A 72,089-nucleotide genomic window follows, 5' to 3' on the forward strand; every position below is an offset into this window, starting at 1 on the left:
GTTGGTCCAGATGTAATGGACAGTAAAATGAGTCCACGGTGACGCCTGTGTTCATACTGTGCGACCTTGGCTCCTGCTGCTGTTTTTCATGTTCTTGTCCAAACACGTATCTGCTCACTCTCAACATTTTCTTTGATTAAAATCTGCAGATCGTCTTAATCACAACCGTGCCTGTGATCGTTGTCTTTGATTTGAGTAACCCTGATTAAAGTGCTGTTGAAGTGAAGCTCGCCATGGCTCTGTTAGTGTTGGACGAGAGGACAGATGGTGATTGTGTGTGTTGTTTCAGTTTGAGTGTAGTATTCCAAACTAAGCAGCACACACTCTTTGTTTAATTCCTGTGTGTGGGTATCAGGGATGGAGTGTGTGCATGTGGGCTTATGATGTGTACTGTTTTCATCTTTAGTCTCTGCTATAACCACGGTGGAAACAGTGCAGGCCTGGTCCTCAGTTACACGGCAATATAAGCAGATTTTATTGTGATTTGATTGTTTTCCACACAAGTAGAGCTGCAATGGTTTGACATTTTCACTGTATGATCATCATCATCAGAACATTTCATGGTTTAACCATATTATTATTATTATTATTATTATTATTGTTATTGTTGAAACCTACACACAGAAGTGAAAAAACAAGTAAAGAAGAGGAGACTCTTCATTTCACTCTTCGTTTCATCATTAAAAAAACTAATTCAAATTAATTGTAAGAAAAAAAATAAAAGGTTGCTATAACCTCCCATTAATGAGAGTTGTGACATAACTTGAATGAAAATTTGTTTTTTAAAACCATATAATTTCTTGTATATAAAAATGCAGGTAGGGATGTTACTGAATAGATTTAATGTAACCTAAATAAAACTTGAACTTGTCTGTGAGCATTTGTGCCTGGGTCATGTGCTCTCCTCTCGTTCATAAACTGCTCCAGATAAGAGCAGTGTAGTGGCCATTGTCGGATAATTTAAATCAAACTTCAAAATGAATCCAATGAGCCACTGCTGCACCATGGGCTTGTAATGTACGCAGGCAAAAGAAATTCAATGTCCATTCAACGTTCCTTTGGTTTTTGTGATTTATTTTCCAAAAACAAGCAAGCAAACAAAGAACAAAGGAAATCTGCATGCCTCTCTTGCTCTGGTAAAAAAACATAGGCTCACCCAGGTGCATCATGGTCCTACACCTAGCCTATATAACCTCGGGTGCCCACAGTGTTACCCAAATCCCTAAATAAAACAAAAAACAAAACAAAATACTGACTAGACAAAACTAAACATGCTAAAGAAGGAAATAAATAGACTAAACAAATAACTAGCAAAGGAAAATGCTATCAAACTCTAATGTAAATAAAGCAAACATCTAGTTGATAATAATAATTATAATAAAATAAATAAAACAACTTTTTATTAGCAAAAATAACAACCAAAACTAACAACAAACAGATAGCTCCAGCAAGCAGAATCCAAGAGACACATTTCGTTATGGTGGGTATTACTCGTCTACTGCAGTCTACCACTGTGTCTTTTAATACTTAAACAGAGACACTTCAAAGTCTGACATTTTCAAGTCTTCCTCATACGAGCTTTAATTACCTAAATCCAAGGATTCTCAACTGCTAATGAGCCCAGCCTTTAGTTGACTGTCGCCTCACTTTGGTGACCAGGCATCTCTATCAGGAGTGAAAATGATTTAATGATACCATTGGTGATACATATTTCCTAGAGAAGATGGAGAGGAGAATGGCAGAATGGGAAAGACAGAGATTGTGCAAACCAGAGGGAAATAAATAGATTGTGTAAGTGTGTGAGAACAGAGGGACAGAGTCAAAGTTCATTCATCCCGTCTCTGCTTGCTCTATGAGATGTACAGACCCACATACACATCCTCATTCTATCATTTTAAGTGACTTGTGCTCCAGCTAGCTGGGAGATGTAGTCCCATCAGTGCTGCTGAGGCTCTCCTGAGGCCTCCTTCCTCTAAAAGTAGATGACCAGCAGTCACTGTTACTGGGTGCCTGGATTTTTTTTTTATAAATGCAAACGTGTAGTGACTCACTCCTGAGGCCATACCAAGGACTTTTATAGAATCAGATTTTTGTGAGGTTGATTTTGTGACTAAAATCTCAGTCAGTCTCCGCTGGCTGTCTAGCCATCATTGATAAAACAAGTCAAACAAGTCAATGTTGGGTTTTAGGTCGCTCTAAAACAGGAGCCACCAAGGTGAGCAGCACCCTGAGGACTGGCTCTGGAAGATCCCCAGTGTCCCCACCCTGTGAGGTTTCCTCTCCTGTTTGATTTGTTCATGTCAGTGATCAGTCTGAACTGAAAGACAGTATTTAAAAATTAAATTAGACATCAAAAAGACTTTTCTTCCGCTTGATTAAACTGAACTAATTTAATAAAATTTGGTGACACCCTGAAGGTTTCCCAGCTCTGTGAGACTCCTCTGAGTATCAGCTAATTGTAATCTTTGAACATGATCTCTCTGGCTGTCTCGGTCTCATCAGCACTGACTGTGCTGCTTCTTCTTTTTCTTCTATATTGAAACATTTGAATGTGCTTCTTTCTGCCAACAAGCTCCTTCAGCTGTGATGAATGTTGAGATGCACAGAGGAGTGGGAGGATAGGGAGCAGTGTAGGAAGAGCGAGACGATATGTACTACAATCTGCTCGTTCAGTGTGGAGATGTAAAGTACAGCAGCTCCACCTACAGGCCGCTCTCTGTCATCTCAGCTTGTACGTCAAAACTTGAGCACTGATGCACATTCCGATCTTATTCTCTTGTATAATCCTTTATCGTTAATACTGAGTATGTGAACTGCCATGTAATCCTAAAGTAACATGACTGTTTCCTTTATTTCAGAGCACAGCAGTAGTGAAGTCCTTCCAGCCTCTGAAGAAGACATAAACCAGGTCAGTTGGCTCTGCGCGTCTGTTTTACTGTCAGTCTGTGTTTACATGGAATGTTGAAGAGGCACTAAAGCAAATTAGAAGTAGTCACATTCACATAGAGCAGATAAACAGTAAAGGTCAAAAGAGGTTGAGATGTCCTGGCTTTAAGTCCAGATTCAAACAAAAACACTGGATCATACATTTCTGATAATTGCCCGTGTGTTTCAAACAGTGTTGTAAAAAGTACCCAAAAGGCATACTTAAAAAGTAAAAGTAAAGACATCATGTTGTTATATTACATTGGTAAAAGTGGAAGTCAAAGCAATCAAATAATACTTGTGTTAAACTCTTCAAGTATCTGATATTAAATGTACATACGTATCAAAAGTACAACTAAAAGTAAATTATAGATATATTTACAGATATGAATATACTGTTTACTGTGGGTCGACTGATTATCGGCTCTGATATTCAGCTTTTTTCTGATTATTGGAATGTTTTTTAATCTGATTGCAGTTGAAATAAATGAATTTAATAAAGAACTACCTTGGCTCCGATGTAGCATGCATTCTGCAAAGTACCTAGTAAAAATAAAGTTATCAAATAAATGTAGTAAAATTAGTAAAAAGCACAATATTTACCTCCATAATGTAGTGGAGTGGAAGTATAAAGTATCAGAAAATAGCAATAATCAAGTACAAATACCTCAAAAGTGTACTTGAATACAATACTTGAGTATATGTACTTTGCAGGGTTTCGGAGTAGTGGAATACATACTTATACATACTACATTACTAACAGATACACTATCAAGATTAAAGTCATCTTAGTGATATTTATTTTCTCCTTACTTTATTTGTTTGGTATTGAGGTAATCTAAAAGTAACTGAAAGTAATCAAGTTACATTACTTCAATATTGTGATACTTGAATTATGTTATAGATTACTTCTTTTTTTTAAACACTGTATTTGTAATTTTCCAATCATTATATAGGACAATCATATTCTCTGTTTTACAAATAACCATTGAAAAACAATCCCAGTAAAAAGCAAAGACAAACCAAACCCAAAATCAACCTGACAAACTTGTGACAGACACAGACAGACTAAAAAAAAAAAGAAAAAAGACGAGACAAAAAACAAGTGCACCTAACATTCCTTATCACAGGACTGTCCAAGGGCAGGTGTAAACGCTCAGAGGGTTAGGGTTAGGTAAATTGTTCACATAAGTTATTAGAGGGTCCCAGGTTTTGTAGAATCTGTTGATGGAACCGTTGAGGGTACATCTGATCTTTTCCAGCTTAATGTTCTGCATAACGTCCCTAATCCAGTGGTGGTGTGATGGAGGAGTAACAGCCTTCCATTTAAATAAAATCAAACGTCTAGCTAATAAGGAGGAAAAGGCAATGACCCTTTGCAAATGAACAGGGGGAACAGATCCCGTTGGATCAGAAAACCAACCAAAAACAGCAACCAAGGGAGAAGGTGAGATGTTATAAGCATAGGCATTAGAGACGACTTCAAAAACAGATTACATTTTTAAAGAAATAATTAGTAACTGTACATATGCATTTTTAAAGTAACCCTCCCAACCCTGCAGGGTTTCCTCCAGGATTTTTGTAAACCGTGGGGGAGTTCTGCCCAGGTGGAAGAGGGAGGGTGACGACGATGATGACAACATGAATTTTGAAATGTGAAATTATGACTATTTCAAACTGAATGTTTTTCTAAATACATTATTTACTATAGGGTTTCCGGTACATGAATTGAAAATAATAATTGAAAATAGGATCTTGCAGTATCACTAGGCCAAAACAACAAACACAACAACAACAAATTAAAGATATATTTCAAAGTTAAATAACTAAACTAGTCTATACTGAAATGTTAGGAATATTTAAATATTACACTTATCACGGTACACATCATTATCATTTCTATTGACTTGAGGGAATAACATCACGATAATAAATCAAGAACATTGAGCCTCTCCTTTATGTAACGTTACCTGACTCTCTTCCTCTGGAACCTTTCTCTTCTTTTGAAAATAGTTTAATATACTCATCTGAAAATGTAACCAGAAAAGAGTCATGGCAGAAAATGACCTGGGCATTACCTAAGCTAACGTTATGTCGTGCTGTTCAAAACGTGTATCTGAAACGTAACGGGTTTCCTCTATCAATAGAAAATTACGTTTTACAGTTAAAAATTAATCTACAACAAAATAATATCTCTCTCTACTGTATAACCAAAGACTCGACATGCTTTATTAGGCCTAAAGTAATCTCTCTTTAACAAGTGTCAATGGTACAAAAATAAAATAAAAATAAAAATCTCTCTGAAATAATGATATAAATAATGCGTATCCTGTATTAACCAATCAATAACACATTTATCCCGACCAGTGATGCTAATCTGACCACTTTTTTCAGTAACGAGTAATCTAACGCGTTAATATTTCCAAAAACAGTAATCAGATTAAAGTTACTTATTCAAGTCACCGTGCGTTACTATTATTTGTGTCATTTTCCTTAGTAAAAATATATATTTTTGCTTTCTTCTTGCGTCTCGGGGAGTGATGTCACGTATGCGACAAGTCACGTTTTCAGCATGAGGACAACTCACGCGTAACACCACCATGTAGGGAGGTGAGAGATGCGCGTTATCGAGCTGGAAATACAGTCACTATTTTGAGTTCGTGTCAGCTAAAGATGAGAATATTAAGGTTCGTTGGACACTCTGTGCTGGCGACAAAGTACTATCAAGCTTCAAAAACACGACGTCAAATTTGAAGAAACATTTGGAGTCGCAGCACAGTTAAGTTTACAGAGCAAGCCCCACCAGGTGGTGTTAAGCAGAGAGCTGTGAGCAAAGCCACGGCCTCGACTTCTGCAGGAGGTCCCCCACCTCCCAAACAACAAAAGCTGGACTTCTGCAGGAGGTCCCCCACCTCCCAAACAACAAAAGCTGGACTTCGGTGCTAAACAAGTAAGTGGGGCAGAGTTGAAGAAGTTAGTCGGACGGTATGTTATAGAGGAAATGCTGCCCTTAAACGCGGTTGACTCGAAAGTAACTTTTAAACTTTGAAAAACAAGTAATCAGTAAAGTAACTAAGTTACTTTTAAAGGAGTAATCAGTAGTCAGATTACTTTTTCAAGGTAACTGTGGCAACACTGATCCTGACTCAGGATTTTTTCTGTAGCCTTATCCATCTATAACAGGGTCGTTTTCACGGGTTTGAACAAACCTGTATCAAATATAACCTAGCTTAGGTAGGCTACCTTTCCTTCACCCTTTTCTCTCCCTCCACGTCGGACTGTCGTCTCTACTCTCTTCGTCTTTCGCGCGCCGCAGCCAGACAGGCAGGTGGTGTCCGGTGTTGGTTTTTCAAAATAAGGGTATTTGCAGCGTAGCGTCACATTTCATGAAAAACACCATGTTTTGTGCCAAAATTCACATTTCATACAATAATTTACATTAACAAAAACATAAAACAACATAAAAACAAGGTAAAAAAAAACCCAAAACATTATTCTGAAGGTGTGGCGGCTTTTATTTTGCCGTGGTGGTGCGCCACAATCAATTACATGTAGAGGAAACCCTGCCCTGGTACCTGGTTACATTCCATCAGTGATTTCAAACATATTTGGACCTCAGGCTTTCTCTCCTCTTACTTGAAAACACTCCTCTAGAGACACAGAAGACTTCATACAACTGCTTCTGCAGGCCAAATGTACTCCTCATGACTACTAAGGGACCTTTGCATGTAAAATTGATAAAATACCCCTTTAAAGATATAATATCTCACATTTCTGCATCAAAATATCTCATGTTGTGTACTTACAATATCCCAGATGTTTCCAAGAATGTTGGAACAGGAGAAATCCAGAAGTTTCCTCAAGGTCACGGTTTGTTTCATCTGGTCGCCTGTCACCATAACTTCCAGGAGAGAGTCAGAGAGTGAGGGAGACGAAACATGACATGAAGAAAACTTTAAAACATTACCTTGTCTGTGAACTTTTTTTTTTTCATTATGGTTGTTTAACAATAAGGACAACAACTCCCATGATCCCACACACTTTGAGTCTTTTGTTTTGTTTTGACGGAGAGACCCTGAGTGGTAGAAATTATATACTGTGTGTTTAAATAACTGTCTGACTCCAAGTCTGGCCCCCTAAACAACTTTAATATTCTGAAATACAGTAGAAACAGGCCTCAGTAGCGCCACACTGTGGCCTGTAATCAGCCACTTCAGCACTTTAAAGCATCTACAATTCCAGTTTTATTGTTGATGGTTTGTACTGATGTTGTTGGTCTCACATCATATCTGTCATAATGATACTGGTTCAATTTTGAATGTCTGTCATGATTAGATATAACAGCAACAAACATGGATTTATTTGCTGGATATGGATATGAATGTTGCTGCTGGTTCGGATGTTATTTACAAAAAAAGAATGACTTTGGTCGTCTGATATGACGATATTAACCGCTGTGGTGTGCCAGTGTGCTGTAGTATGGAAATTAGACTGTGCAGGTCCAACTGAGGAGATGTATGTATCTTGCAGGGTCTTGTATGATAGGGCTGTTTGTCGATGTCTCTCAGTGCAGATCTTGTGTCCTATCATGGAGGGAAAAGCACAGGTGTGACTAATAACATAAATGATGTCTCTGTTCAGCACGATACCAGGAGTCCTGAACTGGAACACCTCAAGAGAACACAGCCGTTATTAATAGCATTAGTTCCACCTGTGCCTCTGTCTGTCTCCTCAAGGGGATCATTAAAGTTTAATCTTAATTTCTCCACTAATAATCATCATCATCATAATACTTGGCTAATGAAGGGAAGGTGCTGCAAGTGTCTGCTCATCTATGATGTTAGTGTCACTGTACAAGGGGGCTCACAAGGGGGCAGTGTTGACTTTCAGACTGTTGCAGCATCACTTCACACTTTACTTTAAACAGGTCTACCACAACTGATTACATATGAATGACATCATAATTTTACAGCTCATCTCTATTTAATAAATTGTCTTTCTACATTATGAACTGAAACATAACCTAAATAAAATCTAACAACTAACATTCATAATTAACAGTTGAAATAACATCAGGTGTAAATTGAGATTGAGTATAGCAATTCAATAAAGGTGGAGTAGCAATTTAACAATTTAAAAAGTAAATGTGAAATCGAAGCAGTAGAAGCGAAGATATTCTGACTTTGACCCCATTGTATGGATAAAGCTCCAAAAAGGCTGCACTGTACATTTCCCATAATGCCACTCAGTGGCATCTTTTGTAAGACCTGTTTGTAACACATTTACAGTGTTACAGTTGAAATTTCTATTCTCAAAGCTCAAGCTGAAATTATACTCTAAGTTGATGATAAGATTCTTAATAGAGTAGTGCTCCTCATGACTGTCCTTTTTAAGATGTTAGTCTACTAATAACAACAAACATGAGGCATGCTCAATGTTTTCCTTCACTGGAGACAAGGACCAGGAACACATGCTCGATTCTGCTGTAGGCAGAATAATAAATATCAATCAATCAATCAATCAATCAATCAATCAATCAATCAAATATCAATGTTAAACTGTCTGATGTGCCATGTTGTTACCTGATGATCATTAAAGTTTAATCTTAATTTCTCAACTAATAATTATCATCATCATATAACCTGGATAATGAAGGGAAAGTTCTGACAACCACCTACTTCCAGTACAGTGAAGGTTTCTACAGACAGAAGCACGGCTGAGCCATGGGCTCACCGGTGTCCCCAATAATGGCCAACCTCTACATGGAAGAAGTGGAGAGCAGAACCTTGATTACCTTCACAGGAACTGCTCCTAGCCACTGGTTCAGGTATGTGGACAACACCTGGGTCAAAATCAGAGCAAGTGAAGTGGAAGCCTTCACAGAACATATAAATGCTGTGGACAAGAACATCAAGTTCACACGGGAAGATGTCAGAGGAGACAGTCTGCCCTTCTTGGACTGTGCAGTACACATTGAAGAAGACAGAAGCTTCAGCATTGAGGTGTACAGAAAACCTACACACAGATCAATACTTGCTGTTTGACTCTCATCACCCACTGGAGCACAAGCTGGGGGTCATCAGAGCCTCAAACCATCAGGCTGAGACCATGCCCACTAAGTCAGAGGGGAAGGAGAAGGAACAGAAGCACATCAGGGGAGCACTTAAAACCTGTGGTTACCCAAACTGGACCTTTGTCAAAACCAAAAGATCTAGAGCAGACAGAGGGGAGGAGATGAGAAAACGTAACAACGTGGTCATTCCTTATGTCGCAGGAACATCTGAGAAACTCGGAGGATCTTCAATAAACATCATATCCCAGTTCACTTTAAACCTACCAACACACTGAGGCAGAAACTTGTCCATCCTAAGGACAAAACACCCAGGCATAAACAGAGTAATGTAGTTTATGCTGTTCAATGCAGTCAGGACTGCACAGATTTGTACATTGGGGAGACAAAACAACCTCTCCATAAACGAATGGCACAACACAGGAGGACCAACTCCTCAGGTCAAGACTCTGCTGTCCACTTACATCTGAAGGAGGAAAATCATTCCTTTGAGGACAACAATATAAACATCTTGTCTAGAGAAGACAGATGGTTTGAAAGAGGAGTAAAAGAATCTGTCAATGTCAAACTGGAACGACCGTCTTTGAACGGAGGAGGTGGCCTAAGACATTACTTATCACCCACCTACAGTGCAGTACTGAGTTCCCTCCCCAGACAGCCTAACAACCATTCACACCTGGGCTCACCTAGCCCTAGCAACCCACATGAAGGCCGGTTAAGTCAACAACCCACAAGTGGCCCTGATGACTCTGAAACTCAGAGCTCATGTGTCCTTAACGACTCTGTAAGGAAACTCCCACACAGAGTTTAAAAGCCTGCAACTCCCCTCCAGTTAGTTAGAACTGAAGAAGCCTCTTGGATGAGAAGTGAAACGTCTTCAAGAAACTGAAACACGTCCAGTTGCCTACGATACAGCACTTATAATTGTTAGGTAACATGTTGTTACCTAGTCCAGTTGTTAAAATTGCCTCAAATCTGCTGACGTTGAACACCAGTACATAGAGTAAAATTGTCCTCCTTTGGAGATGTTGTGTCATCAGTTCATATTCTACGCTTTTTAAAGTCCTTCGAACTTTACTGTTGAAGTAAGCGATGTAGTAGCAGGCATTTAAATGAAAATGGCAGTTTTAAAGCCGCATCAATTAATTTTGTCCACTTGGGGGCAGCAAAACAACCTACAAAGGTAACAGACTTATTGTCACTTTAAGTTGTTATGGCAATGTGTCAAACTGCTGTGAGAAATGTTAACAGTCTACCACTAAAGTGCCGTGTGATACTCAGAAACACAACACATCCTCATGCCTACAGTAAACAACTGGATAGGTTGATTGCCTCAGACTCCCAAATAGACACATATCCCCTTTACTAAAACAACATGACCGACCAGCAGCAGGCGGACCTGACCTCCTTTATACGTTCGCAGTTTGTTTAGATTTAGGAATAGATCATGGTTCGGGCTATAAGTGCTTTACTTATGTTCCGTTTTCGTACATATTTAAAGTTACATTATGTACCTGATGTACACTAACTGCATCACATCAGTTAAAAGAACTCCCTGTTGGCTTCTGTTTTCATACGGGACATGAACATTTCTGTGAAAGTCCTGTGTCTGACCCATCTGTCCACCCCATCCTCCTCCCTATCGAGACCTTTTCACTCCTTGTACTATGTCAGCTGACTTCTTCCTTTGCTGCTATAATAATTACTACAACCACTAGAGGTCGCAACTTAACAAGAAACTTAAAGATGGGTCATAATAAGCTGCTCATGCTGTTGACCTATATGGTCAAGATGGGATTTTAAAACTCTGGAAACTTCTCCAGTCATTTTATCCTTCATCTGGACAATCTCTGTATACACAGTAGCATTACACCTTTCATGTTACCAAGTCATTACCAGCAGTATCCCATTGTCTGTATTTGATTGGCCAACACAAGCTAAGCTAGGTTCATTACCTAGTTATGTTACCACCTGTGTCTGGATGGTTGATTTGTTTTGTGGAATGGATGGCTGGTTGGCTGGTTGGTTGGTTGGTTGATATGTTAGTTAGTTGGTTGGTTGGTTGGTTGGTTGGTTGATTGATTTGTGGGTTGGTTGGTTGGTTGGTCTGTTGATATGTTGGTTGGTTGGTTGGTTGGTTGGTTGGTCTGTTGATATGTTGGTTGGTTGGTTGATTTATTTGTTGGTTGGTTGATTGATTTGTTGGTTGGTTGGTCTGTTGATATGTTGGTTGGTTGGTTGATTGATTTGTTGGTTAGTTGATTGATTTGTTGGTTGGTTGCTTGGTCTGTTGATATGTTGGTTGGTTGGTTGGTTGGTTGATATGTTAGTTAGTTGGTTGGTTGATTAACTTGGATGGAGGATGGGTCTCGGTCCAGAATAGACCTCATTAACTTTTGGGGCAGATTCTGATGAAGGGAAGGATCCAATCATTTTTCTCACTTTCTTTAGCATTGTGAGATAGGGCATATTTCCAAATTTTTGTGGTGAGGGTGGGGTATTGATGAAAAATTAGGTTTTAGTATTTAGTTGCATCCTTATGAAAAATCTGAATCCAGTGGATATAGACATTCTATATACTCTCTTATTTTCTTTTTTTTCAGCCAATCTAATGTCTTTTGCATTCCTTTTTTTTGCTAGAGACTTTTGTGTTTGCACACTGTGCCAACTCATCGGGCTCATTGAAAATGAATTAGTTCTCTTACCCACTGCCCATGTCGGTCTGAACGAAGCCTTATACTTTACTTTAGGAGAGGGACAAGGGACACTTTGAATGCATTTTTGAACTAAAGCAACACTATGTAACTTTTAAATTGATTCTGGAGATAGATAGTTGATTGTTGAGTCGTATCACCAAGTCGTGAAATACTGATGCTTTTGGGTCGGCTTTGGACCCGAACCACCAACTCGTATTTGACATCGGGGATGAAACTCAACAGTCAGCTATCTTTCTCTAAAAAGTTACATACTGTTGCTTTAAATGAGTCTCTATGATCATGAAGCAATCACACGTTTGATTTTCGAGGAACACTTTGACATCTTTTGGTTAACTGAAAGTATTATGTCAAAACATATCTGACTGTATTGAAGTGGTGTCCTAGCTTCTATTGCTAAACAGTGTTTCCTTCAGTGTTCATGTTGTCCCTTCAAGTGTTTAGCACTTTGACAGCCACTCTAAACACTAGTCTCATGCAGTGTCAGATGCATATTCAAAAGGAACGTATCTTTTCAAGAGTGCTTGCCAAGTTCATCATAGCCCAGAGTGTGGATTCGAGAATGGGTGGAGAGAGAGGAGAGAGAAGCCAGAGAGAGACAGAGGAGGGAGGAGCAGGAGACCAGGAGACATCCCAGCCCATTTATCTGACAGCCATTTACCACAGCGAGTCAATGTGCCAACAGCTCTGTGCCTGCTTCATGGTAGACTGGCTGCCCCCCCCCCCCCCTCTGTCCAAAGTTGTATAGGCGCACTCTGTGTCTGTACTGAGCATTAGGAACACATCAGAGCCCGCAGGGCAGCTGAAGGGACAGATCAGCGAGCGTCTGTGAGGCCGAGCCATGGCTCTACTGGTGGACAGTTCTCACACCACGGCAGCCTACTACTGCCTGATCCGCCGCAGGTTCAAGAGGAGGAGGAAGAAACGCTGCGAGCGCAAAGGTATTCCTCCGCACTGTACCTGCTGCTCTGCTCTGCTCTGCTGTCTGTCTGTCTGTCTGTCTGTCTGTCAGGCTGTCTGTCAGGCTGTTTGAGTGTCAGGAGACGAGAGTGACTTCAGAGCTGTGCTGCTGTTGGGACGATTGTGTTAGTTCTGTTTGATTGTCATCATGGAAGGTCAGATGAATCCCTGAGGGCTCCTCTTTGAAACTGATTGGTCTGTTTCAGAGCTGCTTGTGTTGTTCATGTTGTGATGACTCTGCTCTACATAAATGTGCTGGAGAGAAAACTGAAGTAGTTCTGAAGTATCTGACATTTCACTTTTAATTGATCTAATATCTCATCCCACTGAATACTGTGTGTTTCCATGCTTTTTCTGTGGTTTTGTTCTTTTCGGTAACACTTTATAATAATCATCATTAATACATGTTTAATGTATAGTTAAGTGAACTTAAATTAATAGTTTTATAAACTATTTATTAAGCAATTTTTTATTCTGAAGTTGCAATTTATTTTTTTAAACCTTCACAGTAGCTTAATAAATGGTTTATAACAATGAAATAGCTACTAAATAAATTTAATTAATTATTAATTTACCATTTATTAATGATGGTTATTATAAAGTGTTATCTTTCTACATCATAACTCAGTCGACTGGACTTTAAATGTTTTTCACGCTGTTTGAACTATATGACATACAAATTATACAATGTTAATATATAATCAATTATTTCTTCATACCATAACATGTCTGATTATTTAAAGAATAACATCTGACACTGAAACAAAAAAAGGAGTGATTTAAGTGTATTGTGTCGGTAAAGCTGAAAATATGATCAAATATTATAACAGCGGTCCATAAAACATGGGCCGCTGTTATAATATTTCATATAAAAAACATTGAATTTTTTTGTTATTAGTTTCTTTGAGCTAAGATGTTCTTTCACACTAAAGGTCGACTGCATACACTCTTCTTCATTTAAATGGAATAAAAAAACCACGGTTATACATCTCCTTTAATGGACAAGAGCAACACAGGACACAGACTATCTCATTTACATTTAACACAAACATAAATGCCCCACTGGTTTTTCACATTTTTCACAAGTTGAAGTAAAAGATTCAAGACTGTTTTTATGCATGCAAAATAATTATTTTTGTCAGATTTCAAGAACAAATATGTTAAAACCCATGTTAGTGAGCACCTCTCCAGGTGTGAACAGCATGGTTAGTGCACAAGTGTGTTCTGGACAGGCCACAATAAGAGGACACTCTAAAATGTGCAGTTTTATCTCGAAAAGGATGTTTTATTAGACGCTGAACTATGATCCTCACATGGCAGGGTTACAGATGCACTGAAGATGGTGTAACTACATTTGCGACACATGTCCTGCACATTGACTTGATCAGGTTGTTGACTGTGGCCTGTTGAATGTTGGTCCACTCCTCTTCAGTGGCTGTGTGAAGTTTCTGGATAATGGCAGGAAGCAGAACAAACTGCTGTACACGTCAATCCAGAGCATCCCAAACATGCTCAGCAGCATGTTATAGCATTTGATTATAGAACTATAAATATGTACATCACTTAAGTGTTGTAGCTTGTAAAGAGGTGCTAACTTTCATTTATTTCTACATATTTTATATGTATTTCTTTATTATACTGGTGGGTAGCTGTGAGTTTTCCCCCCTTGGGTGTCAGTAAAGTCTTATTGATGTAACAATATCATATTTGTTGATTATATTTTGTATCAATCTGAATCTGTAAAGTAAGAAAAGTGGTAACTAAAGTACTCAAATAATGTAGTGCAGTAAAAGTGCAATGTTTCATGTCTCAGTGTGAGCAGATTATATCCACCTGTTGTTCAGGGTTCAGAAGGCTCCACTACTGGCTGTCAGCTCAATGTGGATCTTTGTCACCTGTAGTTTTACCTGTAGTGTCTCTGCACTGGTCAGTGTAATGAAGTGTAACTAGTTACATTTATTCACGTACTGTACTTAATTTTGAGGTACTTTCACTCCACTTCAGTTTGGAGGTAAATATTATACTTTTTACTCCACTACATTTATTTGATAACTTTACTAGTTACTAATTACTTTGTAGATTACATGCTGCATCAGATTCAAAATAGAACACATTATAGGTGTACTTGTAGTTTTATAAAATAAATTCAAACTGAGAAAGATAATATTAATAAATGAACAAGACAAAGTCAGAATTATGAACTTATTATATATATATATATTTCCATAACTAAATAAAAATGCTTTGAGGGGGGAAAGTGGTAATTAGAGCAGTGTTTGAAGGTAGAAGGGTGGCTACTCAGAAGGGTCGTGCAAATACAAACAAACGGTATAAAATAGTGTTTTCCTTTAAAGACGGTCGGAAAATGTATCAAAGAATATTTTTCTCTTTTAATTCAAATTTCTCTCAAAGCTACAGAATGCACCTTTAATTAAATAATTTCATGGGCAAAACAAAACATCTGAATATCGGATCTGATAATCGGTTGACCCATAGTATACAGCATACATACATGTGATGTAACATATACTGTATGTGTAATTTACTTTTACCTGTACTTTTGATACTACAGTCCATATCAGATACTATAAGACAGGGTTGTCAAACATATGGCCCGTGGGCCAGAACCGGCCCGCTGGAGGGTCCAATCTGGCCTGCGGGATGACTTTGCAAAGTGTAAAAATTACAGAGTAGACATTAACTGCAGTTTTTCAATAAAAGTAACTTCTATTTCAAATTCTTCCACTGGGGGTCACACACAACACTGCCAAGCAAGCAAACTGTTCATTCTGGAGCTGTCTGTAAAACATGTCTGGAGCTGGGGGTTGCCTAAAGTACGCAGCCCTGGAGGGGACATGGATGTGTTTTTTTTTAAAACGCACCCAATGCACTCGGGCTCTGGCTTGAAGGATTGAACGAAGTGAGCGTGTTTAGTGCCACTGTGAAAGCGAAGTGAAATAGGATGTGGTCTGTGTGAGAATCTCACATCCTCTTTTTGTACATTAAAACTATAGTTGGTAATATTGGGGAGCTAGCAAGATTTGAAAGTGGCACCTCCTCTAAGCTCCACCCCCTCCTCCCCCTCCCGTCAGTGCTCCGTCCAAAGCCACGCCCCCACAAACTTGAACGCGCATCTGACAGTAGGAGTCAGCAGGGCAGAGGAGAGCGAGTATTAGCAAAAACAAATAATTACCTGTCCAACAGAAAGACAGCAACCTCTGCATCACTTCTTAGGCCCTTCAGCTCCCTCAGTTGTCTCCACCATTCAAAAGCTGACCCGATGTTGACCCTGCTTTTCCCTCTGGCTTTATCCAAAGCCTTCTTCGTTGCAGCCTTTTCTGCCTCCGGCTTTCTTTTCTTACTCCGAGATTCCACTGGATACATGTCCGCTGCGTTACGGCTCCGGTACGATTTTGCTCCGTCGTCCTCGTCCGGCAACCCCCACCAGCTGCGTTTGAGTCTGTCACGGCGCAGCTCCGCCTAACAGCTGTAGTTACGAAACCAAGAAATTCCCGCGATTACATAATCACACCCGAACGCAGTTATACGTATGTGTTATAAACACAACAACACGAAGTGTTCCCGACCGAAGGATTAGAAGAAGAGCTCGTATTCGTCTCTTTTTTAGGTTTTTGTGCTTATATCAACACGGAGTGTTTTATTTAGAAAATTAACCGGATGTCTTGTTGTTGTTTCGTGTCTGACTTCCTGTCTGCTCTGTGCTAAATTCGGCTGAATTGCTGCGTTGTGCTGCAGCGTCCGCCAGAATAGAAGTCCTGCGTATCTGCTCCGCAGGGCTGCGGACTGCTGGAGCTGGGACGCAGCAGACATGCAGCGCAGCGGACCTGGTGGAAGTTAACACATAGACTAGAGTGCAACCGTAACGCAGCCGTAACGTATCCGGTGGAATCTGCGGGTTAGCGGGGCGAGCCGCTACAAGTAACGCTGGAAGTGCCACTTTTGGCTGCATTGTTCTCTCCTGCTAACTCGGTATGGAGTGTGCTGAATATTTCCGGCAACAGTGACACGTGATGAGTGCACGCAGGGAGGAGGGAGGGACAGAGGGGGGCATGGGCAGGACGAGACATGAAGGCATTTGATTGGTTCTTTCCACTCGGACCGAGAGGCAGGGATTGGTCAGAGTTTTTACAGGCCTGCAGTTGCCACAGAGGTCTGATTTTTTTCGTTCCTTTTTCTGAGCACATTATGTATTGACCACTCTCAGGATGGAAGGACCATTTCACCCAGTATAACAAAAAGTGTTTCTGAACAGGATTACCAACTATTGCTTTAAGTCCATGTCCCAGAAACTTTCCATAAATCCACCTGTAACCATGATGTCTCCCAGGCCTCTCAATTTGCCCTTTAGCATGGAGCCCGGCAGTTCACATGTTTTTTTTACTAAAACACACGGACGAATAAATATCTTGGGTGCGCAAATTAGCCCAGAGTTAACAGCAACGATTTCAGATCTCTGGTGAACTTGAGACAGATTACACAGTTTTTCGCTTGCCATTCACAGTCAAGGCTTCTGATCTGCCTGTCAACATCCAATCGTTGAACATTGACCTGCAGTGTAATTCAGATTGGAAGGAGAAATTTGCCTCGGTGGGCTTGGACACATTTTATCAATATCTCTTGCCAGGCTACCCCAAATTGACAGCCCTTACTGCGCTTGTATGTTTTGGACAAGCTACCTTTGTTAACAAGTTTTCTCTGTAATGAGCATCAATAAAACAAAGCTGCGCTCATGGCTCACACACAAGCACTAAAATGACATCCTGAAATTGGCTGCTACTCAGGATTTGATGCCTGATACTGATGCACTTCTGAAGGCTAAAAGATGGCAAGTTTCAGGAGCAAATTAAACCACGAGTAACCCTACATAATGTAAAATGCTGCTTCAGACACTTTTGCACCCTGAAGAATATAGTTCTGTGAAAATGAATACTTACTGTGGAAATATTTAAAGACACTGAACATTGTGCAATACAATGCAGTCTATGCACAATCTTGAATTGTACTACTTTATGTTTTAAACAAATTGAGGATGAGTATATCTTATCTAATATTGCTTGCCATATGTCTTCAGAAAGTTCTATATTGTTTCTTCTTATAGGGGCATTAATTGAGAGCTTGTTGAGTGAAAATGCTCACCTGAACTGCGCCCAGATCTTCAAGGAGTGCTTAACCACTGGTTTTTCTTATTCCAGATGAATGAGGATATCAATTTGTCTATGAGAAGAAAGAAGAATTTTGTCAAAAAGATAGGTAAACATTGGAACATATATTAAAATCTAGGTAGCACATTCATTTTAATGGTGTTAATTCTACCTCCTAATGATAGTGATAATAAGTTCCAACGTTCAAAGTCTTGTTTCAGAGACTCTATAAGTGGGAAGAAGTTGGTTTTATAAAGGTGTTTAAAATTATAAGTGATCCAAATTCCTAAGTATTTAAATTTATTTTTACTTACTTTAAAGGGCAATGAACTAAACTCAATCTGTTCGGCTGCAGCGTTGATGGGCATCAGTTCACTTTTTTCACCCGATATTCTCCTGAATAGTAAGGTAACTGTTCGTGGCACACTGCTTAGTGGGTCGGAGAGGTACATGAGCATATCATCCGCATAAAGGGATACTTTATGTTCAGAATTCCCCCTCTGTATACCTTTTAATTGCAATGTCGCCACGTAGTGCAATTGCTAGTGGTTCAATCACCAAGGCAAATAAAAGTGGCGACAAAGGGCAGCCTTGTCTGGTCCAATGGCCTAATGAATAAAAGGTGGACAGATTATTATTTGTACGGATTGCTGTTAAAGAGAGGGAGTAAAGAACCCGAATCCATGAGGTGAACTTTACACCAAGTCCAAATCTTTTTAGAGTATAGAAGAGATAATCCCACTCCACCCAATCAAATGCTTTCTCAGCATCGAGTGATAAAAGTATTTCAGGCATATCGGGTGGAGTGGGATTGTAAAGGATATTCATTAGTCTGTGTATATTAGAAAAGGAATGACGACTTTTGATAAATCCTGTTTGATCATCAGCAATGATAGAGGGCAAAACAGTTTCTAAACGGCAGGTTGCTCTGCTCTTATCTAAATGTGATTTAGATGAGTAAAGAAAATAGAAAAATGAAGATAAAAAGGTGGCACCCTTTAAACAGGAAGCCAACACCTCTAGACATTTCTTAGCCATTCAATACTCTTGAATATAATTGTAAAACAGAGATTACCGATTGTGTAAATGACTAATACAACAGATTATCGTCTAAACTGTGGTTATCAGTGATCAGTGATCCTGTTACTCCAGCCTCCCCAGAACAGTCCATACCTTACTTTATTCCACTTTCACCAAACAGTGTTCATGTGTGACGTGAGTGTGAGGTCCATAACACAGTGAGACAGATATATAATCTTTAGAGGATGTTTCCCTTCGCATAAGCCATAGCCTCGGCCGCGTCATGAAACTGTCTCTCGGTCCCGTTGTGTGTGGCTGGATGAAGTATCCCGTACCGAATGCCGTCCCGTCCTTGAAGCAGTTTCCTGACATCGTTAAATGCCGATCTCACCCGGGCCACACTTGGTGGATAGTCGGGGGAAGATGGAGATGGTGGACCCGTTGTGCTGCAGTGGACCAGCCTCCCTGGTCCAGCGGAGGACCTCCATGCAGTCTTGGTAGTAGTGCAGCTTTGCTATTATGGCTCAGGGTTTCCCGTCGGGTCTCTTTGGTTGGAGAGCTCGGTGAGATCTGTCAATCAGCACTTCTTTATCCATCTTCAGAGACTCTCTGATCAGCTTTGAGACAGACACTGGAGAGCTTGAGCCGGGCTTCTCTGCCACATTCAGTATACGGATGTTTGATCTTCACATCCTCCCTTCCAGGTCCAGGCACTTCTCCTGCAGGTTCTCCACACTCTTCTCGAGCTTGTGCACGGTGCTCTGTAGATATGTTATATCGTCCAAACAGGCGGAAAGCCTGCGCTCCATGTCCGACATGGTCGTTTTAATCATTTCCATGTCGGACCTTAGCATGGCGGTGTTACTTGCAATTTCTATTTTAACCGCTTGCAGTTCCAACTTAATCACTCCAAATTCCACAGCCAACGCAACCTTCAGCTCTTTTTGGAAAAGACACGGACAGCAGCTCGGCCTTCATGTCCATCATACTGCTCTGCTCAGCCTGCCTGGGCATGTTGCTAGCGCCAGCTGTGCTAGCGCCTGTCTTGCTTGTAGTGGTCTGCCCCGTGTCCTTGTATTTACGTAGGTTACTCACCATTTACATGAGAAAAATAAAAAAGCGGAAAGCAGTTGAAGACTAGTGGTACTGTAGGTGGTTTTCCTGTATATTAATGTTGGTGTAGGGCACCAAATAAGAAGTTGCATCAAGTTTATGGGAGAGCTCACCCAACACACGACCTACTCGATTTTCTGCTCGCTAGCGCCCCCCACCAAAGTAATATTTTAACACAATATCAATACTTTTTCTCAAGTATGACTTTTACGACTTCTCTCTGAATGAATCAACACTGAGTACAAAGTCTACAAATCCTGACTGCTGTTGTACTTTTGCTCTGAAGTCGTCTCAAACCTGCAAACTCCTCATAGTATTCATATCATCACACTGTGGCAGACATTTGTCAAATGAATCACCTCATAAGAAGATGCCTTTAATGCACTTTGCAGGAACATTTCCATCCTGACGAAGTAAATTAAATGTCAGACATGTAGTATTTAGCCGTTGTTGTAGCTTCCCTGCCTGAGCATGTGTTTGCTCTTAAGCTCTGTCCCGAGGCACACACCAGCTCTCCAGCTCAAGTCATTTCTGTTCCATCCTGCTTCATTGGCTCTCTTCATGATTGCAAACGTCTGCTAATATTTTCACTAGCTGCAAAACTCAAGTGCACTTAATCCTCACATTAATTCATATTTCAGCTATCACCACGAAAAGCCAAAGCAGCAGGTACACTGCGATGTTTCATCTTTTTATCCCACTCGGGAATATTCAATTTAGCCGAACAGTTATTCATGGAGAGTGTGGTAAACAGTATTAATGTGTAAGAAAATGGAGCTGTTGTACATACTTTGCATGCAGGGCAAGTAAGAAGCCCATCATTTCCGTGTCCCTGCTAAGCGGGGGTGTTGTGAGATGAACTGAAGTGTGAGTTTAATCTACTGGGAGCAAAAGTGAATTTCAGACGAGGTATAAGCCGATGTGCTCTGTGAGGCGTGTACGGCACGCCGTCGCTAAGGGATGTGTCTGTCGGCCCAAAACCGCAGCCGCAGATCTCTGTCTGGCAAACAGCCGCCGCTCTGTGATGTGGAGGAGTTGATACAGCCCCCAACCTCCCCTTACCCTCCTCCTTCCCCCCCGCCCCAACTCCTCCTCCCTCCCGCCTGCAGCCGGGGTTTGGCCTGAAGCTCTGCTGATAACCCCGACTCTCCTCTGAAACCCACAGTCTCAGGGTTGTGAGCTCCGCTGGGGGCTCCGACACACACACACACACACACACACACACACACACACACACAACCTTCCTCTAACCACTGGACCCACTGTCCATCAAAACGCCCAATCAGACAGGTGGAGAGGGAGGCAGCAGCACAGCGTGAAGGGCAGCCTCATGTATTAGCTATACTAATATTGACTTTTAATTTAAGGCAGATTTAAGGACAGATTTGTATTTAAAATACACTCGTGTTATCAGCTTACATCAGATGAGCTGTGACAGATCCTCCAATCTGAGGCTAATAAAGATGAATGTGTTTGCCAAAGTTAAATTCTCCTGTCAGGTGTCAAATCTTCTGCATCAACAGAAATTAATTAATCAACACAACAGTGAAATTCAAAAGCAGCTGCACTTACATGAACCAGTTTCCCCACATAACTGGTAAATAAACTGGTTACACGACAGCTGCTTCAGTGACTGGATTCCAGCTGTCCACTGCTGAAGAAACTACTAGTTACTACACATTTACAGTGATGGAAGAAGTGTTTAGATTCTCTACTTAAAGCTGTTGGTTGGTAAAATCACAGAAACCAGCAAGAGCAAGCTACATTATTAAAACAATCCAAAAGAAAAAATCCCACCTCCTCTCCCTTCAGGCCTCCTTCCAGAGCCACTCCTCGAAAAAACACATAAACACACATTGCCTGGGACGCTGAAAATCAATCAGAGTGAGAACTCTCTCTATACTGACGTCAAACAAATTGGTGAACAAATATATGGTTTGTGCATGGATTTGAATACACAAGATAGCTAGCAAAGTGTACAGTATAGTGCCGTCACTCTGGTGATGTGCTGCCCCCTATATAAAAATCTTTGATTTTTGGCCACATCTTACAAATTACAAGATTTTAGTATTTTGCTCAGAGCCTGTTTAGACATTTATATTACACTATTTAAAAATCAGTTTAAGCTCCACTTCTGATTAGCAGCTGAAATAAAAATAATCTTGCATCTTTATTAGAAGTGAGTGTCTCTGTGTCTATTAAAAGCTGCACTCTTCTAACATCTTCTCCTTAAAGACAAACAACTGTAGCACAGGACTCTCCAGCAGTATGGCAGAGATAGTGAAAGCTGTGGTTTTTAAATCAGTATGCTGAGCAGAGAAATCGGTCCTGTCTGGATTCAGAGGATTTGTGTAAAACCTGCAGTGAAATCTGCCTCAAAACGCTGCAAGTCACAAGGAAGTACTGCACCAGAGATTTAGTCACATGAAGGTCTTTAAATTTAGATCTGTGGCATATCTTTGGATCAGATTACATCAGCATCTTTGGTCCATAAATCAGTAATGACAAAGCACTACATACCCATGTGTCTGTCTTTCAGGAACTTAAACAACAGGAAAGCAACTATCACTGGACAACAATATAAATGGCATGTTCATTAATGTGTTACATGTCACAGTTAATCACAGCTGAGGGCATGGGCAGTAAGTTTGAAGTGCACATAGACATACCCTGCTTGTTAGGCATCAGTAGACAGCACCAACCTTCCACCCTCCACCTCCACCTGTGTCCTTCAGCTCCAGGTCTCACTAATCCCGAGGCCGTGGGGTGTGAAATTCAACATCAGCCCTGAGCTTCCCGTCCTTCCCCGCTTTCTCTCTGGTAGATAGCAGAAGACCTGGCCCGGCCTTGACTGGGTTGAGGAGAACAGCGATAGCCATCTGTTGTGTGTGGCGAGACCAGTGATGCAGAGAAAATGGGGTGGAGGAGGGTCAGCGAGAGCGAGGGTTAACCTGGAATCTCTCATGTCGACCTTTTGGGACCTTATGAAAAATTAAAAATAGTTATGAAAAGGACTGAGCTCAAGTAAAGTCAAAGTCTGTCACCTCAGATCACCTGGTGTCGATAGACAGCTGTCATACAGGCATGAAGGCCATCAAAGTACACATTTTAAATATGTCACTGATGCTCATGTGCAGAGGGACTTTAAATAGCTGTAGGGGCAGAATTAGCTTCATTTTGTTGAGCATGCAGTGCTACAAACAGTTGAAATTGTCACATAGGTCAGGAACTCTAGTAACACTCACATAAGATTTTTTTTTTATGTTGGTTACTGAATATGGAGAGCTGCATTTCACTTATGTTTCATATTGGTTTTTAATCTTCTCTGAACCTTCCAAACCTGCCATCTCATACCCTCAACTCACAACATGTGGAAGTTGATGCTACAGAGTTGTTGTTTAGGGAAGCTCCTTTTAAAGGAATGCTTCAATATTCTTGGGAAATTAACTTAGATGAGATGGCTGCTAGCTGGTGAATTTCCAACATAGAATCAGTATCAAACGATCAGAATCAAACAAAATATAATCAACAGAATTTGTGTACATGGACACAGATTTGAAAGTTTTCCTGATTCTCAACTTTACTATCTTTCTTGCCTGCATCACATTTCTTTGACTGAATGACACACTACATTTTTTAACCACTCTGACGTCGCAGGAAAGTGGTTGGGGTGGATGTGGGACATACAGTGGCCAGGACTGTCACACCAGAATTCAGGGTTTCTATTCAGGTTTCTGAATCAAAAGCACTTTGGTTAAAGTTTGTAAAACAGTCCTGAATTTAATGTGAATTAGTCGCCTGTCGCTATAACTTTAGGAGAGAGTCAGAGAGTGAGGAAGGAAGTCGGCGACTGAGACTAATGAAGTAAATAAACTAAGACATCACTTTGTCCGTGAATATTTGTTCCTGAGTACATGAGATAGATTTACATCAGCAGTGGGGGTGGCTTAATGGCGTGTTCACAACCAGTAAAGCAATCTTGACTGTGGGATCATTTGTGTTTATTTATCCCAAATTTACTGAACATTAGCCGTAAGCTAGCGAGCAATGACTCGCCTCTGACTAAACTCAGTACTCATCAGAGACTCTGGTTGTCTCTCTTCTTTTTCCCCTCTCCTCTCTGTAACGTTAGGTTCATGAAGTAAAATACATTTCCCCTCCAGCTCCCGTCATCAGTCAACATTACAGAACAGAAATACCTGACAATGGAGGTCACCTCACTGATCACTGCTGTAGTCAGGTTGATAAACAGGACTGAAGATAAATCCACGTTTTAATCCTAACAGTTGAAAAGTCACCTCTAAGCTCCCCTCCCATTGTTAAATGCACACTTTTCCAGACACTGTAAGCAACTGATGTTCATTAATATCTGACCTCGTCATTCATTTTAAAAGAGAAACCCACATTAGCTCCAGTCACCACTACAATCAAGAGTTATTTAGAGTTTGTTCAGAGCTCTGACAGCAAGGTTAGGTCTGGTTAGAGCCTTAATGGTAACAAGGCATTGTTGCATCTTTAGGTCTGGTAGCGGCAAAAATCTTAAGTGCATATTTAACTGCTATTAAATGCATAATAAAGTATGTAAAAATCTTTCAAAACGTTTAATTCATTTCAATAAATGTTTTTATTATGCTATTATTCATGCTTATATAGTCTTAATCAGCATTTAATAAGCACATTATTACCTGTTACCTAATACTAATTCCAGGACCTTTTTATAACGTGTTACCATCAAAGCTATTTCTCATTTTTGGTTTCCATACGTTAAATATTTAATTGTTCATTCTGTAATTGTAACTCGTTGGACTACCAGAGAAAACTACCTTATAACTCACAGACTTCTTAACTGAACAGAAACTCTGGAACATTAAGGTCCAGATGTAGTCCTGTGGTAAAACATTCCTGCTCCACTGGTTCCTCAGCATGCCTATCTGCATGTCTAAGTTGGCCACCACAAGCAGAACTTTCACAAGCATGTAGTCAGCAGCAATTTTCAGGCCCAGGAGGCCCGGGCTACCTGTGTTAGCGTTAAATGAAAATGAGAGTGTGTGCCAGGGGAACAGTGGGGTGGAGGGAGAATAAACTGGCAAAGTTGCACAAAGATAGCAGAGAGTACTGAGGCTGACGGGAGAATATCTCACTGCAGTATGTAAGCATTAACAGCTGCAGGAAAATGATATTAAATTTAAGTTTATATTCCAGAGCAGAGCAACATGTTGACAGTAAGGTAGAATGTAGGTTGAAATTAAAGGGTGTGTCGATGCAGCCCATGCCTGTAATGCATTATAACATATTATGAACATGCTTATAATGCACAATCATGCAACTACAGCACTGTATAATCGTAGTTATAAGCACTCAAGGATATTCATAAATATTTATAACAATAATCATAACTCTTTATCAGGCCAATGTCTATAATACATTAAATATCATAAATATTCCGAATGCTTTATAACAATTATCAAATATTAGTATAATATAAGTATTTTATAATGATGTATAAGGTCCAGTATGATTCAATAATTGCTGCTCACTTACTTTGTGCACAGATCACAGTATATATAAATTGTCATGGTTGAAATACATCATGATCATTTTTGGGTGCTTTAAGTAAAATAATGTAATCCCTGTGTTATAGGCAGATGTAATACATTCCAAGCAGGTTATAAGTCACTAAGTGGTTTGCTTGAATTAAAGTGAAAAAAATATCAATGCACAAGTGTTGTAAAATACATTTTAACAGGCACTGACATAGATTAACTTCTCTTTATAATGCATTATAGATATTGGTGTGATAATGAATTACGACTGTTCTTATAAAGAAATATGGATATTCACCAGTGCTTATAAATATAACATAGGTTGCTATAGGCACATTATAATGCATTATAGGTATGTTCATAATGTATTATTATACATGATGGACATGGGCTGTATAGAAAGTCTTACCAGTTCATAATGGGACCTCTGTCCGCCCTCAGTGGTCATGCTGGATTTCTGTATAGTTGAAGTGTGACAGAGTGAGAAAGCAACAGAAAACTAAACTGGTGACAAGCTGTGAAAAGGCTCAACCACATGTTTATATGTGCTGAAGAAAGTGGATTTCTCTCAGCTCTCTGATTTCTTAAATGTCATGTGGATTGAAATCCTGGTTTCTGTAATCATGGTGGAGGATGATTTATTGGACATTAATACAAAATTCAAATTCAAATGTCTTTGAGTATTTTGAAAAGCGCTATATAAGTTACATTTATTATTATGATCATTATTATTATTACATGTAACAAGTCTCTGTTTTTTTAAAAAACTTTTTATACTTTAAATTAAAGTAAAAAAAACAAAACATATACGCACACGTACAATGAATTCTGTTTTTTTAAGACAGTGTAAGGAACATCAGTGCAACACAATGAAAGATAATTACCGTCCCATAATTAAAATAACTTCATTCAGAGTCTTGAACTGACAGGAAATAGTACCTAGAAGAATAAATATGTCTCTTTTGCACCAGCCCAGTCTCCAGAATAAAATGTTGGCAAACTACAGATATGTTCAAATTTGCCATACATGCTAGTATTGTCAAAAATATCGATATATCGATAAATATGGATTCTGAATATTTAAAACGGTATCAACACACACTATTTTTAAAGGTCTAATCTGAAGAAAAAAAAACATTTCAACGTTTCTGAAAAAGTATTATATTTAATGTTTACTACAGTAATGTCATTTACTACAATATGTGTCATGTCACGTAAACACTCATATCTGGGCATGGAGGGGATGGTGATGGATGGCCAGCTGAGCATGATGGCTGCCAAGCCAGAGACCACTGATCGAGACAGGGTTTCTACATTTGTAAGTGTTTAACCTTTGGATATTTTTAAGGAGACACTGGGACAATTCCAGCCATGTTTGGCGACAAAACCAGGTATTTTAAACCTGAACATGATTTTTTCTTAACCTTAACCAAGGGTTTTTTGTGCCTTAACCTAACCACAACATAAAATAGAAAAACTGAACCTAGAGAAAAAGAAACTGGCAACATATTCAGACACATTAATCACTAATCTGTGCTCTCAGTACAGGACCTGTCCTCTCACTGTGCTATCTGACCAAATGTCCTGCCACTCACAAAGCTTGAAATAATGAAATACACCTAGAATAAGTCAGTCATGGTTCCAAAATATCATGAGGCCAGGGCAGGAGAGCAGTCTAATTCATGGTGACTTCAAGATCAGAGAAGACAATGACACACATATCTGTTGGCATACAGAGGAGGAGGAGGGGAGGACTAACAGCTAGCTTGAGGAGTTTGGTGCTCACTTCCGGGTGATTCCATGTGACCTCAGATGACCTTAAGCTGCACACATCTGCTGTGTGTCAAAAGTAACTCCTGTGGCCATCTGCCCCGAGGCTTCATTTACAATTCACTACCAAAGCTTCCTCTCTGCGTGTCTGCTCTGCAGCATGGAAGTAGATAATCCACTTAATTACTGTACCTTCAGGAAGGCTGGCACTTCTCCTTGGCCCCCAGTGGAGAGGGCACTACGGTGGTTTGAATAGTTTGCTGTCAGCAGCACAAATGTCTCTGAGGGGGAGGAGGGGAGGGGGGCTGTGTGGTGGGCTGTGTGGAAGTCCTGTTGGTTAAGTGAGTCACATTAACGTGTGGAATTGATACAGCATTCGCCCCAGCCCCTCCAGCTCCTGCCAGGGCCACACAGCAAATTAAAGCCGTCATAAAGATTTCACAGAGTCCTGTGAAAATGTTAGAAAGATGGCTGAGTCCTGCCAGTGTCGTTTGGAGGCAGTGAGGAATTTATTTTCTGCTGGAGCAACACAGCTCAATTAGAGGGCAGTTTTAATACTGTGGAGCTAATATACAGAGACACTGTAAGGGTCTTTTTATCATTATCCCTCACACACACTCACTGCTCCATCAGGTCCTCCAGTGTTCCTCTGTCTGTCGTTCTCCTGTCTGAACTGACTCATTTGGGTCAGTGTCACAGTTCTACAATCTACAATTCAAGGTCACCATTAGATTCAATTTTCTATTTAAATGTGTATTTCAGCACTGACAGCTCTGCTGTTGTTAGACCATTGAGTCTTGATTTATAGAGATCAATAGATCATTGGTTCACGTCCTGACAACTGTCATTGAAATTTTTTAAATCTTTTTTAAAAACCTGTGTGATATAACTGCTTAAAAACTTAAATTAAACTATTTCACCATTAACTTTGGAACAAGGGTTAACAGGAAAATTTAGATTTTGATTATTGAAACTGAATGCTTGTGTCAATTAACTTTCAGTTTGGAAATAAAGTTGTAACACTGCATGCTCACAACCATCCAGAATTATAGACCCATAGCTACATAGTAGGGATGAACCATATACACCAAATTGTACCGATAAATTATTAGTGCAATATTGGTTAAATTCTAGTTGATAAATAGAGCAGATAATATGAGGCCAAATTGTTTCATTGGCTTAGCAAGTACAGCTTTTACACTCCTCTGATACAGTAGGAGGCTGCTTGCACCTTCAAAGATGGTTTAGACAAGAGGAAGAAGAAGGAGGAGGAATGCAGCCCATTAGCTAAACATGTTGTCAGTGCTGTTGACGTTTTTGCAGTTTCAGACAACATGATTGCAATTTGCAGCACATGTTCTGCAAAGGTTCAGTGAGGAGGAAAGAGTCCAGTCTTAACAATTATTAGAGCTATGGAGTATTTAATCATCCATCTTTGCTCACCACATCTGAGCCTTTCTTACCCTCCAGGACTGCATAAACTACATGTTAGGAGCTTCTTTTTAAAACACAAACATTTAAAATGATGGTGTATAATGTGGTTGCAGGCCTTGGTGCTTTAAAATTATATATTACTAAATATTTTTCAGGATTATGATGTGGTGTAGGGTCGTCTGCTGAGCCCTGTACCATCCTAACATTGTGATATAAAAGGCCCTCTATATTTGTGACTTGTAGGAGAGAAAATAAAAAAAACGTACATAGCTGCTCAGTGCAGTAATATTACACCCTACACGTCCTGTTTATTATTGTCTTATTAAACCTGCTCGGTCAGGTGACCCCAAAATGCTCAGTTATGTCGCTGGCAGCAGTGCTTTTTTTCTGCGGACAGCTGTGTGTGCATTTTTCTCAATCATGCTGTTATTTGCGCTGTTGTTAGCTTAGCTTCCTTAGAATAGCTAAAGGCTCAACACAACTGATAAGAGGACACCAAGACACTTTTCTAGACTGAATGAAACTGTTGGAGAATGATGTTATCATCCATCATGATGTTTAACTGTGGACATCATTATATGCCAATTTGGTAGACATCGCCCAACCCCAGTGTGGTGACATACACTACCACTGCCTGGATTTAGTTCAGACATACAGTTAAACACATTGCTATAGGACACACTGGGCATGTCACACAGATAAAAAATGTAGTTTAAAGGACAGTTCACTCCAAGAACAAAAAGACATACAGTACACTTCCTCTCACCTTAAACGCTACAGTATGTATCCACCTAGATTGTTTTGGTGTGTAGTGCTTCATGCAACATTAATAGGGAGTGGAACTGTGGCTCAGGGCTGTAACACTAGTACTTGAATGCAGAAAGGAATTCTGAGACGCTGTGACTATCTAAGGAATTATGACTATGCACTGAACTGTGGTCAGAGAAGCAAGATTTCTGCATATGGCCTTCTACAACTCCTATTGTCTGCATGCCTATCTCGACACAGTTGGTGGACATGGCAGTTACGCTCAGTGTCCCTATGCATCCTTTTGTCACCCCCCTTGGTCTGTTGTGAGGGTGACGTTTTGAGGCAGGACATTTCTGAGATGCTGCTGTGTTTGAGCAGGCAGGCTCAGGTGTTTTACCAATGGATTTGGAAGTGACAACAGTTTCCTAAACCACCTGTGTCATCTTCCTTATCTCATTCAGTGAGAGGTTTTCTTGACACATCCTAATTACAATGTGAGTGCGTACACATCGGTGAAGGTTATTCACAAACAAAGACTTGAAGGTAGGGTTCTCTTCTAAGCCTGGTGCATTCTTGCCCTGAAAGTACGCATGCCTCAAACGCATGTAATAATTTCTGGGATGCTCACGCCGGGACTGTTTACCTTGGATGGCTGAAACCATTGCTGTGGCCTCATCAGCAGTAGAAGAGAATTCTTCTTTCAATGCCTGACAAAGCTCTCTATAGTCATTTCTGACACTGGGAGGTTGTGATTGTATGAACTTGTGTACAGCTTTTGTTTTGGTCTTCCACACAAGTTTAACTTTCTCCATCTGAGTTGCATGGGGCAAGTTAATTAGACAATGGTCAAGTAAACTAAGGTAATCCTCAACATGGTGATCACAGTTGTCTGGCTCAAAATGTTCAATATCCCGAGCTATAAACTCAAGCTATTCAAGGCAGTGGCGCTCTAAGCTAGTGTTTCTATGGACATTGACATCACATGCTGCAGTTCTGTCATGCATCAGAGACTGGGAACAGTGGGAAGAATATCTTCTGGGGAATAAACTACCTTTGACCTAACCATCAGAAAGATGGGAAGTCATGTTGCTGTTATCTCCGTCTCTCAGTGGAGGTTGAGGAACTGACTTAATTCCCAAGGACGTCAGGGGTCAGTTGGGAATTGGTCACATCTTCTGAGTGGAGAGGGAGTTAACCTTCCATCAAGGAGGAGTGTGAATCAGAGTAACCAGAATCACATTGTCTGAACGACTGTGGTGGGCAAAGACATTCCGACCTAAGCCTTAACAACTCTTCCTTGTGTGAGCAAAGATCCAACTCTGCTGAGTGCAGGTCATCTAAATAGCACATGGCTTTTTTATTAGCCATCTGAACTTAATGGAGGAGACTGGAATTATTCGCTCTGAGGAGTTCTACCTCCTGTTCTAGGGCTGTTTTGCTCTGAACAGCAAGGCTGGTTTGCCTGTGGAAGATCAGAAGCAAACATCTTAATAACTGGTCTTTGGATGCGGTTTGCGCATCACACCTGTCCTTAAGTAGGGACTCTATCTCTTCATTGCACTCTCTGGGATTTAACCTGCTAATGACATAGAGGCTCTCCATTGTTAAACAAGTTGTCCAACAACAATCAGTGTGGTTGGCTATGATGTTGTTTGGCAGACACTCTGTAGTGTAGCTTGGGGAGTACACTAGTCTAACCAAACAGTGTGCTGGCCTACACTATAGGGGGTAGCTTCCTGTGGAGGACGGGTGGCTACAACACAATCTAGTGGCTTTTGAGGGCATACAGATTTGGGCCAATAAAGATAAACACAGTTTTACAAGTCTTACTTTGCCTACCAAACTTTCAACATGCACTCACTGGAATGCAGGGCAGTAACAGTCAGAGGATTGTCTCTTAAAGTTGACTCGGGCTGAAACACGTGGTAGTAACAGCTAAAGTACAAAACTTCTGTTTCACAGGGCTGGTAGCACGCTGTGGCTCTATCTCCGTCTCTACTTCTTACTCAGGCTGAAATGCAAGGTAGTAACAGCCACATATAAACTTCTTTGTCTGACAGGGCCGGTGGCACGCTGTGATTAACACAAGGAGCAATTACATTGTCATCAAATTCTGACAGCTTGACTACAATGCAACAAATACGGGATATTCAAATGCTAAACTGAAATTCTTACAGTTTCCACAGAGCACTTTCAACTTGAATTGATAGCAGCAATAGCAAATGGCTCAAAGTGGCAGTTAATTACCTTAGATTTTTGTTAATCAAATGGGTTTTAAATTTGATTGATAAATCAATACTCACCACACTGCAATTGTACATACATACATTAGATCAACTCGGGGCACCACCCTTGAAGAAGGGAAAAGATAGCTGATTCACCAAATCAGTCTCAGAAAAAGGTACTAAACTGTTTGTAACTCTGATTAATAATTAATTTAATAACTACAACCAAAATTACCATAACAGCTGTAATGGTCACGATCAAGATGGCTGATTGGGTTGGACTAGATGGTGGATCACCACTATTTTCATTGATGGGAGAGAACAAAGAAGCAATGGTGGTGCTCACATCATGTGCTCACTGATATCACATGGGTGTGATATGCTCCAGGCAGAAGAAGTGATGCCAGGTTATAGTTGCAAGTTGCATGCAAAGACCCTGAGTCTGTGTGAAGCATAATTCAACTAATGTCAAATTAGCCATGTAGCAAAGCAAACTATCAATAACCTGACTACACAGAGATCACAATAACACCCGGACAGTGAAGAAACACAAAGATTTAACACAGGTGCATTACATCAACTAGAGTTAAAAAGTCCTGTGCTTAGCTGAGCTATGCTATGCTGTGTGCTATCTAGGCCCAGTTCAATGTTACCAGTCTTTGAAGAAAAGATGCTGGTGATTCCTTGGCTGATGAGCTAATCAGGAGAAGGTTGTGATCCCAATGTTGAACAGTGCTGTTCTTGCTGTGCAAGGTCTGATGAAAGACAGCAGACAGAGGAAACTGGTTGCTCCTTTCCTTTGCAAGGATAGCAGCTTGGTGCTACCTTGCTTTGTGTTCCTTGGACTGTGTAGTTAGCTGGTAAGCTTTGAGTTGCAGCTGCTGGTGCTAACTAAGCTGGAATACTAGCAGAACCTTGCTGTAAGGAGAAGTTCTTTGGGCCTGCTAGAAATGCAGCTGGTGTGAGTTGCAGAGTTTTGGAGGTATCAGCTGAAGAGATGTCGGCCGTCTCTCCAATATAACAGAACTAGATGGCACTCAAAGCACCAAAAAAATACATCTGAAAAAGTAAACAGTAATGACTCTTTACAGAAATCATGAGCCCGTTATTAAAGATGATCCACAGACAGCTTCATTTTTATTCTCCACCGTATGACGCAGTAGGAAGTGTGCTGATACTCATGGATGACAGGCTTGTGCTTGTGACAGTACAGAATTTAAACATTAATGGCATCCTCCTCAGCTGAGCTGCAATGTTAGCTAGCTTAGATGACAAGCCTCTCCTCCATGAGTAATTGCCCACTTTCTTCTGCACAGTGATAAAGAAAGAAAATAGTTCCTACATGAAACTGTTCACAACGAGGTCTGTGGATTATCTTGGCCTCTGGAAAGAATGTGTTTCTGATTTTGGGGTGATCTGTCTCTGTTCAGTAGCCCAGAAGTGCCGTTCTGGAGAGTGAATGGGATAAAATGTGAATGTGCGAACATCCATGCTGGTTAACAGCACAGTGGGGAATCCTGACGCATTGGTGCACATTAGAAGCATTCAGTGTGTGGGTTCAGGTAGAAAACAGTGTGTGTGGGTGCGTTGACATGTGTCACACAGGTGTGTGTTGGCTTTTCTCTATCGATCCCACTATCTCCTCGTTTTTCCACGTCGTAAACAAGACAAAAAGTTTTTACACCAGTACTTTTGATGCGTATTCCCACAGAGGCTGAACCTAATTCCCAGCTGTGTGTTCTAGTGTGTCGCCCGCTGCCATCTTATTTATTTCCTTGTGTGATTGAATATAATGGTTTTGCAGTTACATTAGGCAGATTCTGTTATGATTCTTCTTGTAATCTGCTGCAAATGTCACATTTCCATGCAGCTCCAGGAGCCTGTGAAAAGTTAAGTGAATTAAAAACGGAAACTTTTAGAGAGGTGCAGGTTAATAAGCTTTCTATTTGTACCTTCCAGGCTGAAAAGGTCACGCAATTATCTCAATGAAGTGAGCAAACTTTACTGAAATGTCTTCATTTTGTGATAGTCTTGTTCACAGTCAAAATGTCACATTTTTGTCAAAGTTAAATTACATTTACACTCTGTTATGATACTAAACCGTAGATTCTATTATTTGATTTAGTGAAATTACCGAATGTGAGTCCTATCTACAATTAGTTTGAAATGTGGATAAAGACATTCCCTCTCACCTGATGTGACTCTCTGACTCTATGATCCAGCCACACTTCCCTCCAATGTTTTCAGGTTTCTCCTCTCTGTCCCCTCTCATCCACCATCTCATCACCTCTCCCAGGCCTATCAATATGTCACACCCCGGTCCGTCAGGGTCCAATTTCGGCACGTCTCCAAATGTCATTTCATGCGGAGAAAATGGAGTTTGTGTGTGGGAAAAGCACAGTGCTGCCGGCAGTGTTCAAGAAAGTTTTTTCTTTTCTGTCTGCACCACATGTTTGAGGCTACCGTTTCCCCTTCTCGCTGTCTGCGTCTCCTCAGGATCGATCCATCTGCATTAGGCCACCAAAAGAGTTCTCTGACAGCTGTTTGCAGTTGTTTTCCCTCTCGGGCTGTGATTGTAACTCGCCTCAAACACCAGAAAAAGGCTTGAGATTCCATTCATCACTGTCGACTCAGTTGCTGGTTACCTAGCCTACTGATGGCTGGTGTCCACATTTTCTGTTCTTGTTGATGGGCTGCACAAGAAACTGACAGAGGCTAATGCCCCTGAAGTCCTGTTTTTGACATGTCTACCAATGTGTGGACTGTATTACTTAAATTTCTGCCCCTCACAGGACTGAGCAGCAATGCCATGTCAGAAGGTAGAGCCACTACTCCGTTAATAAGACCAATTGATTTTGTTTTAGCCTGTTAACTATGAATCATTTTCTAGAGGCTCACATCAGTTCTCAGATTGATTTCCTCTCGAGGCAGCCATTAGTTTCCATTAATTTCAGTACACCATGAAAATCCGCCTAAAATAAAGGACAGCATTTTCTTTCTTTTTTCACAAAGTTAATTAAATCTGTGGTTGACTTGTAAATATATCCTTAAAGGAACAGCTAACACAAAACTGAAAATTTAGTCATTATCTCCTCCCTCCATGCTGATGGAAAGTCAGGTGAAGTTTCGTAGTCCACAAAACATTTCTGGAGTTTTTTATAACATAGTAAACAACCAAAAAAACATCAAATGGCTCCATACAGCTAGTCTACTGTAATCCCCAAACTGATCTAAAAAGGTGTTATTTACACCCTCGATATGCACTTGAACTGAACCAATTCAGACGGGTATAAAAAAGGGTATAACTGATTATTTCAGGAACTGACCTGTAAAGACTGGCCAGCTGGCTTCATTGTGATTTGAAGACACATTTGCTTGACCAATCATGACAGCACTGCCACCAAGCCGTGAAAGTACCTGGAACTTGGTTTAATGGTGTGTTCCATTGCAAGCCGGAAGTCGGACGACTTCCAGTCAAATGCACAGGGACTGGAAGTCCCTGTGCATTTGCTCAGAAAAACATGGACACTCGCTGCAAACAGGTGTTTGAATGGCAAGTCTGTGAACTTCACAACTACTACAGCAGCTGATTTAACAGCTGAGGGCACCTTTTTTGATTATCAAGCATTATTTATGTTTTTCTATTTCTTATAAGTCCCCCAATTTAAAGGTTCCATATTGTAAAAAGTGAGATTTCTTGTATTTTTAAAGATAAAGCAGATCTAGGTTCTCTGTAAATACTATGAAAGTATCAAAATGCTCATTCAGAGGAGAAATGCTCACAGCCTGTATGCAGAAACTGTCTTTAATCGAGCCGTGACTTCTGTAAAGTTGTGATGTCACAACTGTACAGTCACCGCCCTCAGCCCTGCCCCCAGCACAGTGGGCGGAGCTGATATTGAAACACATTTAGAAGTGCCTGCTCAGGCCTGTGAGAGCTGACCAGTCAGAGCAGAGCTAAACTGAGCTTTGAGACAGAGGATGATTAGAGGTGCTGCAGCAATGGACAGTATGAGTTGTGTTTTTGAACATTAAAGCATGTGAACATTTTCTAGGTGACACCGAAAATAAAAGTAAGAACATGAAAAGGAGCTTAAGGTACCTTTAAGTTTCTTTAGAGGTTGATCTGTAAAGGGTGTTCCTATGGACCCCTTGCTCAGTGTTACCTGTGATAGGTTCCAGTTCCCCTGACCCTAAACAGGATAGTTGGAAAAAGAAGTAGAAAACAAATGGATTTTCACCACATCCAAGTTGCTTGGTTTTCCTGGGGGTGAATAATCCCACTTTATTCTCTATCACAGTTGATTTCTCTGTGCCTGCTCCGTACCTTGTTTAAATGTACACAGCGTCTGCCTTCTCTTCTCGGTGTGTAAATGTGTTAAGTTGTGAAGGCTGTTGTGGTTAGTGTGCTGTGATGCATGATCTGAGGCGGGACTGTGTCGGAGTGTTGAAGTAGGCAGCGTAAATAGATTTTTATTTATTTTGTCCTGCTTGTCTGATAAACGTATTCTCCATGCGACATGGATGGGAGGCCACGGATTCCTTTAATATAGATGCCACTTTCCATTCCTGCCGGCTGTTTATCCTCCACAATCTCATTTTCTTTCCAATTTGTTGATGGCGCTTTGTATTACTGCTCAGCAAATAATGTTCTATATGTATGTATATATGAACCAGTGCATAGAAATTACTGTCTGCAACAGATAAATCCGATCCTGTAGCAAATGGCAACAAGTCACCATAACCTAAATGTGATTCAGACAGTAAATAATGAGGTAAACAAGGTTTGTGAATGAACATAATACAATTTTCAAAGCCTCAAAAGTTTCTGTTTCTGTCACAAGCTTTTGTGATAACTACATTTGTTGACATTTTACTTCCTCTGAGTTAATTTTCTTCTTACACTATCTTGAGAAAGGCAACCTAAGCCCTGTTCTCCTTCCACACAATAGCGCCAGAGAAGCCTGATAACATTGTCATTTTTAATGTTTGGAGCCACACAGCCGAGTGGCAGCAGGGCAGGAGGCCATATCTGCCAACAGAGGAGTGATTATACAGACCAAGTATGAAGCCTTTCCTGTCAATCCCATTGGCTTGGAGTTTCACTCTGTTCTTCTTCCAGAGGAAAGCTGATTAGCCATTTCATTGGCTCTAATTGAGGTCTTCACACTTGTAGCAGAGTATAGCAAACATTGTGAACCAACAACTTCTATGAATGGATTTCCAACAGAGACAAAACACGGCGTAACATCACAGAATTTCATGAAATAGGCTTAACTCTGACAACATATTGCAGACATAAATAGTGCAAAGTTTCTTCACCATGAAACACTGAAAAAGTTAACGAGCTAATGTGTTGAGTTTAACCAACTCAAACAATTTGGTTGTGGCAGAATGGGTGAAACTGAGACTTCATGACAACGTTAAGGTTGGTGAATTTGTATATGACTCACTCACTGAAATAATTTTAATTTAACGAACAGACCAGAGTGGAGGGACAGATGCTGATATTTTGGATTAACGAGCAACTCTGTTAACTAGCAGACAGCTGCAGAGGCTGCTGAGTTCTGGAGGAGACAGCTGTGGGCAGAGCCTGAGTTCGAGAGAGTTTGTTTTTTAAACCTTTGGGATTAAAAAGTGGATTCATCTTCACTCTCACTTCTCAACATGTCTGCAGCCATGAGCCGTGAAGCTGCTGAAATCCTCTGTAATATACTATATTATTTACTTGTTTACCAGAGCACACAAAGGTGCATTTCCCATCTACTTTTATCCACTTGTCACACACATGAAACAAACTTAGCTACACAGCCACATTAATGGATGGCACATCATATTTGGTACATTGGCAGGAATGTACCTATGACATAATCCTGTTAATAAAAAAACATATTCACTTCAATTAAAATGGCAAAACTTGACATATTCCCCAGATCACTCTGTATTCAAGCTATATTTTGGTTTCGTATTATAGCATTATTATTGAACATTGCATTTGTCATACTGTTAATCTCATCATAGGTCAGTCAGTAAGAGTCTAGGAGAAAAGACTGAAATGTTTTTACATGGTGTCAGGAGTTAATTTTGGCAATGTGTTCAAAACTAATTGTTTCGCTGTGCGATCCCTATTACAATAACAATTCTTTTGGCTTCTAAGGATTGATTGAGCTTCCCCAGCCAGTTCGACAGGTCTTGAGACTTGCAGTGTAAAAGTGTTTTTTACCACAGTTATCTCTTTCACCACAGCACCGTGTCAGAACAATCACTGGCTGACCTATGATGAATATAAAGGGTTAAAATCCAAAAGGATGATGGGGGACACACCCTGATTTCTCCCTGAAGCTACATTGTAAACAATAGTCTGTATTGAAGTCAGCAGGTGGAGTACTTGTTAGCCATTAGCTGATAGCTGTTGGTGGGCAGCAGAGTGCTGCAGTGTGTTTGGCTAACAGAGCTAACAGCTAACCGAGCTAAACACACAGCAGAACTAAGAGTTTCTGTTCAGAGGAAGTGGTAACATCAGTGATATAGCCTGTCACATTTACCAAATATGTGAAGTCAGGGTTGGTTTTAGGGTTGGAGTCTCTGACTCTTTTTAGCCAGTTAAAATCACAAAATCCTAGAGCACCACAGCTGTCCAGAGGAGTGAAACCTGCCCACCACCATCTGTGTAAATCAACGATAATTATCAAGTCATTTCTTGCGGCCTCGGTTTGTTTATTCATGTCCAGGGATGGCTCACTGAGTGACAGTTTCCTGATTATACTGCAGGAAATAATGGCAGCTCAGTGTCTCTTATCAGCCTGAGAGACGAGTACATCTGTCTGACAGGAGTAGCTTAGGGCAGGGTGGAGGTGGAGGGGGCTGGCTGAAGGGGGGAATAAGCTAGGTGATGAGTTGTGACATTTGAGCAGAGGAGGTGTTAAGGGAAGAAATCCACTACATTGACTATAATGGAATAAAGAATGTGATTGTTCTTTTTTGTGCCATTTAAATGGATCTAATAAAGCCAAATATCAAGCAAGGAAGTCTTTCCATCAAATCTGGTTTCTGCTTTCTCAACTTGGCAAGGAACTTTCTTTGGCCTGTTTACAAAAAAAAAAAAAAATCCTCTTTGTGTTTATTTCGTATCTGCTTGATCTTACCAAAAGTAGGAATAGTGTTAGTCTAATGATTTTATGGAGAGATATTGGATCTTTTACAGTGTGTGAATGATTGGCACTGTGCAGGAATGCGCATAAGAGAAATTAAAACCAAGTGAGCGCAAACATACAGTATGCAGTGTTTGTAGAATACAATATATTTTACAATATGTATTAAAATAATCTAATTTTATGGCAGCAAATGTACAGTAATAGCCAGTAATACCACAGACAACACCCACCCCAGCCTAGAGTTTAGATTCTCTGCCCGAGCCCGAACTTGACCCGACCCATTGATATTTCCCGCCACTATCCTCAGGCCGGGCCGGGCTGGGCCCTTGATCAAGCATTTGTGTTTTTTTTTTTTTTTTAATCATTACTTTATTCATTTGCGATCCATTCCATTCTGAATAAACAAACAACGCAGTTTACATGCTTCGTCCTTGTTGCATTATTCATTAAGATAATTCTAAACAGATTTCTGTAGTTCAAACACCTTGGAATTGTAGTTGAGAGCGTCAGTTATAACAGCCCACTGTAACGTGGGCTGGTGAAGGGGAAGGTGATGGTCCACTTTAGTGCGGGTGTCTCCAGTTACTCAAGAGACGGCAAGCAACATGTGGGGGTTTCTGCACGGCACTTTTATTCATAATACTGACCACACCATGCCAGGTCTCTACGGCACTAGATGTTACAGGCATACATGCAAACGAACACAGGCCGAGGTTCTTGCACCAACACTTTACAAAATAAAGACAAAATAAAATGGGGAGTCTTCGCTCTGTCGGCAGTATCCTTTCTCATGGGGAGCGGAAGTACACCTGCTCTTCTTCATTGTACAGGTTACATTACCCACTAAACAAAAGGAGGCGCCACCTAGTGGCACTACTTTGAATAACTCTGACTGTTACACCACATATTAAAAAATTGTCGGTTTTAAATCGGGCTCGGGCTCATAATTACAGTTAATGTGTCGGGCCGGGCCGGGCTCGGACACAACGTGCACAGGTTCGGGTAGGGTCAGGCTTGATTTTTTGTCTCTGCCAGCAGAAGACATTGTGTCCATAAGGCCTCACTTACATTGTATTTTACTGCACAGCTCATACAGCTTTGGAAACACAAATTCTGTGTGGACACACTTTCATACAATACTTGGAACCTTTTCTACCTTCAGATTTGGCCCATCAGCTTGACTGTGATGATGCTTCGTGTTTTTATCTCTCATTTCCTAAACTATGTGAAATCAAATAAAGTGGAAATGCTTGAAAAAGTTTCATTTTCAAAGGTTCAGCATGTAATTTGGAATTAATATAGAGCTGTTTGAAAACGAAGGTTAGTCAAATGTGTCAGTCTCAAGAGGCTGCTCAGGCTTTATGGGTGCTGTCTGCTGAATGTTAATGTTTTCATCAGGATCTCTGTCTCACCTGCTGCCACTTACTGTTTGTGGTTAGCAGTGAATGTTGATGTTTTTCATTATTTTATCGCTATTCCAAACTAAGTTATGAAGAGCTTAACAATGACAAACATCTTTTAAAAGATCAGTTTAAAGTATGAAACAGTGATGGGGAACAAGAAAAGTGTTCCTGTAACAAGACGCTATACGCTCTGTGAGCTGTACTTAGACACAGTTGAGCTTTGAGCTAAATGCTAATGTCAGTATGCTTACCAGCTCATAATGACAAAGCTAAAACACTGTTGTTTAGCAGTGCTCACCATTTTGGTTAAGTTCGTTAGCATGCTGATGTTTGCTAATAAGCAACAAACACGAAAGGAAATCAGAAATGTTGACCTCTGCATCTTGTGTGTTCATCAGAATAAGCAAAGCTATACTACTTTTTTACATTTCGATTACGCAGTCAAAACAAGATGAACTTCAGTTCTTCAGTGATTTAGTATTCCACTTTAAAAAAATGACGCTTTAAGATGGCAACCAACCCGACCTTCAATCCCAATCATTATTTGACGAGTTGGGAATGAGACTCAAAAATCAACTTTTCTTACAAATAGGACCTTCATCAGGTATAACATGTACTGTATGTTAGTTTATAGTGTGTTTGCATGCTAATTAGTACTTAACAAAGTGTAGGTGAGCCGGATGGGGATTATGGGGAGAAATTTAAACATTGATTTGATGGGAAAAAAATGTAACCAATGTAGCGGTTGACTCAGTGGCTCTCAGGTAATCTTGGAATGAACAGAAATGAAAATATATTATTGTCAGTATATTATTAAATAACATTTTCAGTTTTTAAGTTTTAGATATACAGCTGATAAGCATTACAAGGACAATCACCAAAGTCATAAAGATTCATTATCTGGGCCCCATGAATGGTAATCCATCCAGTAAATGGATTAGGAAATGCAAAAAAAAAAGAAAGAAACAAACCAAACAAAATGAAACATAGTGTTGGTAAAGCAGATCACAGACAGTAAGTCACACTTGACTCGACCAGCAGCTGATTAGCAACATCCAGTAATATCCATGCAGGTGTACAGCTCAGCTATTATAACTTTACCTGATACTTTATTTTGCTGAGAAACTCATGCCAGTGCTGTTCCTCCACCACTGCAACTTCCTCTCTATGTATTTATTGTTTGCTTTATTGATTTCTTTAACATTCATCCTATAATAATAACAATAATAATAATAATAATAATAATAATAATGATAATATCCATTTGCTTTGTCAACTTTGTGTGTTTCCTCCAGGTCGAGTGGGAGCTCGGCTACTTCGAAACCAACAGAGGCAGCTCACCATCGAGGGGGAGGAGGTAGAAAGCATGAGTGAGTCAACTTTCCATTTCAAGTCTAAACAAGATATCCATATCTGTTGCATTTATAAAACTTGCCTCAGTCTCTTTCAGCTCCAGATATAAATATTTTTTATTAACTTTTTCAATCCCTGAGAATGATGCTGGATCTTTGGTTATCTCTGGGTTGTGATGGCTGGTGCACCTCTCAGACTGTCCTTGAAAATGTACTATTCAATTAGTTTTTGCCAGCTCAGGAGGCAGGATCAAAGCTTAAACCCAGGGTCAGGGTGTATCTACTGTGAGATTTCAGTCCATTTGATGGCAAATTCTGAGCTTGTCCTCTTGCTCCCAACAAAAAAGCTCCATGAAGCCCCCCTAGATTTGGAACGTTGGCCTGTTTCAGCCCTTAAACCATCTTAACAATGATAAGCCTCAATAGGATTTTATGGTAAAGATTGATTTATCACTTTCTAAGTGAAGTTAATATGAAAGGCAAAGCAAATTACGTTAACACAAAGCTTTACTTTTGTCTGACACCATGATACGATCAAGCATCAGGCTGAGACGACATTTTCAAGAGCGAGCAAATCAGGTTGACTGAAAGGAGTCAGTGTGCTTGAAGACGTGGACCAGATAGCCAATTTTGCATTGTGATCCGGCCTGCTGATGCTTCGCCCCAACGCTAACTGATGTGGCCTCTTTAAACACTTTTTATTTGTGTTCAGACAGCAGTAATCCTGTCCCTGTCCTGGGTAAGCCAAAGAGAAACCAGTGGGGACAGCATGTGGATTACGCCTGACAGTGTAGTCAGTGTTGGTCGTGGGCTGATGATGGAAGTGGTCAAGGTTGTTCAAGGGCTTTTTGTTAAATAATGAACAGTAAGTCAAAGGAATCAAATATAAGTTGCCAGGTAACATTTAGACCACTGGACAGTTGACCTTGCAGTTTGACAAGCCCAATGTATACATGTCTCCCCCAATCTAATGAGTTTCTGTTTCTGCTTGCTGAGCTGCAGTGCTGGCTGTTTCACTGGAGTGACAATAACAATATGTTCCCTCTTCCCCCACAGACCTATAATCACTGCCCCCCTCTTGTTGCTCAGGGCATTATCTGCTATTGTGTTTCCATGTTTGATTTCCATTCCCCCTTTTGCATGCTTGTTATTTACTTTGCCTACAGTTGTCAACTGGCTGTGACTCAGTGCCACACTCACCTCTTTTCAGGCACTGTACACTTCTGTTGTGGAGAAAATGACTCACGATTAATTTTTGAATGTATAGAGCTAAACTTGGCTTATACAGATAGTGGGATAGGGTTCTACTACGTCTTATCTGAAGAGAATCCACTTCCGAATCCCTTATCGAATCTTTTTAGCTTATTTGTTTGGTCTGAAATCGTATTATTCTTATTTTATTTCACTCAATATACGTGAACCACAGAGATTAAAACTGAGTTCAAAGGGTGTAGAGCTTTCACCACATATTATGTCACTGCACCCACAATCATTAACCCTGTCCTGACCAATTTCCTTTTGCTGCAAGGGAAAGCAGCATTTGTTTCTCATACGGTGGCCATCTTCCTCTAACATGACATTCAGCGTGGGTAGCTCAAATGTTGTACTGCTGTGCTCCCGGTTGCAAGTCATATAAATGTAGGGAATATGAAAAAGTTTCACAGATCTGCAACTGAAAAAATGGTGGAAAGTGAAAATCTGGAGGGCTATCTGGCCATATTTCCAGGTAAAACAACATATTTGGTAACTCATGAGCTAATATTAGCTTTAAACCACTTCCTAGCTAACATCACCGTTTGATTACATCCATTGCTTCATCACTCCCAGCCTTAAATAAATGTGTCCATGGTGTGCGTTGTTATTAAAAGTTATTTTATGCCTTTCGTTTCATTATCATTTCACTGCCTTCAGATTGATCAGCAACTGAAAAGACAACCAATTAGCTTCAGTTAGACAATGGCTAACGTTAGCATTCAGCCACTTTCTATCTTACATGACACAGTAGGAAATGCTTCACTTAACTCTAAAATAAGAATGCACATGGACACAGTTATTCAATCTTGGAAGGGAAACACACTGGATGTGCTCTAACAGTAATGTTAGCTTGGAAGTGTTTGAATGCTAATATCCCAATGTCCCTCCTGATCTTCACTATCCATCATCTTTTCAGTTTGTTGATCAATTGGGAAGTAGTGAAATGATCCCAATTTTTCAGATTGCATCCTGCCACACAGCAGCATAATGTTATCCTAGCATTTGAACTTCCCACCCTGACCATGACATCAGAGGACAAATGGCGTAAATATGATTTATTGTGAATGAAAGATTCCATAAGGGATGCGTTGACCACAGCGCTTAGATGTTATTTTACCAATTTGGAACCAGATTCAAAGTTGAACCGGTAATCAGAACCATCCCTACAGCTGGCACATATTTGTGTAAGATTACATGTTGAAAACCACTACAGTGCCGGGTTGTTTTAATGTTTCTGTACATATTAATATGAGGTACTATTTTGTGTTCATACCCACATTTATGGTAATATACAGTAGCTGCTGGTTTTCTGTCTGAAGTGGCCATATTTAATGAGACCAATGCTAAACATTGATATAATTTCTCTGGTGTTTTCCTTCAGGCTCAGAATAATTTTGGGAAAAGTTGACATCCTTGTTTGCACCCCATCTTTCCTCACGACCCCTCTCAACCTGCATTTTATAGGATTGTTTTCTGTCCTGAGCACCGAAAGGAGTAACCTATCGAGCTTTTGCTGGAGGATGTTATAAATGGAAATTTACATTAAGTTCCATCTGCTTTGTTAACAGGGCCTGGTGATATGTGTTCCCAAAACACAGACCATCATCCAGAAACATAAATTAAAAAATAATTACATGATGTATTTACAATGTGTCCTTTAATTTGTAAAATTTAAGTTCTGAAACAAATCTGAAATTAATGTTTTACTTTTTATGTTAATGTCATGCTTTACTTTGGTTAGTTCAGTAATAAATGTATTAAATGTTGACAGTATTTATTGCATCTAAATTTTGGTCCTGACTGTGTTTTACATTTTTGTGGTTATAAATGAATGTGTTTAGAATACACTTATGACTTATGTCACCACATAAGTATGATTAAGGAACACACATCACTTGTTCAGTTGCAAAGAGAGGTAAAGGAATCTCTAAATTTTACATTTACAAGATCCTGCAACGAAGGCATTGTAAGTTACTCTTTCTGGGCACCGCAGGTTCATGCAGCACAGATGTTAAGGAAAATCGGAACTTGGACAACCTCTTCTCCAAAGAGGGGGTCGCAGCTGAAGCTGCTCAACTCCCCAATGGGAGTGCTGGGGGTGGGAGGAAACGTCCCTTAGAGGAGGGCAATAATGGGCATACACATTCCAAGTACAGGCCCAAGAAGCGTAAGAAAGTCCCCGGGCCCATTCTGCCCAAGAATGCCCTGATGCAGCTGAATGAGATCAAGCCAGGGCTGCAGTACAAACTGCTCTCTCAGACGGGGCCAGTCCATGCGCCCGTCTTTGTGATGACTGTGGAGGTCAATGGGCAGCTCTTCGAGGGTTCGGGTCCGACCAAGAAGAAAGCTAAACTGAACGCAGCAGAGAAGGCGCTGCGCTCCTTCGTCCAGTTCCCCAATGCATCTGAAGCCCACATGGCCATGGGCCGGACTTTGTCTGTTCATACCGACTTCACCTCAGACCAGGCAGACTTTCCAGACATGCTTTTTAATGCTTTTGAGACAGCCACTCCTGTAGATGACGCCTTTTACCTCGGATCCAACAGTAATGGTTCCTTCAGTTCATTGGGAATAGAGTACCCGTTGCTACCCTCCCCTGTTCCAAACCTGGTCCAGGCCCCCTTACCTCCTGCCCCCTCCACTTTCATCTCCCCTACAAGCAGCAAGAATCCTGTCATGATCCTCAACGAGTTACGGCCGGGCCTCAAGTATGACTTTGTGTCAGAGAGCGGGGAGAGTCATGCCAAGAACTTTGTCATGTCAGTGACGGTAGATGCTCAGAACTTCCAGGGTTCTGGGCGGAACAAGAAGCTGGCCAAGGCCCGGGCTGCCCAGGCTGCTCTATCTGCTCTGTTTAACATGCAGCTGGATCAGGCTCCATCAAGACAGCCTATACCCAGAGAAGGACTGCAGCTTCACCTGCCACAGGTAAGCATACAGTGAGGTGAATGAGGTAATGGTCCATTATTTTCTTGTTCCATCTGTTTTTCTGTGAGAAGGAGAACAGAGATGTTCATGTGGATGTCTCAGTGGTCACATTACTGAACCACAGGAGTCAGAGAGGTAGTGATTGGACTTAGAGTATGTTTCCATCTCCAATGTTGCACAAATTGTAAGTTTGCAGAGGAAATAAAGTAGGGAACTAAATGTATGTGAATTCAGGTACAACAAGATCACTTCATTTATAAGTTCCCAGTACCTCTATTGGAACTGTATTGCCTTTTATTGAGGCATCCTATTTAAAATGGTTTTGTCATGATATCCTCTGTCATCCTCTGTCCACGCACACATTTAAGTCTTTCTGTCAGTTCCAGCAGGTCTTGAAGAGTCAGAAAAGTCAGAAGTGCTTGCTATGTTCCCTCAGGCCAAGTGTCCCATTTGGTATCAGTTTGTTGCCACCTTTATTTGAGTGTGAGTTTTCTAGTGTGCTAGCATGAAAAGAGGTTGTTGGGTACAAAAATACAAAATGTGATCAACAGTTGAAGTTATTGTTAACATCATAACTGGCTCTGGTAGCCACAGTTGGTGCTTTTGTTGATGGGAGTAGTGCTAACATTAGCTTACCCTGAACGCCTGATAGTTTGTGACACAGAACCAAATGGCACTGCCGTTTGGAAAAGGGCAGGCGCTTTCATAAAATAGTTAGCATGTGATTGGACAAATCATTTTCCTATCAGTTAACTAGCTGACTTCAGCCAATCAGATCAGCAGTAGGAGAGCACTATTACCAGTGGAGCTAGTTGGTAAATCAAATTCTTACCAAGGCTTGTAGAAAGAAGCACAAAAACATGTTTTCCACGGAGAAAAGTCTTCAGTGTCCTTCTTTGCTCTTCTTTCAATTAAATAAACTCTCCAGTTCTGATAGAACTGATGCTATAGCAGCTACGTAAACCTAGCAGCTAGCTGCCATGGGTGTTTTCAAACAGACAGTCGCTTCCATTACTGGTTATCACACCTTTACAATGCACGTAACTGTCAGTAGTTCATCAAAGGATGCTTATTTGGTGTGTCCAGCCATATGGGCAAGAAAGGAATACCAGATAACATTATCACACAATCTCACAAATCCAGAGGCCACGAAAGGTAAATAAAAAAATAAATAAAATGTGTTCCTTTTACAGACAGTTGAAGTTAAAGTTAACATTATAACTATAGACAGCTGCTTTTGTTGATGGGAGTAGTGTTAACGTTAGCTCACTTAGACTGACACCAGTCTGCACCTACTGTAACACTCCTTGACAGGATATATTGTAGAACTCTTGTTGTGACATCGTCTGATAATCTTTGCTTGCTTTCTTTCCCCTTTTGGAGGAAAGCTTAATGCAACTTTGATGTAATATTACTAAAATTATTTACCGGGGACCACTAGCCAACGGCATGTTTAAACGAGCAGGGAACAGTTGACAGTGTCATGTAGTTCTCCCTCAGGTGGTTCAGTTATCATGAACCTGAGGATAACATTTTTTACATTATAAAACAAAATGAAAACATTGGATATATTCTGAAAAAGTAAGTATGTTATCAAAAAAGCATCTGTAACAAAATAATCAATAGATGGGATGCCAATATAGGCATACAGAGACAGGAGCAACACGATGTAGTCCATCATAGTTGTTCCCAGCAATGCTGGGAAACTGGACATGTATACAGTGACTGAATAATGTGACTGTACAGTGGAACAGTGGTTCACAGGTTGAACCAGCTCCGGACCAGTACTCGCTTAGGTTGAAAACGGGTAGTAGTTTGAAGCTAAGGCCACGGACCAAGCTATACAATTATAGCATGTGATAACAGCAGAGCAAAAGTGAGCCATTCCAAAATCAGCATTACAAGAGAAAAGCTTGAGAATTGTCACATGTTGAGATCAGTTTTTTAACAAAAGCTGTAGTAAGAGAGGCAGCGGCCTGTTTTGTTGTACACCGTCAACACTTCGTTGTTTAGATCTCATCTAACTAAAGACTCATCTACAAGTGTCACCGCTCATGACCAGCCTGACAAAGTCTGATTGAAGATGGAGACGACTTCAGGAGAGACAAGTTCAATACACTGGAAATCTATTTACACATAAACTAATCCCTGTCTGTAATCCCTGCACAGCGATAACAAAGCTGCTATCTTAATTATAATCACCCTCTGAGTGCTATTCAAACACTGCTGTTCATTATACCAGCCTTTCCAAGGCACTCTTCACTCACATAACAGTCAGTGAAGCAAAGGATTTGACTGTTTTAAGCTGCTAAGATCCCTGCCTGTCATTCACACCAGTGCAGCATTCCTAATTGAGATATTCAGTAACAGTTTGAGTGCAGATAAGAAGAGCTTTCACTTCTTTTCATCACTTTGGCTTTGTTGCCTTCTGCTGTTTAAGAAATCTTGTACATCAGATCAAATGAGAGAGTTAAAGTGGCCCACATTTTGTTCAAAGACTGTATTTTATGTCATTCCTGCATTAAGCTTCATCTTTATTATTCTTTTTTCATATTTCTTCCTTTTCTTTTCCCCTCAGGTCCTGGCAGATGCCGTCTCTCGTCTGGTCGTCGACAAGTTCAGTGAACTGACGGACAACTTCACGTCTCCACACGCTCGGCGGAAAGTATTGGCAGGTGTCGTCATGACAACAGGTAATTTATTTCTTTCAGTCAGCTGCTTCAGTAGACTTTTAACCATCATCCAAGAGGATTTTAGAAGCTCTTAGTGTGTCAGTGTTTGAAGCTGCAGCACTGAATATCAGCGGGAGTGGATGCTGGGACACTGCAGATCAGCATTTACATAGAGTCAAGTGATTAAAGATGTTTTTCATGTTTCAGCAGGGACCCGAGTCAGCTCCAAGCTTTTATTCTTCGACTATTTTTATGTAAACTATTAAAGCTAACCATGACTCTGACCCCAGCTTTTCTAACACATCTGTAGAGACTATAAACACATTCTGTCAGTCTCCACTTCAGTTTTAGCCTCAGTGTTTAGAGTGAAACAGTCTCTCACTTAAAACAGACTAATGCTCAAAAAATGCATCTTTTTCTACATATTTTCAAAGAAACGCTGTGTATCAAATAACTTTTTTTTTTTTAAATAGATTTCCAGTTAGAGAGCATAGTGTTGTGCCCCATGTCCAGGTTAGCTTCTGCTCCATTAACTTTTGGTTCTCAGTGAGTTCCTTTGATTTCTGAAAAAAGTCTAAAACATGAAACATGATGTGTATCCAATAATCCAAGGGGGTAAAATTTGGGTATGGATTAATATGTAAGAATTGACCACCTGTCAAATTCATAGTCAAACAAAGGGAGGGCAGCATATCACCACAGGAACTGCTAACTAAGCTGAGCAGCTAATGGCAACTATAGTGAACCGCAGTTAGCTGTGCAGCTAGCAGTCCGGCACCAAGTGAGGTGTGGTGTATACACCCATAGTACAGGAGCTTTGGACTGGAACAGGTAGGTGCTAGTTGGTTAGCATGATAACTACAGTAGATATCTTTGTAACACAAGACAAAGATGTCATAATGTCAGAACGGTTGTTCACATTCTGTTGATATAGTAATAAAGACAATAAAAATAAGTTTTGAAGGCCTTGACAAGGTTTAAGAAACATAAAACCTCCATGAATGAAAGATTCAGGCTAGAAAGAGAAATAACTGACAATAATGAAGCCACACAAACAAGAACGAATCCACGACCAACGCCCACAAGAGGTCCTGTGTCCATGCATCAAGTCAAGTCCGATCCACTGTGCAGCCTCCATGGACCGGACTTGTTCTAGAGCCTTCCACGGATACTCAATCAGATTGGGATGTGGAGAAATTAGAGGCCGGATTGACGCCTTGAGCTCTTTGTTGTGTTCAGGTCATTCCTCAGCAGTTTTTTGCGGTGTGGTAGGGTGCATTGTCCTTAGTGTTATTAACTTTATTCACATGATTTTAATGTTGTGGCTGATCGATGTAAATTGTGTCCCTTCTTGTTCAGGTACTGATGTGAAGGAGGCTGAGGTCATCTGTGTGTCTACAGGGACAAAGTGCATCAATGGTGAATACATGAGCGACAGAGGCTTGGCCCTCAACGACTGCCACGCTGAGATTGTGGCTCGGCGGTCGCTCATCAGGTACCTGTATTGCCAGCTGGAGCATTTCCTCAGGTGAGTCACAGTGAAGCACAGAGCCGATGGCTGTGCAAGTTTGTTTTATAATCTCCTTTTAACATGCACCCTGTGTCTTTCCTGTAGTTTACAAGGTTAGCTACAGGTCCTTAAACATCAAACATATCAAGTTAAACACCTGTAGAATTAAAATGTGTTGTCTTGATTTCACATTTGTGTCCCCAGTAACCACGAAGAGGACCACCACAGATCCATCTTCACCAGATGTGACAACAGACAAGGCTTCAGACTGAAGGAAAACGTCCAGTTCCACCTGTACATCAGCACCTCCCCCTGTGGAGACGCCCGCATCTTCTCTCCTCATGAGGCTGGAGTGGAGGGTGAGCAGATAAAGATAAAGACATACTGTTCATGTTCAGTATGACCTGATGAAGATTTGACTGAGATTAGAAAGAGGGTTTTTTTGCATTAGAATGCATATTTGACTGTAAGATCCTTAGAGTGTCTGTGCTTGTGTTCCTTCCTGTCTCAGATCAGGGAGACAGACACCCGAACAGAAAGGCCCGCGGGCAGCTCCGCACTAAGATCGAGTCTGGTGAGGGAACCATCCCAGTCCGCTCCAGTAACACCATCCAGACATGGGACGGGGTTCTTCAGGGGGAGAGGCTGCTCACCATGTCCTGCAGTGACAAGATTGCCAGGTTTGTTTCACTGCCTCTTCACACACATTGTTAATGTTAATGTTAGTTAAATCACCGGTTTGTACAGTCAGAAACTACAGAGTTGTTAAAAGGCAGCATGATACAAACCTCTGTCTACAGGCTGTGTATTGAACCACTCATTGCTTTTGCAGCCACTCTTTATGACCTAAGAGTATGTTTTCCATACATTCACCCCATACACCTTTAAAATATATGAGTAAAGGAGAAACATACAATGAATATATCGGATATAGTCTGAGTAAATGAATCAACATAGCTATAATCTAGCTGTAGCACACACTCTAGTTGTCAAAATATTAAACTCATCCCTGCAGACCCTCTCGACGTGCTGAAGGGTGTTTCTGAGCCGACCAGCAGGAGCCCTGATGATTATGTGCATGTGTAAAGAGGGTGAATTATCTCAGTGTCACACTGCAATCACTCCATTTCTGTCTGTCAGCTGCAGCTCTCAGGTGTCATTAGGCTATTGGAGCTTTGATTAGACTCTTTGATGAAACTCCAGGAGGCCACTAACAGCTCAGGACTCCTCTGAGCCGGAGCACATTTGTATTTTCAGGAGAATTAGTGGAAAACTAAAGTGTTTGTTTCTTCATCTCTGCTTTACAAAAAGAGGACTAGAGGACCCGAAGTCATACACTTGTTGACAAATAAGATGTTTCTTTGCCTGATTGAAGCAGATCTGTTCTGTCCTTCTTCAGGTGGAACGTGGTTGGATTCCAGGGCTGTCTGATGAGCTACTTCACTGAGCCCATCTACTTCTCCAGCATCATCCTGGGCAGCCTGTACCACGCTGACCACCTCTCCAGAGCCATGTACCAGAGGATTACTGAGATCGAGGACCTGCCACCGTCCTTCAGCTTGAACAGACCACTGCTCAGCGGTGAGAAACACACTGCTCTTTTACAAGTGACTGACTTCCACTGATCTGTCACCTGTTTGCGACTCTGACAGCACAGATGTGACATTTTCGAGTACACCAGGGTTTCTGTAGGGCCCTCCATGAGTATGAAAAGCAGGGTTCTTACAGTGAAAGTTGTAGAGATCATGGTGTCCTGTCAGCAAAATTCACATGTTTTTTAATGTTATTAAATGAATCACCAAACTGGATATGAAACGTGTTTTTTTCACCATCATTACTAAACCAGGAGAGAAGCATTTTAAGAGATTGGGACTCAAATTTGTTGTCCCAGTGTCCTTCAATGCAATCTCTATTTTTAGTCTACATTTTCTATTTGATCTATAAACAGTATAAAAGTGAAGCAAAATCTCATTCAAGGGTTTAGCTTTTTTAATACTCTGTTTGATATTTATATTTGAGTCTCCATGTTTTCATGTTCTACAGGAATAAGCAACGCAGAGGCTCGTCAGCCCGGAAAAGCCCCCAACTTCAGTGTGAACTGGACGGTGGGTGACCAAGGCCTGGAGGTGATCAACGCCACCACGGGGAAAGACGACCTGGGTCGACCCTCGAGGCTCTGCAAACACGCTCTCTACAGCCGCTGGATGCGCCTGCACTGCAAGGTATAACACTGAACGAATGTGATGTTAATGATTAGATGTTTTAGAGTAATAATTAAGAACATTTCATTCCAGGGAAGATAACACAGGTTTTAAATGAAGTTCTTCTTGTCCCGATAAAGCCTTGAAAAGGAAATTTAGCTCGACAGTCACGCCTTCAGTAAATAAGCCTACAACTGCCCATCACGATTCAAAACAGCTTAAAAAAGTCAAATTAGGCTGCAACGAGTAGTCAATTAATCGATTTGCTGTTGACTTTTAAATCAATCACTAACTATTTTGATTATCAATAAACTGTTTTCAGGGAGTCTAGGGCTCCAGGGCTTCACTGTTTTGCTTCACACACACCAAAAATCTGTCAGTTGTGACTAAAGATTTTAAGTGATTGCACCGGCGTGCCTGAAATTTAGCAGGTCTGATTAAAGAAAAACAAATTGAGGTTATCGCAGTTTATTGCATGTGCCGTGATTAAAATGAAGGAAAACATTGATCGACACATTTATTCCTATTTACAATCATTAGCGCCCCCTGTGTGGGGGGTAGGGTGTCTTATTACACAACACGCCATAAAAGGGCATGCTACTCATGTAGCAACATAGCAACATTTTGTTAGGCGGAAATTAAATATTTTATTTTCATTTTACGCAGACCCAGTGAGATCTGTACTGATGCTTACACCACTACGTGTTACCTTTATTATTTTTCAGACAGACCTTGCAGCTGCAGAGATATACTCTCTACAGGTTAAGGAAGGATCATTTTATAGTTCAGCTTCTTAAACGGGGCAAAACAAGACATTTGAGGGTGGAACACAGATCAACATTTTGTTTCACCATGTCATTCTTGTGTCCGTGTCCCTGCAGCTCTCCTCCACCCTGCGGATCAGAACAGTGAGGCCCAGCAGCTACCACGAGGCTAAGCAGGCGGCAGTGGAGTACCACAGCTCCAAGCAGACGCTCTTTAGAGCCTTCCACAAGGCCGGACTGGGTGCCTGGGTGAAGAAACCCATAGAGCAGGACCAGTTTGCACTTACCACCTGAGCTAGTGCTGGACTGCTGCTGCTGCAGGTGTTCTTTGACAGAAAACATGTCAGACTTCACTTTATGAAAGTGTTTCAGTGGAGGAATCCTTTCCCTTTGGATTGTCATGGACTGGACTGTGTTAGTGGGAAGACCGAGGATGTCAGACCCGTGGATTTAACATTCCTCCTTCATTTTCTAGCCTCATGCTCCTCTCAGCCAGCACTACACATTCACTAAAAGATGATTATTCAGTCAGTTATGCAACTTTCTACACAGGACAAATGTAAAAACAGACTTTGGGAATGGAAACTTGTAAACAGCATTGTTAGTTCAAATGTTTATATAAGAGTAGTGATATATTGATTTTGCATGTGTGATTATACCAAATTCATAGGAAGTGGACAGTAAAAGGTTTGTTCTCATGTTCAGTGTTGTGATCTCAGATTATCAGTGTTGTGATAACTCCAGAATGTCCTCCTGCAGTTTGTAAAACTGTCTTTGATCTGCTCTCTTGCACTTCTTTGACTGCACATTTATGGCCACAGGGACGTTTTCTTTGATTTGAAGCTAAAAATATGCACACTCTGATGTCGAAAAATGACTTCAGTCTGATATTAGAAGATAGTCATCTGCTGCTCCAGCCTCCATTTCAAAGACAGCTTCCTCTGACGTATTTTCTCTCCACAAACAAAGTTTGATGGACTCACAGTCCTGCCCTGTGAGGTAGGGGGAGGGCAACACAGGTTTGATTCCATTAGATTCTAGCTAAGTGTACTGGACCTGCCTATGCTGTTCTTGTTCAAAATAGTTTCTGTACTGCAAATGAGCATCAGTCCAGAGGAGTTGAGCATGTTTCTGAAGTGACGTTTTAAAGGCTGCACTGCTAAAAGAAACCAGGAGACCACCACGGCTGACTGTCATAGGCTGAGACACCAGTCAATCAAAGATAAGTCCAGTGTGTAGAATTTAGGGAGATTTAGGGGCAGAAATGGAATAAGATCTTCAAAATTATGTTTCTTATTAGTTTATAATCAGCTGAAACTAAGATTCATTGTGTTTTTGTTACCTTACAATGAGCTAACGTTAGTCAACATGCTAAATGCTACTGGTCAGACGAGATCTGGTGCAGTACAGTCAGGCTGTAGCAAGGCACTGATTCGAGCTCAGGGTTGTTTTATTATTTATGGATTCAGTTTTCATTGTGAAAAGGAAGATATTATTTAACCCTTAAAGGTTACATAGCCATGACATTTAATTTAAGATGTCATCTTTGGATAATTGAGTGGCAAAGTTGGGAAACAGGTTGAAAATCTTGTTAATGATGAAGCAGATTTTTCATCCAGATGGTGAATTCATAAGAACTTTAATGATCAGTTAATAAAAACCTTCAGCACAGTGGCCATTTTTAATAAACTACTTCTACTACTACTTCTGGGTTTATCAAATATTAATATTTCCTGGGTTTTTTCTTCTTTTTTTTTTGAAAGACATCCCAAGCATACATTTTTAATTAAATAGTAATAGATGAGTAACACGAAACTGGCAAAAATCCATCGGCTACCGGAAAAAATAAATTGTGAAGCAAGGACACTTCTATACAACTCAGTTATCACATCATGATGGTTTCTGCAGCAGTTTTTCATGCAGCCTTTGACCAGGAAGTTAGTATTGTGCTGTTTATCACAGCTGAGGTGAGCTGCATTCAGTCGCCAGTGAGTAAATCTCCACTGTGACAATACAGAGGTGTTGACAGTGATGGGTGAGTGCTTCGCTTGAGGGTTTAGACTGACCTGGATGGACAGATTCATGGATTAACTGAAAAGATGTTGATTAGCCGCTCAAAAGTGAGTTTGTCCTAACTGCTACAGGAGCATAATGTTAGCAAACAGAATGAGATAGCTAGCTGTGTCACTAGCCTGTTGTAAGCCGCAGCTCTCTTCATCTCAGAAATGTCTCCCTGATGTTCATCCTCGTTTAATGCTCTTCTTCATCTTCCTTCTTTCGTCTTGTTTTGCTTGGTATGCCGTCATGGCAGAGGATGTATCGAAAAGCACAAGTTGCCATAGCTCTTGACACGAAAAACACGTAGAACCCAGATGACCCTTGTTTGTAGCCTAGTTAGATGTTAGCCAACCCTGATTGGTTGTTTGATTCAGACTGGCCCAGTTTAAATACAAAGGGTGGATGCTCACAGACTGTAGACAGACATAGATCTTTAAAAGTAAGCCTTCCATTAAATTTAGTTTGTGAAATGCAGTGGTCAAAATGTGTTACTTCAACCAAAATTATAAAGGATGAATTCCTACAGCAGCTTTAAAGTTCCATACAAGTACTACGCACCTCAATAGCTAGCATCTAGTGGCCATTAGAGGAATTACAGCCAGACCTCAGCACTCAGCCATGGTGGTGGTCCATTAGTTCAGTTCAGCAGACTGACAGATGTCCAAATTTGTCTCCTCATACCTTTTAACCAGGACTGGCCAAAGTTGACCCACCAGATGTTTCTATCAGAAGAAAAAATGCTCCTTAAAGTGAAACTCTCGCCAAAATGCAACCTAGGCTTTTTTTTGTGAATGTGTTTGAGTCAAACCTTCATGTAAAAGCATAATTACGATGAAAAAGCCACTTTTAAGATTCACCGTAGTTTCGTTTCCGGGTCAAACTCATTTTCAATGGTGTGCAGGGGCAACTTTACGGTAGCATCAAAATCGCTATTTTTAAAACACTAAGAAGACTCAACACAACATGAAACTTTGCTCGTAGCATCACCAGGGTCTCTACACATGAACATGAGCATTGAGAACATTGTTTGTGTACACAGAGTTTACTAAAAAGAAGGTTTTTGAACAACTCACGTTAGCAGTAGCAGTAGCCGTCCTGCCAGTCGAGATGCGTCGATCCCCGAGTGCGGCGTAACATGGAGGAGAAACGGACAGCTACTGCTACTGCTAACGTGAGTTGTTCAAAAACCTTCTTTTTAGTAAACTCTGTGTACACAAACAATGTTCTCAATGCTCGTGTTCATGTGTAGAGACCCTGGTGATGCTACGAGCAAAGTTTCATGTTGTGTCGAGTCTTCTTAGTGTTTTAAAAATAGCGATTTTAATGCTACCGTAAAATTGCCCCTGCACACCATTGAAAATGAGTTTGACCCGGAAACGAAACTACTGTGAATCTTAAAAGTGATTTTTTCGGCGTAATTATGCTTTTACATGAAGGTTTGACTCAAACACATTCACAAAAAAAGCCAAGGTTGCATTTTGGCAAGAGTTTTACTTTAAATAGGCCTATGTAGAATTCCTAATTGTTTTATCTCCTAATCTGCCGATTTGTGCATCAAGGCAGTCAATTAAGGGAACTTAGACAAATTATCCTTGCAAAAAAACCCATTTTCACCTGTTCTTAAAGGTGCTTTTTGTACGAAAACTGATTTTTGAGTCTCATTCACAACTCATCACAAACTGACGCATTGGGAAGTCGGCCGAACCGCCCTAAAAACCAGAGCGTCAGTATTTGATGACTTGGGAATGAGAAAAATCTCATTTTCTCACAAATAGGACCTTTGACCTTTAGCTTCTGTATAGTGCCATCTCTTGACAATACAACACAATAGATGCTTGCTTTTGGTCATTAGGTTTAAGTTTGATCCTCCAAGAGAAAAAGTTTGGGCACTGCTGCCTTTAATCCTTGCAGTTTTGGGTCATTTGCTCGTTAGATGGCACCAACATAAGGGAAACTTTGAGGCATCCTGATGAAAAGAGTTGAGTCTGAAGTGACACTTATAGATTGAACAAACATGTCAGGTGTGAACTCACCCTAAAACATCTTGCCTAACATGAGCCTTGTTGCACTACATCAGAGTAACAACCCTTATGCAAACATGTCAGAGTGTGAATCTGTCCTACAGTAATAGTCCATATGCAGTAAGTCCAGTGAACCCAGACCCTGCTCGTGTTGTTGGTGTGAACTCTTCAGTTACTTTTACCGCCATTAAAAGCTCACCAAAGATGATGTCAGCATCTGTCAAACTTTTGTAATGAGTTATTTTCTGTGTTATTTTCCACTCTCAGATGTTTTTTATCACTGTATTCTGCTTCTTTAGATGTGTGTTTGTAACGATGTGTGACGTGCTGTTTTCTGCGTGATGTCCTACTCTTTCAAACCAAACAAGACAATACCCAAATCACATGTTTCCTCTATAGCAACTGTACATTTTAACTTTGAGATAGTTTTAAATTGTAATTATTTTCTAAATTCTTTCTGTCGCTGTGAACGCCCTCTGGATATAAACCTCCAGCCTCAAACGCACACAGAGCATATATAACTTATTTACTTTAATGTGGGTGCAGTTCTTTTCTTTCTGTATTTTGATTGAATGTGTATCTTCCTGCTTCTGTTTAATAGCTGAAAACATGTCTTAACTTTGAGCACGTGCAAACCTGTTCCTGTCTCAGCATACCTGGCTCCAGGCTCGGGCCCTCAGGGTTTTTGGAGGTGCCAGCCAATTATGTCTCCACAGGATATGCACTTTTTAAAAAGGGACAACTTTTTCCATAGACTTTGAGTACAAGTAAATGGGTGAATGGGATAAGATGGTCCACCATATGTCGATCATCCATGTCCCTATGTTGGTGGTGGTGAGCCTCTACAGTTCTAATGGGTTCATGCACTAGGTTATTGATTTACCCTATTAAAAAATAGCAAGACTGGGGGGGGGGGGGGGGCTAATGCATGAGCTCTACCTGTTAAGCATGAAACTATTATTATAAAATATGTAGAAACTGAGTCAAGTCACTGAGCTAGATATTTAATAAAATGCTATTATAGTCTTTTTGTATGTCTGTCTTTATTTTAAAGAAGGACTATGGCTGTGATGCTTGGAAACAAATGTTATAATGATCCTCTTGGATCTTTTTTGTATCCACTAGTCAACCCCTGTGGCTCGAAACCTGCCTCTGAAAAGTTTCCAGTATTCCTCATTGAGGATGGAAGCTGTAGTTGTCTTGGATGCCCAGCTGTTAGAACAGATTGAAATAGAGACCCTAAGTCACAGACAGAAATATGTCAGAACATATCAAAAGCGGCAGAGAAACTTCTCCCAGCTCCTGGCTTTGAGCATTAAAGTTCATTATTGACCTCAGAACTGGTTATTTTGTAAAAACTATTCCTACTCAAGGTCTACTAACTTGGTTATTAAGGCGCATTCAACCAGATTTCAATAAGCAGGTTGAATTTGCTCAGATGACCAGAGAGTTTATAAAATGTTCTTAGATTTATACTTGAACCAGGTCTTAAGGTCAATCTGATGGTGTGCTTATGTTTGACTCAAAATACGCTTAATATAAAAACCTTAAGCAGGTTCTAAGAATCCCATTTGTAACTTACTAACTCTTAAATCAACTTAAATTGACAAAACCTGTCTTGTGATTTCTCCTTATATAAAACAGTACAGATAAGGGTTTAGTCGTGGACCAAATGAGAAAATCAAACATTTTGGAAGACAAGATCACAACAATGGTAGTGGAGACTGAAGCCAGGCAACACTCAGTATTCAGTAAACTAAATAGTTGGTTGACAAATTAAGTCAAATGTAGTTTGGGAGTGTGTCACTGCTGCAGTGAATGAGTTGGAGCAGAAACACACAGAGCTGTGGCCCAAACTGCAATACCCATACATAATCAGCAGGGACATCCCATACGTCAAGTCTAGACTTTGTTTAGAGATAAGATCATCTCCACGTCAAAGCAAGGTTTCATAAAGCACTACTTATAAGTGGGACTTCGGATGGAAAGTAGCTAGTAAGTTAAATCTGGTACAAAGCATCTTCTCTCATCTCGAGACTAATGTTATTTTGTACATTGTCCCTGATACAAATAAACTTATTAAAATTAAATTAAAAAAGTTTTCTGCTTAAGTCACACTTAAAGGTGCATCATGTGAGATTTTTTGTTTAAAACACAAAGAGCATTGTTGGAGCAAGAGAGAGAGAGAGCTGCCACACTCTCTCTCTCACTTCGAGTGAGAGGCGTCTCACCATACTGATCAAACTGCCTAAACTCAGCAGTGCTGATAAACTATAACGACAGAGTCTGGTACTACACTTCCTGTATCTGCCTAAAATACTTTCAGAAACACGTTAGTGGACTGTTGAGCTGCAACAGAGAAAGAGCCTGCACTGGAAGTGGCTGCCATATTGTTTCCTGCAATAACTTACTTCAGTTTAGTGGCCTGCTGATGGGAAGTTACACAGAAACTAGCTGGATATTAAAATGGTATTATCAGCAGAAGTTACGCAGAAATGAGCAGCTATGTATTAATTGTTTGTTGGAAAATAGCAGAATATCAATATTAAATCATGTGGGGATAATTTCCAATGGATTTTGAGGTCATTTTTGTGGTGATTTTACAGAAATTCAAATACATTGCTTGGTAATTTCCACCTACTTACCATGACAGTTCTTGATCTATTTCCATTTATTGTCTCATTGTGGTCACTGATGATGTACATTCATAGCTATATTCAGCTACTTATATATATATCCACATATAAGCCTCCCACTGTAGAGGGAATTTCAGACAAATTTGGATAATTAGAAAATAAACAAGCAAAGAAGGAATTTATTAATGTATTGTTACTTTGACTGACATTGTATCCATTTGTAACCCTTTTATGACGGTGGAGGTGTGATGTGAGAATGAGTCACATCTAGTGAATGCTGCTCTGCTTTTGTTGTTGTTGACATAATGCCAGGCAGCTGCTGTTTATCTGCTGCTATCTAAAGCTGTCCTGACTGCATCTCCACATGGGCTGTTAGAGGCCTATTACTTTGCGTCATATCAGCCACTGACACCTGTGCAACATGAAGGAGACTGATAATCTCACTGTGGATTACCTGTCATCTCTGCATTACCAGGGGACAGCCAGCCCTCCTGTAAAAACACAGACATTTCTATATTGACAGATTTTGTTCCTGCGAGGACCTCTGGCTCCATTCCCCTACCTCGTCCACATACAAGAGCACAGTTAAGAAGATGATTTCCCAGCTGTGGGATTTGAGCTGATAGAGTGTGGCTAAAAATGAGAGAAAAGAGAAGTCAAACAGCTTCAAGGTGAAGTGGGATTAGTGAAAACCACTCTTCATACTTCTCCACCTTCCCCAATTTATCTGCAAATTATGTTCCCAGGCTAAGTCTCTTACGGGGGCCACGTGAAGCGGACCTCGTCCTCCACAAATTTTAAGTCCTCCCTACTTCCTATTACTTGGATAGTAATTTCTTTGCAATTTAGTACTTTATATCACGGCCTGTGTCACTCCTGTCTCCTTCTCTGAGGAGATGGTTCCACATTTTATTTTTTCATAAAAAGTTCACATTTTAAAATTGAACAAGTGATAGTAAAACTTACATAAATGCTTAAATTATGACGGAAGTGAGCCGAGGCTCTAAAGTGCTATAGCCCCACGCTCTGCCCACAAATCAGACCAGTGTGATTTGGACATAGAATATCACTGAGAGACTGTAGTAGACCATATTCACACGATGGCCATTTTCTTCTGACTTCAGGCTCAGGATGGGAAGATCTTCTACGTTAACACGATGTACAGCTTGGAACACAGCAGCATGTGTCACATAAGCTTCCCACCCTGAGCCTGATGTCAGAGGAAAATGGCCGCTGTGTGAATATGGTCTATTATAGTCTCAGTGATATTCTGTCCCCACCTTCTGCTCTTCCATTGGTCAGAACTGCCCTATCACAGCCCAGCTACTGTGAATCCAAGGTGATCAAACTCTCTTCTCTCCCTGACAAACCACATAACAAACCTCTGACAGCCATCTGTCAGGTCTCCAGGTGGTGAGTGTGAGTGCTACGACTATGAATTCCTAAACTGATGTTGGCAATGAAAATACTGCTGCGTATTGTTGCCTGAAAATATATTTCTAAAGGTTACTGGTAATTAAAGTTGATCACTCTGTTAAAAATTATAATTTAAAGTCAGTGACGGAATCTTAGTATTTCCATTTTATGATACTTTATACTTCCATTACATTTATTTGATAACTCTAGTTTCTTGTTACTTTGTAGATTACATGCTGCATCAGAGCTAAATAAGCATTTTAATTAATTTATCTAAGTGTTAAATAGGTCCCTATCCAACAATAATCTCTGTTACAGAGTGTTTGGCCAGTAATTCATGTCTCTCCTTGCACTGCTAGTGCAGTAAAAGAAAAGATATTTTCTGGTAGCCCTGCCAACTTTATCCAATCAGGAGAGAACTCCATAAAGAGTTGGTCCTGTCTGCTCATGAACATGCAGAGAGCAGGATCCTCTTGTTTGCTGCTATGTCTGGCAATTACCGCTCTGCATTCATGTGGTGATCTAGATCTGCAAAACAGACAGGAAGTTAGCTATAATGACGACAATGCTTACAGCAGCTTTAAAGGATAAGGTTAGCATTATTATATGTTGCTATTGTCAGCAAATTTCATGAAGAGACCTAAACCTCCAATGTGTTAGAATTGGCTACCAGCAAAAAAAACCCTGATCTCAGAGCTGTGAAGAGGTAGCATAAAACCACCGGTTGTATTAATAAGTAGGCATCTTGTAGAAAGAATGCCGGTTTTAAAGCGTCTCAAGTCTCGGTGGTAAGAGGAAACACATATCAACAGGGGAACAGACTTTGACACAACACCAGAGCACTCTTCATCCAGTCAATGCCTGTCCATTCACTCTTGTTTTACCTCAGTTTCTATCACTCTCCCTCTTCACCTTCTTTGCCTCCTCCATCAACGGGCTTCTTTTTGTTTTGACAGTTATTCCAGTTGTTCCACTGTTAGCTGGGGATAGTGACTGGGGAAAACTATGCACTTCCTGTTTTCCTTGTGCAATGGCAGAAGCGCTTCCTTCCCAGTGGGTAGGCTGAATAGCATTGTGAAAGCAAGGCTTATAGGGAACCAATCTATCAAGGATGGTGTCCTTTCAATTACAGCTATTACACTGTCAGTAATAACTCCAGAATGACAAGTTAAAGCATAAAAGTTTTCTATTTCCAGTTTAACTGTTGCTTTTGTTCTGAGAACTCAGTCAGGTTTAAAGTAAACTCTCGCCAAAATGCAACCTAGGCTTTTTTTGTGAAGGAACCCGAGTCAAACCTTCGTGTAAAAGCATAATTACGACGAAAAAGCCACGTTTAAGATTAAACGTATTTTTGTTAACGACAAAACAACGAATTAAGCTTTAGGAGCTTTCCACCTTTACTCTCCTCCATGTTACGTCGCACTCGGGGATCGACGCATCTCGACTGGCAGGACGGCGGCGAGCAGAACAAGCTACTGCTAGCGTGAGTTGTTCAAAAACCTTCTTTTTAGTAAACTCTGTGTACACAAACAATGTTCTCAATGCTCGTGTTCATGTGTAGAGACCCTGGTGATGCTACGAGCACAGTTTCATGTTGTGTCGAGTCTTCTTAGCGTTTTAAAAATAGCGATTTTAATGCTACCGTAAAGTTGCCCCTAGCACGCCATTGAAAATGATTTTGACCCGAAAACGAAACTACAGTAAATCTTAAAAGTGGCTTTTTCATCGTAATTATGCTTTTACACAAAGGTTTGACTTGGGTTCCTTCACAAAAAAAGCCTAGGTTGCATTTTGGCGAGAGTTTCACTTTAAGTGGAGAACTGACTGTATTTCTGTGCGATGAATCTTTCTCTTTGTAAACAGAATATTGCAGCTGAAGAAGCAAATCTGGAGCAGAGCCTGAGAGTCCGTCCCCCTCCATCAAATACTCTGGCTCACTAGCCGAAGTTGTCCATCCATTAGGACATCTCCTCATTTGTCACGGCTCATTTCCCAGGCAATCAAAACCCCATTAGCCACTTAATGGACCTCTGCATGAACTTAATGTACATACAGTACAGCAGCACTCAGCAGATGTCGGAAAAATGCCCTGACCACAGTTTGCTTTTCCTCTGAGATGAAAAACCACAGTGGAGTTATAAAAATACACCAATCATTTATAACTTTATCTAACTTCTACAGCAACACCATTTCACACATTTCACGATTTCTATTAATCGGAGTGTCACTGGTTCGAATCCCTGGCTCCCCCAGCTGCATGTTGAAGCATCCTTGAGCGAGATACTGAACCCCAAATTGCTCCTGATGAGCAGTTGGCATATGAATGTGTGTGTGAATGAGTGAATGTGAATGTGTTGTAAAGCACTTTGAGTGGTTTCATTAACTCACAACATGCTGGTTTTGTGGTTGAATTAAAGGGTAATTCCACCTATTGTACACATTAAAGTATGTTTTCAGGTTTTGAAGAGTACTACTGCAGGTAATCTGATAAATTACCTTCAGTGATGTCACTCATTGGCTGAGTTACTTTGTGGGTAATGTAGGCACCAGGTTTTGAAAAGCAGCATTGCATTCCTATACAACTGTTGAATGGTACAGCAGAACCAGATACAGTATATCGCATTTTTATTCTTCTTCCTTTTAAAAACTGATAACTGATGATCAATAGCAGATGGAATGTGGATGGGTTAAATAAGACATCTTTAATGAGGAAAATATTAATTACAATTACCTGCAGTGATCCTCGAGCAGCAGAAATGAGTCTGTGTGTCTCTCCAATAAGAAATCCAGAGTGCACATTACACACGAGGCACATCAGCTTAACGTCATTGATTATTTAAATCTCCTGACTAGTTGACAGGATCAGTCGGGATCTAGTGTTAATTAATGTTCTAGGTTCTGTATCGTAGGCAACTGGACTTGTTTCAGTTTCTTGAAGATGTTTCACCTCATCATCCAAGAGGCTTCTTCAGTTCTAACTAACTGGAGGAGAGTTGCAGGCTTTTAAACTCTGTGTGGGAGTGTCCTTACAGAGTCGTTAAGGACACGTGTGAACTCTGAGTTTCAGAGTCGTTAGTAGTGATGGTATACTCGATTCCTTTTACTGACTCGAGTTTGTATGAGTCACTCACTAAAGTGAATCGGGTCACTTGAGTCACTTGAGTCACTTGAGTCAGTCACCCAGAGTGTACGCCACGGAATGCGAGTTTCTCAGGTAAGGGAGGGGCTCTACGAGCTGGGAGGGAGAGCGAGTGAGCTGTGAGCTAGCTTGATACATTTACGCAATTGCAGTTAGAATAACAGTTGTGTGGCATGTCTCCTCTTTGCAGTTAGCTGGCGGTAGCAGCGGTGAGTCAGTGAACGAGTTAATGGAGACAATGACTGGTAACTCCCGAGTCAGTAAAAAGAATCTCGAGTTTTGAACGATTTGTTCATGACTCGCACATCACTAGTCGTTAGGGCCACTTGTTGGTCGTTGACCCAACCGGCCTTCATGTAGGTTGCTAGGGCTAGGTTAGCCCAGGTGTGAATGGTTGTTCAGCTACAGTTAGTTAGAACTGAAGAAGCCTCTTGGATGAGAGGTGAAACGTCTTCAAGGAACTGAAACAAGTCCAGTTGCCTACGATACAGCACTTAGAATTACCATGAGATGGATGACTGAGAACCTTCATCAACAATGTTCTGTGCTCTTCACATCTTCACATCGTTTCCTCTGTCCTGTCGAGTTTATAACTGAAGCTTTTAGTTTTGCAGCATAAATGTGCTACGATATTTGCTGCAGTGACATTACTGTACACATGGAACCATTTAAAACGACAAAGCAGCCTTTCTAATCATTAAAGCAGTATGTACATGCATTGTGAACCTGCCCTCGTAGACGCAGCTAACAATGTGCCTGCAATGCGCCTGACCACGACCCATTTAAAAACAACATGTCCATGGGTGCACAGATTTATTTATTTATTTAATTAATCTTTATTTGCAGCGGGACCATGTAAAATATTAAACATACATGTTGCCATTTGATGCATTGTACCAGAGTTAGCCTACAGCTAATTTACATCCGCAGTCAGGTTATAATTAAAACTTCACATAGTAAAATAGTAACATAGAAAAAAAAAAGAAACATGGCAAACATAGCACAGTTACACAGATCAGTACATCACAAGCACAAAATACACACACACACACACACACTCACACACAAAATATGTTATTCAAGTTAAATGCAGTGATATAAGATCAGTGGTTACAAAATGGAGTGTCTTTCAGCAGGTTTTCAGTTTGTTTTTAAGCTGCTGACAGTTATTCATGTCATCTGGCAGAGTCTTCCACTGACACAGAGAAAGCTGACTGTCCAAGGGCAGTGTGATGGAAGGGTACAGAACAATCTCTTGTCAAAGATATTCTTGTGGATTTTATGGAATCCTCTGAGCGAAGGCTCATAAAATGATGTAATGGAGGTGGTGCCGAACCATTTAAAATTAAATTAATAAGATAAGATTTTTTGTCCAAAACCTTCAAGGTTTGTTTATACAGAGACTCCAGTAGTTTATTTCCCCAGCTTGACTCCAACATGTGATGCAATATGAGATATGTGAAAGAATCATAATGTGCATGAAGGTCTTGGCAGCATCCTTTGAAAGACAGTCTCTAATGTGTCTAAAACTTGCCATTTTGTACTTGATGATTTGTATAATTTTTTTGAATTGTGACTGAAACTTGAGATTTGAATCGAGCATTACGCCAAGATATTTAAACTCATTTACATTTAATTCTTCTCAGTCTTAATGAAAATGTCAGCATCAATGTGCTGTTTGGTTTTGGAAAAGAGCATTCCCTTTGTTTTGCGTATGTTAAAGCTAAGACATGACTGGTCAATCCACTTTGTGATACTTTCCGTAGCAATCATCAACTTCCCAGCAGCAAGCTCTGCTGTTTTTACATGTGTATATAAAGCAGTGTTATCGGCATACATTGGTATATCTATCCCATGGCACCAGGGCGGTTCCTCATATGAGTGGCATTTGTGGAGGGGCGGCATGAGCGCCCGCAAAAAAAAAAGCGAGAGCAGACAGTCGCCCACAGTAACCGGCGCTGTAGCAGCCACCTCTGGGCTTATCTCATCTCGGCGAATTCCCCCTGGTGCCGACCCGTACCGGCTGCCTTAAATTTGTTTGCATTAATTTCCTCCGGTTTTTGTTTTGCTCATTTACACGTCAAGTCAATTACGTCATGTTGCTGTGTGGGGAGTGGGCGGCTGGGCACCCTCTGTTTCGTAAGGTGCGTCTGCTGCTGCTGAGAAAGTCTCATATACAGAGGTTGAGGAAGAAGGGGAGGGGGCGGCGGATAGGTTCACCTCTGGAGCGGGGGAGTGGTGAAGCAGGGGATTCAGAATCAGAATCAGAATTCCTTTATTAGTCCCACAAATGGGGAAATTTGTGCGTCACAGCAGCCAAAGGACAGTTCAATATAACAATAAGCAATAAAAATACTAGAAAATAAACAATATAATAAAAAGGTAAGAAGTAGAGCTAGAGCAGAAATAGAAAAAGAATCGTATAAACATAATATGTACAAATATAAACAGTTTAATTATAAACAGTGTGGGCAGTGTGTTGTTATTAATAAATGATAAATACAAGTATGAAAATTGCCCAGTTAGTGCAAACCAAAATGAGAAATGATCATCTAATAGTGCACAACTAATGCAATCAGTAGGCTAAAGTCAATCACATCACGAATTGGGGGGGGCTGAAGGTGAGGGTTAGGGTTAGGGTTAGTAATATGATTCAAGAAGCAGGACTAGCAGATCCATGGAGATACAAAAAAAACCCAAAAAAGAGATTATACATTCTATTCCAATCCACACTAAAGTTATTCAAGGATTGATTTCTTTATCATTTCAAAGCAACATCTGCATAACGTTTTGGATTGCAAAAATGAAGCTATAACAATAAGTGACCATGCACCAGTTATCCTTACTCTAGACATAGGAGGAGAAACACTTTTAAATATTGGAGACTTAATACATCAATTCTAGCAGATCAAGAAGTATTGAATGAACTTAGAAAAATTTAGAAGAATATTTCCTGCTGAATGACAATAATGAAGTAACACCCTCAATTCTTTGGGAAAGGTTGTAAAGCAGTTATACGGGGAAGATGACAGAAATATCTTCAAGGCTGAAAAAAATAAGAATGAAAAAACGGGTGGGGGGGGGGGGGGGGGGGGGGGGGGGGGGGGTAAAGCAGCAACATCTCCGCGACCCTCACGGAAAAGCGGTCAAGATAATGAACTGAACTGAACTGAACATAAAATGACATTCAATAAAGAAACTCTTGGAATTAAAAGAAACTAAACAGAAATTGGATGAACTTTTGACATATGAGGTAGAAGTATACGCTTCTCAAAACAAAGGTTTTATGAAATGGGTAATAGAGCAAGTCAGGTGCTAGCATTTCAATTACATAAGGCACAATCTAGCAGATAAGTGGCAAAGATTAGTCATCCGAAATCTGAAGAAATGATGAAATCACCAACAGATATAGCTGGAGCTTTTGCAGAGTATTTTAAAGATCTGTATGCAGACCCAGAACAAATTCCACTGAAGAATGAATATAAGAATTTTTTTTCAAAAATAAAACTACCATCATTGACTGAGGAAGAGGCTCTTGATATGATAAAACCAATCACAGAACAGGAGGTACTAAATACTATAAAGACTCTGAAAAATAATAAATCACCAGGAACAGACGGCCTTGCCTGGCGAATTCTACAAAGCTTTTGCAAAACAGACTACACCTGCATTAATGAAAGTTTTTAACTTTGCACTTTCTAAAGGAGATGCCCAACAAACGTGGTCTGAAGCTATTATTTCTGTATTATATAAAGAAGGTATAAAGATCCAACTAAATGTGATGGGTACAGACCGATTAGCCTGTTGTGTAATAATCTGAAAATACTAACCAATATTATGGCACAAAGAATACAAAAAAAGGCTGCAAAATTGATTAAACCTGATCAAACAGGGTTCATTCCATTTTGGCAGGGGGCAAATAATATTAGAAGAACTATTAATATCATATCAAGTGCCCAGAAGAACAAACAAATATCTCTCTTGCTCAGTCTTGATGCACAAAAGCATTTGACAGAGTCAAATGGGGCTTCCTACATGAAACACTTAAAGTATTTGGATTCAATTCCATCTTCATTAAGTGGATAAAAACTATTTATAACAACCCAAAATCCTGCATTAGAGTGAATGGGTGCTGCTCAAACTTTTTCCCCTTTGAAAGAGGGGTTAGACAGGGCGACTGTCTTAGTCCCTTATTATTAGCAATTAGTATAGAGCCTTGAGCTGAGACCATAAGGAACAATAAAGATTAAGGGGAATAGCTGATGATGGATATAAAGAACATAAACTATCGCTTTTTGCGGATGATATACTTGCACTAATTAGTAATCCTTCATTATCCATCCCCGCTTTAATGAAGGATTTAAATGACTATGGAACAATTTCAGGATTTTTGATTAATGAAACAAAAACTATTGCAATGATACTTTATGGAGAGAAGTCAGTTGAACTAGAGGAAAAAGTAAAGTTTCAATGGACCAAGAATGTGTTTAAATACTTGGGAGTGGTAATAACACCATTACCATCCCAATTATTTACAGCCAACTATGAAAAACTGATAGGGAAATAAGACAGGATCTGAAAAAGTGGGAGATCTTACCTCTGTCATTAATGGGTAGAGTAGAAACTGTACGAATGAATATTTTACCATTGCCTGCTTTTTATGTTTCAGTCACTTCCATTGATTATTTTAAAAACCACTTTCAAATCTTCGGATAAAATGATTTCCAACTTTATTTGGCGAAACAAAACAATATCAAGAGCTACTAAGATTGCCATGAATCCAGATTGCCATCCATCTAGTATGGATATTGGGTTTAAAAAATGGACAGAAAAGGGGCTGGTATATATTGGCCAAATTTATCTATACATGATCACTATACATTTCTACAAGTCAGACATTATCTTCAGAAAAATAAAGATCGGGAATAGATTCTAAGGGATCCCTCTCGCATTGAGCAGCTTTTTATAATTTGTGAACAAAGAAAGTATAAAAAGGAAATGATCTCAAGATTTTATGGAGCATTATAACATGATCTTAAAAATAAGCATTTAGAGAGTAAAGAAGGTGGGAACTTGAACTGAATACTGTAATTGCTGAAAATGAATGGAGTGAAACTTGCTTGCTTGGTCATAAATTAACAAATAGTCCAAATTGGAGGGAGGTTTGACTGGAAGGTAAAAACTGGGTATTTTAGGACTCCAGTTATAATGGCCAAATATGGAAAATCGACAGGGTTATGTTGGAGGGGTTGTGGCCAACAAGGTGACCTTACACACATACTATGGGCTTGTCCAAATATACAGGGGTTCTGGGAGGATGTTCAGAAGGAAATAGATCAAATTCTGGGTATAATAAAGAACAGGAAAGACTTATTTGTATTAGGCATCCCAATTGGAATCCAAATTGAGAAAAATAAATTATACTTACTACGGATCCTTCTCCTGATAGCTAGAAAAAACATCACAACCTTATGGTTGCAGCCACAACCCCCCAATATCATACAATGGCAACAAAGGGTGAACGAGGTTTTCATAATGGAAAAAGTTACAACTAAAATACAGTTGAAAATGAATGCTTTTGTTGATGTCTGGACACCATGATGTTAGCCATACCTAAAACAAAATGTTAGATTATGACTGCTATGTCTCATGAGAGTATGTTTTTTGTTTTTTGCTTTTTGTTTTTTTTTCTTTGTTATCATTGGTGTGTGTCCTTCTTCTAGTTTATTGCTTGTTTTCTCTGCAGTTTTCGGCTGTTATGAATTGTACATGAATTAAGAATTGAAATGAATACATGAAATGCACGATACAAATCAAAAGTTTTTAAAAAAAGTATCAGCAACAGAAGGCTTGTCAACAATTAATTTTCCCTTAGCTTTGAGCTGAAGGTCTCCTACAAAAGTTGGTTCCTTCCTTGTAAGATTGCTAATATTTTGCAAGATTAATTTACTATTGTCTTTAGCATCATCCATTATATGAAGATAAAAACGGGATTTGGCTAATCTGAATTCCTGAATTTTATTTACTTTTTATCTTTTTCCTCTTCAACTTGTCTCCCCATGATGATTAACTCTTTGTTGTGATTGCACTCTTTTCAGGATTTCTGTGAGGTGATTATAAAATGTGTCATTTGCAGAAGGGGGGCCGTATAGTCCAATAATAGTAAATGGCATTAGTTGGGACAAAATTATTTTTAACCCCACATACTCAAGAGTGTTAACAGCTTTGAACACAACACGTTCACATTTAATGCCATTTTTTTTACATATCTAAGCACACCCCCACCACCACCTCGCCTTCCCACAGCTCTGTCCTGTCTAAAGCACTGATACCCAGGCACCATAAATACGTGAACAGGAGTGGATGGTTGTAACCATGTTTCAGAAATGCAGAGAAAGTCCAGATCTGAGTACCACAAAAGATGAATGAACTGATCACTCTTTGCAACAATACTTCTAATGTTCAAATATCCACCAAAAAGTCCTCTCAGTTTTAGCTTTGTCTCCCAGAGGACCTTCGCATGATTGACAGCTTGGAAAGTTTTAGATAATCTCTGCTTCCTTACTGCAGGGTTCCGACACACAGACGTACGTGTAGGGGATTTTATGAGACAGTCAACAGGCCTGTTTAGATTCCCAGAGAGTAGCGGTGGTATGTTTTTGAGTAGATAATCAGTCCCCGCATCATCAAGTTTGGTCTGTTAACAGAGAAACCAGATAGAGAAAGTGTTGGCTCACTCACCTCCCCAGGTGACTGACTCAGATGAAGCTCAGCACTGGAATCATATTGCACTCCCGTACCAGGATTTAGATGATCTGTCGGCATATGGACAGTTTTCACCCGGTGGTGATCCCGCAGAGGTGTATGACACTGGTGATCAGCATGAATTGTTCTGAACAAGCAGACGCACACAGGTAGGGCAACAATGTGCAGCGGCAAAAGTGTGAAAAGCACACTGTGAATCTCAGGCCAGATCTTGTCATAATTGTGGAGTTGTGAAGAACAGTTTAGAACCTTAGATTTTTTGACACAAGATAGGCAGCCTTCTTGGTGGAATAAAAAATGTAGATCCGCAGCACCTGCCAATCTCCATGCTGCCGCCATCTTATCAATGTTTTTTTGACATAAAGTGTCAGATGGGCACATGTAATGTACATTTGCTACTTAGACATTGTGTGCGCTGGGGGTGACAATGACAACAGCATCTGTTGGGAACTAGCAATGGCCCTATCACCAGGCGCATGATAGGGCCTGAGATGTGTGTATTTCCCAAAATTGGACATTTTTATTTGTTAACGATGATGAATTAATAAAGGGATAAACAGTTCAATATTAAAAATGTAGCAAACTTTCAGTAGCTGTGGACATTACATGAACCAACAGTAAAGAAGAGAGAGCCGGTATCTGAGCTCATTATACTTTGCCACTACATCATATTTGGTTTCTACTGTTCCCAGAAGAACTGTTTCATAATATAGCAGAAAGAAACGATGCCCTGAAATGTTGTGTTCCCCCAATGTGGGGTGGATTGCTTTCACACCATCTGTGAAGTGTATGAAACAGACCTCAGATATCTAAAATAATGATGAAAATGTTTTTCTGTCTATGTTTGGAGCTCACCTCTGTCAAAAAAGGTCACTGAACTGAACAAAGGTCAAATTTACTTAAAGCAACATTATGTTGAAATTGGCATTTTGTGCGATTTGATGCCCCCCACAGTTTCTGTGGCAAATACAAATCCCAGGTGTGTAACAGTCTGTCAGATGTAATGTAGGTGAAGTAAACGTGTATGTAACGCTGTGATCCTACCCTCTCACTGAAGTTACATAGTGCAGAAACAAGTGACAGAGTCACCATTCACCCTGTTACAAGACACGTGCCACCAACATGACTCT

The 72,089-nt window shown here is 40.3% G+C and overlaps 1 protein-coding gene across 1 annotated transcript; it reads left to right on the forward strand.

The window, feature by feature from the left end:
- The first annotated feature begins 2,649 nt into the window (after nucleotides 1-2,649).
- LOC140992432 (double-stranded RNA-specific editase 1-like) lies at nucleotides 2,650-53,218 on the forward strand. Its single transcript, XM_073462731.1, has 11 exons — nucleotides 2,650-2,731; nucleotides 12,543-12,650; nucleotides 41,539-41,613; nucleotides 44,843-45,777; nucleotides 48,356-48,470; nucleotides 49,809-49,977; nucleotides 50,164-50,318; nucleotides 50,471-50,639; nucleotides 51,359-51,540; nucleotides 52,003-52,181; nucleotides 53,042-53,218. The coding sequence occupies exons 1-11, from the start codon at nucleotides 2,650-2,652 to the stop codon at nucleotides 53,216-53,218; spliced, it is 2,346 nt and encodes a 781-aa protein (XP_073318832.1).
- Nucleotides 53,219-72,089: the final 18,871 nt, after the last annotated feature.

Source organism: Pagrus major, chromosome 24, assembly GCF_040436345.1.
Source record: "Pagrus major chromosome 24, Pma_NU_1.0".
Lineage (NCBI taxonomy): Eukaryota > Metazoa > Chordata > Actinopteri > Spariformes > Sparidae > Pagrus > Pagrus major.

Bases quoted from the DNA above. Each gene is read 5' to 3' on its own strand.
- LOC140992432 (XM_073462731.1), top strand. From the start codon at position 2,650: ATGTACTACAATCTGCTCGTTCAGTGTGGAGATGTAAAGTACAGCAGC. The intron at 12,651-41,538 runs GTATTCCTCCGC...TGTTTCCTCCAG, and splicing joins GAAACGCTGCGAGCGCAAAG to GTCGAGTGGGAGCTCGGCTA. The intron at 50,640-51,358 runs GTTTGTTTCACT...GTCCTTCTTCAG, and splicing joins TGCAGTGACAAGATTGCCAG to GTGGAACGTGGTTGGATTCC.